Genomic DNA, 72,089 nt, shown 5'->3' on the forward strand with positions numbered 1-72,089 from the left:
CTCGGACGCCATGCTATCCATGGGCTTCGCGTCATACAGTCCGGCATAGAAGGATCTGCTGATGCTCAAAATGTCGGGCCGAGACGACGTCACCAAGCCGTCGTCCTCCTTCAGCCGGCTAAGCACAGAACTCTCTTTGTGCACCTTCTGAAAGAAGAAACACGAGCGCATCTCGTCCTGCTCCACGAGTGGACCCTGGACCGGAAGATTATCCTGGAGGCCTCCGCAGCGAAGAGCGAGGCTTGCTGGCCCCTCACCTTGCGGAGGTCCTCTGTGACATCAACCCCCATTAACTGCAGAAGGAGCAGGTTCTGCATCCTTTTCTGGAGTCACGACAGCTTGCCCCGCCTCTCCCTCACCTTCCGAACACCCTTGAGGCCAAAGAACCTCTTGATGTTCTCCTTCACCGTCTCCCACCAGTTGCCTGGAGACTCAAAGAGGCCTTTCACGGTTTTCGAACCAGCGTACTCCCTCTTGAGCTCCTCGACGTTCTCTGGGGTCAACAGAGTCGTGTTGAGCTTCCACGTCCCCTTGCCGGCCTGCCGGTCGTCCTGTAAGTGACAGTCAGCCAGCAGGAGGCAGTGGTCAGAGAAGAACACCGGCTCGACGCCGGTGGACCTGACCGAGAATGCCCGTGACACAAACAGGAAGTCTATCCTTGAGCGGATAGACCCGTCTGGCCGCGACCAGGTGTATCTCCGCTGAGCTCCGTCTGCAGGGGTGAAGATGTCGAGCAGCTTAGCGTCCTTCACCATGCCCATCAGGAATCTGGACATGATGTCCAGTTGACTCCCCCCACCCGCTGTCCCCACGCCGGATCTTCCATCTGCATCGATGATGCAGTTGAAGTCCCCGCCTAGGATGACCGGCCTGGACATAGCCAGCAGGGGTGGAAGCCACTGCAGGACGGCCAACCGCTCACTCCGTACCACTGGGGCATTGATCAGCCTCAGGGGAGTGTTCCTGTAGGTGACATCAGCCATTAGGAGGTGCCCCCCGCCCACCACCTCCTGAATTTGAGAGATGGTGAAGGTGCGCCCCCGCAGCAGAATAGCCAGGCCTGAGGAGCGACAGTCATTACCCCTCGACCAGATCGAAGGCCCAGAGGTCCAGGCGCCTGACCATTTCCTGTACCTGCTGAGGTGCGGTATCCCGCACTCCTGCAGAAACAGGAGGTCCACCTTGATGGTGGTCAGGTAGGCTAATGTGGACACACATCTTGTGGTGGACTTGACACTGCGCACATTAATGCTCACAACTCGTACCCCCATTGTGGGCAGTGACCACAGTACCCTCCCCGAGTCCAAGGTCCAGCCCCTCCATCTGTCCCTTCCTGCCCAATGCACGGGCTAACTCCTGGACGCTCTCCGGGCTCAGGAAACCGTCCGTGCTGCCTTCCAGGTGGCATCCCTCCATCGGAGGTATGCAGGCAGCTCTGGGTCAGACTAGGGACACGCTGTTTCTTCCTTCCTGCTTGAAAGTTCCGGGGGGCCCTCCAGGGCCCCAGCGGCACGTGGCTGGGTGTCGGAGGGAGCCTCAGGACGTCTCCTGTCCCCTGGAAGCTGGGTGCTGCTTTCCTTCTCTCTTGAGATCTTTAGCTTCTGCTTTGGACAGGCCTCCTCCAAATCTCCCTCGTCAGAGGAGCTCTTATAGCCCCCTGTAGCTGCTTCTTCCCACCTAATGGTTGCGGTGCCGGGGCCCACCGGCGCGCCTTCCTCCTCGCTTTCCGGACCGTTTTCCACTCCCCTGGGTCGCCTGTCGCCTCCTCCATCGACTCCGGGTTGTTGGTGGGGAGCGGAGCCTCCAGGGACGCTTTGCTGGCCTCGGGTCCATCCTGCGGGACTGGGCCCTTCTGCACATTAGGGGGGTCCTTGCAGGGGCCTAGTGCCTTCCTCTCCTCCGGGGGGGAGCTTGCCCCGCATTGCCCCTGCCGGCAACCTGGGCGTAGGTGGTCCCCTGCTGCGGTCATGCCCTAGAGAGGTGGTCCACTTTCCCGCAAAGGTTGCAGCTTTTTTCTTGTGGGCAATCCTTTGCAAGGTGTCCCTCCTCCCTGCAGTTCCTGCAGATGGTGGCTTTGCGGTCAGCCGCCACATGACCTGACCTACCACAGGCATGGTAGACTTTAGGTTGCCCTGCGTAGGTCAGGTAGCCCTTGCTCCCGCCGATCGCGAAGCTGGACGGTGGGTGTACGATGTTCCCATCGGAGCCCATCCTCAGCGTCACCCTGACCTGCCTCTTACTGGTCCAGATCCCGAAGGGGTCCGTGATGTTGGCTCAGTCCCCTTCCACCTTCACGTACCTTCCGAGGAAGGTCAGGACATCAACTGCTGGCACATGCGGGTTGTACATGTGTACAGTCACCATACGGCTCCTCTGCACCAGCATCACGAACAGCGGGACAGCGGTCAATACAGAGAGGGGGCCCTCACCTCCTTTCTCCTTGAAAACCTCCAGGAAGCGCTCGCAAAGCTTGGCACTCCGGAAGGTTACATTGTAAAACCTCCTCCAGGGAAATCCTGCAGGCAGTGAATGTCCGCAACAGTGAACCCACAACAGTCCAACAGGACCCTCTTCACGAAGAAGGTGCGGTCCACAGGTGCACCTTCATCCACCTTCTTCACGGAAATGCGGATGGTGTTCCGGACCCCCTGACCCGGGGCACGAGCACTTGCTGCAGCCATCGTTGCAGGTTGGCTGCTCCCCTGAACCAGCATTAGGCCGAAGCCAGCATTAAGATCCACCAGTTGCAAGGGTACACAGCCAACCCAACGTCTTCCTTCCACCTCCAACACAGTCGCACTCCCCTCTTCTCGGTCCACAAAAGAGTGGATCTTTATTTTGTTCCGGATGTAAGCTGGTTCACTGAGCTGGAAGGTTTGATTCCCAGACAATCCATCACCATCCTAGGTAACATCATCAGTGAGCCTCCGGTGAAGCACTGGCGTTATGTTCCGCTTTCTATTTATGTGATTAGGTTTCCTTGGGTTGGTGATGTCATTTCCTGTTCTTTTTCTCAGGGGATGGTAGATTGGCTCCAAATCAATGTGTTTGTTGATGGAGTTCCGGTTGGAATGCCATGCTTCTAAGAATTCTCGTGCATGTCTCTGTTTGGCTTGTCCTAGGTTGGATGTGTTGTCCCAATCAAAGTGGTGTCCTTCCTCATCTGTATGTAAGGATACGAGTGATAGTGGGTCATGTCGTTTTGTGGCTGGTTGATGTTCATGTATCCTGGTGGCTAGCTTTCTGCCTGTTTGTCCAATGTAGTGTTTGTCACAGTTCTTGCAAGGTATTTTGTATATGACGTTTGTTCTGCTTGTTGTCTGTATAGGGTCTTTTAAGTTCATTAGCTGAGGTTTTAGTGTGTTGGTGGGTTTGTGGGCTACCATGATACCAAGAGGTCTGAGTAGCCTCGCAGTCATTTCTGAGATGCCTTTGATGTAGGGGAGAGTGGTTATGGTTTCAGGGCAGGTTTTGTCTGTTTGTTTGGGTCTGTTGCTGAGAAATCGGCGGACTGTGTTCATAGGGTACCCATTCTTTTTGAATACGCTGTATAGGTGATTTTCCTCTGCTCTGCGTAGTTCCTCTGTGCTGCAGTGTGTGGTGGCTCATTGGAATAATGTTCTAATGCAGCTTCGTTTGTGGGTGTTGGGATGGTTGCTCCTGTAGTTCAGTGTTTGGTCCGTATGTGTTGTTTTCCTGTAGACGCTGGTTTGAAGTTCCCCATTGGCTGTTCGCTCTACTGTGACATCTAGGAATGGCAGTTTGATGTTGTTTTCCTCCTCTTTTGTGAATGTTATGCCAGTAAGGGTATTAGTGATGGTCTTGAAGGTTTCCTCGAATTTGTTTTGTTTAGTGATGACAAAGGTGTCATCCACGTAGCGGACCCAAAGTTTGGGTTGGATGATTGGCAGAGCAGTTTGTTCGAGTATCTGCGTTACTGCCTCTGCTAAGAACCCTGATATCGGAGATCCCAAGGGTGTACCGTTGGTTTGTCTGTAGGTTTTGTTATTGAAAGTGAAGTGGGTGGTAAGGCATAGGTCCACTAGCTTGATGATGTTGTCCTTGCTGATGAGGTTGGTGGTGTCTGGTGTATGTGTCTTCTGTTCTTCTCATAGTGTCATCAGTGTTTTTTTGGCCAGGTTGATGTTGATGGATGTGAACAGGGCTGTTACATCAAAGGAGACCATTATTTCATCCTCTTCTATCTTGGTGTCTTTGATTGTGTTCAGGAATTCTTGGGTGGAGCGAATGGAGTGACGGGAGTCTTCTACTAGGTGTTTTAGTCTTTGGTGTAGTTCCTTGGCTAATCTGTCGGTTGGTGTTCCAGGTAGCGAGACTATGGGTCTGAGGGGGGCTCTTAGTTTGTGAATTTTGGGTAGTCCGTAGAAGCATGGTGTGTTGGATCCATTTGGTTTCATTTTTTGAAGTCTCTCTTGTTTAATTCTCCACATTTTTGAAGTTTATTGAGTAAGGCTGTGATTCGGTTCTCTCGATGTGGGGTTGGGTCTATCGCCACCTGTTGGTAAGTGTCGGTATCTGCAAGCAGTGCGTTTGCTTTCTCAATGTATTACAGAATACAGAAGGTATTTTTAAAATATATTTAATCAATACATTGTCTTGAGTGATTAATGTCTGAAGGATTGTGCGCTTACAAACTTAAATAAAAACATAAATTTCTGTAGTCAAAAGATTAAGCTCAGCCACCAAAACTAAGTTCTTTCACTTTGAAACTGATTAAAACAAAGCTCGTGTCCTCTATGTTCTCGGTAGCTTGAAGAATTACTGGGCTGAGAGGATGTTAATTTGCCTCACTTCGCTTTGATGTTTGCTTGTTCTCACCATGATAAAAAAGAAATAAATTCTACAAGAGACTCTGGCCTCTTGTTCATTACCTCATGGTGCATTGCTTTGTCAAGTGAGGTTAAACAGTGTCATGTGATTTTCAAGTCCTAAAAGTGTTTGGATGAAGCAAATGTAATATTTGCAAGTTTACTGGTAACATAAAGCTGGATGGGATTGTGAGTTGTGAGGAAAATGTAAGTAGGCTACAAGCTAATTTTTGAGAAGTTGGGTGAGTGGGCAAATACATGGCAGATAAGACCAGAAGAAATAGTTTTGCATTGCTGTCACATTAAAAGATCATTTAGTCCTGGGATTTTTTGGAAAGAGTTTGTAATGGCAGAGATGTTGAACTGGTGACTGAAAATGGCTTAAGTAAATAACTTAGATTTTACCTAGGTTTAAAAAAGAATTTTAGGTTTTCAAAACAGTTGTAACAATGGAAGGGTGCTCCTGGGATGCTGCTGGGCCTGCTGTGTTCATCCAGCCTCACATTTTATTATCTTGGATTCTCCAGCATCTGCAGTTCCCATTATCACTAACAATGGAAGGGTAGTGGCTAGCTCTCCCAGACCAGGCTTTCTAGTTTTTCCTAGCTGTAGCAGTCAGAAGCTGTTTAACCAGAAGAATTGGAAGTTTCAATAAACAGTTCCTAGCTGCTACTTTCTCTGAAATCTCTCTTGAATATTATTTGCTCCTGAATTGGAGAACTGGATGTAAGAATGCGTGTCTAAATTTGCCAAGGAGCATGTTCATGGAATGTTACTAATTAACTGTTTCAATATAGTAATAGGTACTGTATCTATTATTTGATTAAGTTTTCCAATGGTTATTTTAAATTCCTTTTTTTTTGTTTTGTATTTTAACTACAGTATTTAAATAAATTTGTATGCTGCTTAAAGTTGAGTAGTTTGACCAGTCACCTCATATTTGGAACACACTTCACATCTGCATTTTAAAATAAGAGAAAGTTAGGGTCTAAGCTACCTTCTAAAAATATTTTAAGAGAGTCTGGTCTGGCCCATATCAATAGGAACAGGACTAGGCCATTCAGCCGCTCAAGCCAGCTCCGTTTAGACAGTTCTGGAGAACTGTCACGATGTCACGGTGAGAGTACACAAGAACAACTGGGATGTTTTCATGGTCATTCGTTATAAACTGAGCCAGACATTTTTCTGAAATTTTCATATATCAGGAGTGGGCGAAAGTTGCAAAGAGATCGGGCCCTCTGTCAAATCCGACCTTTTTCCGTATCTCTCCCCTCTGTGTCGTTCCAAGTACGGACCCCAGTCAGGGGCTGATGAGCAAGCGGCAGAAATTTTCTGTGAAAGTGAAGTGAAATATTGAATTATTTCTGCTAGAATTTTATCCTCCATTAACTTCCAATAAGAAAAATAGAAAGCTGTTCTTAATTAAATTGTACTGCAGTTTAATAAGTTATCATAGAACAGAATCCCCATGGTGTGAAAACAGGCCATTTGGCCCAATAAGTCCACACTGACCCATCCACAAAGCATCCCACCCAGACTCATCCCCATCCCCCTGCAGGTAATGCACCTAACCTACACAACCCTAAACACTATGGGCAATTTAGAACCGCCAATCCACCTAACTTGCACATTTTTGGACTGTGGGAGGAAACCCACACAGACATGGGGAAAATGTGCAAACTCCACGTAGACTGTCGGTCAAGGAATGGAGCCCAGGTCCTTGGTGCTGTGAGGCAGCTGTGCTAACCACTGTGCCACCATGTTGCCCTTGGTTTCTTCACCCCTGTCCCTGTCTTCTCTCTCACGCTCTCTCTCTCCTTTGACCCCCCCCACCCACTTCACACTTCTGTCCATCTCTTCGTTCCTCCATGTCTCTCCTCCTCTCTGTCCTTCTGTGTCTGTTCCTTGCCCTCCCCCTCCCCTGTGCTGTTTCAATATAATATTTTGAAAAATCTTTAACCTCTGTGTTGAACAGAAATTACATTCCCATTAATTTCTCAGGCGCTATTGTACACTGGCATTGCGATCTGCTGAGGAAAAGTGTATTACGTCAAAATAATCCCCATCAAAATACCTTCCTGCAGGCATTGACACATCAATTTAAACAAATCATGGTGTGAGGGTGCCGGTGTTGGACTGGGGTGGACAAAGTCAGTCACACGACACCAGGTTATAGTCCAACAGGTTTATTTGTACTAACAAGCTTTCAGAGAACTACTCCTTCACCTGATGAAGGAGCAGTGCTCCAAAAGCTTATGATTTCAAATGAATCTGTTGAACCATCACCGCGTGTTGGGTGACTTCTGAATTTAAATAAAGTAATTGAGCCAAAACTTCCTCCCATGTTGAAGTAGTTACTACATTTAAACGATTGAGAATCTGGCAGTAATTAATTATATTCAGTATTTGCATAACCCCAGAGCACTCAACTGGGACAAAATATTCAGGAAGAACACTATCAGCATATTAGCAGCATGAGCTGCAGCAGTGAGAAGCCCCACCTTTAGGGACAGCTAATAAATTTCCAATCATCCCATCAGCATCTACTAGACATTTTTAGGTACTGTGTCCGGAAGATTTTCCTTCAGCCAATTGACAATGTCAATCAGGCTTGAGTTGATCACACTCTTGCATTGCGTTGCTGGAGATCCTTGATGGAAAACTCAGTAAAATGCTATCTTGAAATTAAAAGCAGTCAATATCACCTCTCCTCTGGATTGCAGCTCTTTTCTCCATGTTTGGGCCAAGGCTGTATTGAGGTTAATAGCTAAGTACTCCAGGCAGAATCCAAACTGCGCTTGATGGCATTGTGAACATCCTGGTCTATCACTTTGCTGATGATGGAAGGTTGACAGTTTGGGTGGTAATTGGTTGCGTTGGATTTGTCTTGATTTTATTGAACAGGAACATACTTTGGCAATTTTGCAGATTGCCAGGGAGATGTCAATGATGTAGATGGTACAGATGGGTAGTGGTGAAACTAATTCTGGGGCACCAATCTTCAACAGTATTGCTGTTAAGTTGTCAGTGTTCACAGGTTTGCAGTGTTCAACACATTTGGCCATTCCTTGATTTTGCTTTGAGTGACCTGCAAGGGTGTGGAGCTCAGTTCTTTTCTTTTATCAGCCTTCACAGGTTAATGCAGAACAGAATGAGTACAGGACAGTTTGAGGTACTGTCTCATTGATGTGTCCATAAACGAATGGTTGGCATGGATTTAAATTTTTCATCTGAAAAGACAGTGTCCTTTTATTTTTCTGTATTTGTGCAACCACCTTGTCTTTTCTTTTTTAAAAATTCTAAATTAAATGTCCAGCCTCTATACCCTGTTCTTGCAGCAGCAAGTTGCCACTTCTGCTTTAGCGTCCTGACCAAAATGATAACCGTTGGGCCAATCTGAAAATGAATAAAACTCATACAGAAGACCTTTTGGGTCTCATATTGGTTCTACTGCCACTGCGGAGCTCAATTTTATATTTCTTACTCATTTATGCTTAAAAGAAATCAAAGAATTTACCAACCTGGCACAAGGTGGATCCCTCAGACTGGGAAACTCTCACAATCCCAACAATAGGCACCCACATAATACAGGAGATGGTCACACACCAGCCAAGTGTTGTTGCCCAGACCGGGTACTCAGCAAATCCATATGTTTGCGAAGTGAATGTGGCTAATGACCATGTTAATATGACCTGAATTAAATTAATGCACAAAAAAAAACAAAAAATCAGAAACAAAATGAGTTAGCCTTTATTACTTTCACTTTAAATCATTAAAATGTATAACATCTCCTTACTGCCAATAGACAAGGAGAGATCAGAACCCAACAGGCTCTCCACCATAGCCAGAAGAGCCAATTCCTTTCCCCAATCATCATCTCAATGTCCTTGATGAATCTGTTTACTCCTGTAACAGTATGAGAACAGAGTAGAGAGAGAGAGAATGATTTTGTCTGTCCTAACTTCAGGGAGGCCTGCATGCTGTAGACAGTTGTTTCAAGCTGAATCAGAGAATTTTTCTGTTGCAGTGTCAGGTTCATATCCAAGAGTTTGGGTTCAAGAAGACTATTGGAGGAGACAGAAAGATCAAGAACAATCTTAAGGCTGGAATTCTTAATAACAGTGTTTATTACAGATTAAGATTTAATGCTGCAGTACATATTATTTCCAGATAAACCAAGGTCTAATCTTACTGTTACATTTTTGACAAATGATTCCACAATTTCTACAGTCTAATTCTAGTTAGTCTACTTCATGTATTTCTTTGCATGTGTTTCTTTTTCTTTTTAACTCCACCCACACTGTACTAGGTAGACCCTGTGAGGAGCAGCTGCATGATATCATCGCAAGGTCATACCAGAATTCTAAATCCCTGGGACAACATCCCTATCTTATATCAAGAAGTCAACTAACACAGTAGAATGTTTCCTGTTAAATTTGATGTGTAATGCTTCTTGAGCAATTTTCTAGACCAAATATCCATTGTTATTTGGAATGCTCATTATGGAGTAAGATTACCTTTTGATTGAAAGAAGTTTTAGTGTGAGACTTATCTAAGAGACTAACAGTGACTCTGTTACAAAAGAATGTTTTGTTTTGCACGAAGTTTCTAAAGTTGCAAAGTTCAGAGAGTATATACAAGTCATCAATCCACAGACTCATTAGTAAGTTGGTATCTGCTGTTGAAGTGTGCTGTCACCAGTGTCTAAGATAATAAAATGTGAGGCTGGATGAACACAGCAGGCCAAGCTTGGCCTGCTGTGTTCATCCAGCCTCACATTTCATTATCTTGGATTCTCCAGCATCTGCAGTTCCCATTATCTCTGTCACCAGTGTCTATGTGGTTCTTGAAGTGAAATAGTGATCAACATCATCAGGAGGTTGTCTAAAGCATTTTTTTGAATTGAACTGTTACTTATGTGATTTGATATTTCCATGAAGTGCTAGCCTGTCCCAGATTTGATTTGATGTCCAATCCTGAAGTTGCTCAAAATCTTAAGAACTGAGCTTTACATGTTTGCTGATCCACCAAGTGGACCTCATAGATTAATGTTTTGTTTTAAATTGGTACACGTTCATTTTGGTACATTTGGTGATAGTTGATAGGTTCTTAAAATTGTTGATCATTTTATTGAACTGGATAATCATTACTTTGATTTTGGTCTCCTTGAACAATTGTTTCTTTTTCTGTGTTGCATTCTTTGTTATATTCTTAGTTCTTTGGGGATCCCAAGTGCATTAAAAGGCCTTTCAACCTCTCATGTTTGTGCTGGTCAAAGACAGCAAGCAAACTATTCTAATGTCATTCTCCAGCAATTGTCCCATAGCCTTGTATGCCTTGGCATCACAAGTGCACATCAAAGTTCTTTTAAGTATGTTGAGGGTTTCTGCCTCTACCACTCTTACAGGCAGTGAGTTTCAGATTCCCACCACCCTCTGCTAGAAAATGGTTTTCTTCTCACATCTCTGCTAAATATTCAGCTTCTTACCTTCAATCTCCTGGCCTTTGATCCGCCCTTAAGTGGGAATGTTATTTCCCATCCAATCCATCTCCGCCACTCATAGTTTTATGAATCTCATTCACATCGTGCTCTCAGTTTTCTCTTCTCCGAGGAAAACCAACTCACTCTGACCAATCTATCTTCGTAGAAACTCTACAGCCCAGGCAATGTCTTGGTAAATCTCCTCTGCACCACTCCGGTGCTGTCACATTCCACTTGTTTTTTATTCATTCATGGGATGAGGATGTCTCTGGCTAGGCCAGTATTAGTTACCCATCCCAAATTGCTAGGAGGGTCCTTAAGAGTCAACCACATTACTGTGGGTCTGGAGCCATATATCAGCCAGACCAGGTAAGGATGGCAGTTTCCTTCCCTAAACGACGTTAGTCAACCTGATGGGCTTTTCCAACTATCAACAATGGATTCATAGTCATCATTAAACTCATCATCCCATCTTTTTTAAAAATTGAATGCAAATTTCGCCATCTGCCATGGCAGGATTCAAATCCAGATCCACAGGGTATTACCTGGGTTTCTGCATGAACCGTCTAGTGATAATACCACTAGGCCATCAGCACCCCTATAATGTAGATTACAGAATTACACGCAATACTTGAACTGTCCCCCAACCAACATTTTATGCATTTCCAACATAACCTCTCTGCTCTTAGTTTTACATCGACTAATAAATCATGTCACATTTGCTGCCTTAAAAATTTCATAGGTTCGAAATCCTTTTAAGAGAGTGATTCTGCCTCATCTCTGTTTTAAATCTGTAATCTAAGGCTATCCTTCTCACTATTTACCACCCCAGCAATTTTTGTAATATTTGCAAACTTATTGATCAGCCCTCCTACATTCAGGACTAAATCATTTACAGAAACCATAAGCAGCAAGGGACCAAACATTATGGAGGCTTATGGAAGACCAATGGTTAGAGACTTCCAGCAGAAGAAACATTCTTCATCCGTCTCTCTGCTTCCTGCCACTCAGGAAATTGTGGATCCAGTTTGCAAACTTCCCTTGATCCCATTAGCTGTTACTTTTGCTATCAGTATTCCATATGGGATCTTATCAAAAGCTTTGCTGAAGTCCAGTACACAAGATCAGAAGTATTATTCTCACCTACACACCTGATCCTCTCATTGAAAAAAGTTAGTCAGACATGGCTTCCCCTTAACACAACCTTGCTGACAATTCTTGATTAATCCATGCCTCAACACACTCTGATTAATTTTCTCCCTCAGGATTGTTTCCAACAGCTTCCTCAACACCAGGAATTCCACTGTGGATCTGTAGTAATTCTTAAAAATTGTTTCAAAGACCTTCTCCCTGATTTCAAACCCACGTTGTCCCCCTCACTAGTGAACACCCACCCTAAGTATTCATTTAAAAGTATATATTAAGATTTCTTTTAATAATTATTGTTTTAAACATTGCTTCTTTTAGTACCAAAGCTGTTAAAGTTTGTATGTTCTCAATGTAAAGTTTCTTTTGTGAAGATGGCATTGCCATAGAACATAAATAAGAACCAGGGTTAGGAGTAGCTAATTCTGTCCTTCGAGCCTGCTCCACCACATGACACAAGCACAACTGATCTCCACTTTCCCACCTGTTCCCTAGAACGCATTAACGTTTTATTAATTAAAAATCTGTTTATCTCCTCAAATTTATTCAGTGATATGGTGTCCATCACACTCATTACACTAGACTTCCACACAGATATGTGATCCTTTTGAGGGAAACGATTCTGCCTCATCTCCCTTTTAAATCTGCCACCCTTTAGTCTAAAACAATGACCTCTTCTTCTAGATTTCCCCAAAAGGAGAAATATCCTTTTTTTTTGTCTACTTTGTCGACACCCTTCGGCATCTTGTATCCAAACTAGATCTCCTCTTGTTCTTCTAAGCCCCAGCAGGTGTCGGCCTACTTTCAATCTCTCCTCAAAGACAAGCCTCTCAGCCCTGGAACTAATCTAGTGAAGCTTCTCTGAACTGCTTCTAATAAAGTTACATCCTTCTTCAAATAAGAAGACCAAAACTATACACAGCACTCTGGATGCAGTCTTACCAATGCCTTGTGCAATTGTAACAAATATGTCTGTGCTGTTATACACTATTGCTTTCATAACAATTGCCTAAATTCCATTACCATCCTTATTACCTACTGTACCTACAAACTAGCTTTCGACTTTCTGCTAGCTTTAGAGAGAACAATATTTGTCTGTAAAGTTGATGGAAAGATTTGCATTGCCTAAGGCTTCTTTTTGTTAACTCTGCGTACATGGTGCTATTTATTCCCCGTGAAAAGTAGCTCTGTGACATGATCAAAAATTTTCTCAATGATTACAAACCCCCTGCACTGCCTGGGGCACTCAGGATTTTGGAAAAGATGAACAAATTGTTCATTATCACCAATCAAATTGCCTGTGAAAGTAAAGTATTTGTGCAAATCCAGAAGAATTCTAAGGTAACTTCATGCTCCTGAATGGTGATGAACTAGACCGGCCCATAATCAAAATGGGTGAGAATGGACTTTCAAAATGCGACTTCTGTTCTGAGCTGAAGATCAGAACAAAGATCCTGGTAGGGCATGAATAGCCTGAAACTGAGCTTGTGGTGTTGTTCCACCTGTTTCGACAGTGAAGAGGAACAGCCAACAAAGTAATACAAAGCTTATTCAGAGTTTGAACCACATTCCCACCATTAATGAGCAATAGACCCCAACCACATCCAGCTATATCTCATTAAGAACAAGGCATTCACGAGAGAAGCATACAGAAGGCAATACTTCCTCATAAGGACTTTTGGATGCAAATGGCAAAAGATCTGAGGACAGTGACTAGTTCTTGCCTTGCCATCTCAAATATGATGTGCTGTCTACACCAAATGGGGTCATGATAGGTCTTCACCTCTCTCAAGCAAAAAAGGCAATGCTCACATGTAGACTTTATATTTAAATATTTAGTTCACTCTCCAAAGTTTTTTCAATTATACTTACCATAGATCCGGCTTAAAGCACTGACTTCCAGTAGAGCGACTATAGTCAGAATCGATCCCACGCAGAAATAATCCAATAAACTTAACCAGTAAATCCCAGCCTCAAATTAAATGTAAGAGAGGAAAATGTTACTTTAGAAAGACATATCCTTCAAGTATCCCAAAAATAGATAAATGGGATGCAAAAAGAATAATAATTTTTCCAACTATAAAGTTATAACACATCAAACTTTAACACCTCAATAATTTTTCATCACTTTCAAATTTTAGAATTCATTTTTCTTTTTAATTGTTCTCTGTGCCTGTCAATACCTAAACATCACTTCTGAAATAATGAGCACAACATTGTATAGGATGTGGAAGACCAATAAATGACTTTTCAGTCACTTCTGTTCAGATAGGATTTGCTATTGGACGATGCCTAACTCCATTTCAGCAGAGCTAACCGAGTGGGAAAATTAAAAAGCCAATGAATATGCAAGACACTTATCAGACTTATGCCAGAGTACTGCATACAGTTGGGAGTGCCATATTATCGGAATGATGTGAATGCATTGGACAGAGTGCAGAAACGATTCATAAAATAGTTTCATAAGAAATTTCAGTTGAGGATGGATTGAAAAATTTGGGACTCTTCTCCTTGGGCAGCAGAAGGCTGAGAGTAGACTTGATGGAGCTTTTCTAAATCATGAGTGGGCTCAGCAGCATAGACAAGGTGATGCTGTTTCCATCCATAAAAGAGAAACAAACGAGAGGCATAGGTTTGAAGTGAGGCACAAACAAAGCAAGTGTGATGTGAGAAAAATCTTTACTCGCACTCTGCCACTAGTTAGGGTCTGGGATGCAATGGCTGTAAATGCAGTGGAAGCAGCATGAGCTGAGGCATTCAAGAGGATATTGTGTGATTATTTGGATAGAAACAGTGAGGAGGGACATGGGGGGAAAAAAGTGGGAGATTCGTGTGAGGTAATAGAACCAGTGCTGGCATGATAGGCTGAGATGCCTCCTTCTGTGCACTAATGATTGTGTGGTAAAGGATACTAGTCAAAAGCCAACTGGAATCATCTAGTGGACTTTCATGATCAACCCCAATGAAGATCACATTGCAGATGATCAAATGAGGCTGAAAAGCCTAGTTTCTCCACTACTTCCTCATAGCCCCATCCACGGGCCTTCCTGATGCAATTTGAATTGTGATGCAGAGTGTGGTGTGGGTCGAAGGGGAAAAGTGACTATGTGCCATCCTTTTTCCTCATTCAATACCCTCCCACCAAACTGGTCATGGTATTCCGAACTCTGTTACACATGAATAATATCCTGCTGGTTTGGAATGAACTCAATGATTCAAATCCTCCATTCAGCATCAACACTGAGTGAGTGCATTGACATTATCCCAGCTTTATGAGCCACTTATTTACAATTTTCCAGCTGAATGTTCCATCCCTGGCTGAAGTACAAAGGGTCAGCGCAGCTATCCCCGGAAGTATTCCTCAGGACCAAGAGGAGATAGGAAAAGGAGATCACACCCTCTTTTCACATGAGGCTGTGATATTTTCAGGGAATTTTTTTTTGATGTCCGAGTATTTCAATATATAAGTAAATGGTTGAGTGGATAATTGGAAAGGTGGGTGACGTGCACACAGACGGAGAGTCTTTAATCAGATTGGGGCTGTAGGCCAGTTCAGGGGTCAGCTATGTGATGATAGGATCAGGCGGGGTGGGTGCTGTGAGTATGTCAGGTTCAATCAGAGGGTAATGAGATGGTTGGGGGCAAGTCATGTATGGTCTGCATTGGGTAACACTAGCTGGGGATGGATCAGTCAGTCAGTCCAACAACGTTGCTAAATATTAAGCATCCAAAAAAGCAATCACATAAATCCATGAGGTCATCCTTCTTCATGGGAAATGTCCATCATCTTCATTAAGAGGCAACCTACCTGTGTTACATGCAGAAGGCCAAAGAGATAAAATAACAAGCAAATGCCAGTTATCAGATAATGGCGTTTTGACCGGAGAAATGTGGGGAACTGGTCCAGCAGGATGGTGATGATTGTTTCTGATGAAAGAAAACATTAAATGAAATCAGTAATTAAATAATAACTTGCCCTGTCCTGAAGAAATCTACAATAGTCAAAGCAACTGCAGATGTTGGAAATCTGGAAAAATGAATCAAAGTGCTAGAGAAACTCAACAGGTCAAGGGTCACTGGACTCGAAATGTTACTTCTGGTTTTTTCTCTCTGCATATGCTGCCAGAACAGCTATGTTTCTCCAGCAATTTCTGGTTTTGTTAAATAAACCCCTCATTGGCAAGAACAGATCCCTGCAGCCCTGAGAAGCAGGTGAGTTCAGGTTACTCTGTCTGGGTTTCCATCCTTGAGATGTGCATTTCCTACATTTCTGTTACTCTGGTTTGTGGGAAGGTTGTTGGGAAAATGGTTGGATTGTTATTCTCAGACGCTAGACTGAATTCTAACATTAAAACGTGTGGGAATTTGAGTCAGATTGGAGGGCTTTGAGTCTTAGAAACGTCATCTGTGATTGAATCTCACTCCAAATCCATCCACTCCAGAATTTAACTAATTACAGAATTTGGGTGGGAACCTCAGGGTGGGGGGAAAAGTCCTGGTGTTTCTCCTTTTCCAACTTGTTTTATCCCCGCACATTCCCTTGTGTCCCTTACGTATCCAGAGTTAGGATCAACTGTCATGGTGAGGGTCAAAAGATTTTAGGCAGGTCTGGCCAAATTTCTTATCATTTTAACAATTTGCCTTTTTCTATAAAGCTGCTGAAAACTCAAGTTTCAATCTTATCCATGTTACATATCACAACTTTGTTGGATTATTATAAGAAATTGGTCATTCTTATTATGAATATTACGTTTATTTATTTGAGTCTAGCCTTTTACAATAACCTGAGAGCAACATCTAATAGAACATAGAACATAGAACAGTACAGCACAGAACAGGCCCTTCAGCCCACAATGTTGTGCCGACCATTGATCCTCATGTATGCACCCTCAAATTTCTGTGACCATATACATGTCCAGCAGTCTCTTAAATGACCCCAATGACCTTGCTTCCACAACTGCTGCTGGCAACGCATTCCATGCTCCCACAACTCTCTGCGTAAAGAACCTGCCTCTGACATCCCCTCTATACTTTCCTCCAAACAGCTTAAAACTATGACCCCTCGTGCTAGCCATTTCTGCCCTGGGAAGAAGACTAGAAGTCTAGAGACTGGATGTGTTGACAACTCAATTATATGTAGAATTGGGTGGTAAATATTTTCTTAATTTGATTTTAAATCAACCACAGGTATAAATGTCTAGCATGGTACAAATAACAGGACAGTAAGGTACTGCAGGTGGTGGAAATCTGAAAGATCAACAGAAAGTGCTGGGGGGAAAAGAAATGCCCAGCTGGCCTTGAAGTATTGTGTGTCTGGACAGAGACTCGGAGCTAATGTTTCAGGGATATTGCGAACTGCAGATGCTGGAGAATCCAAGATAACCAGGTGTAGAGCTGGATGAACACAGCAGGCCAAGCAGCATCTTAGGAGCAGGAAAGTTGAGGTTTTGGGCCTAGGCCCTTCATCAGAAATGCCCATTTTCTGACGAAGGGTCTAGGCTTGAAAGGTCAGCTTTCCTGCTCCTAAGATGCTGCTTGGCCTGCTGTGTTCATCCAGCTCTACATCTGGTTATCACTAATGTTTCAGGGCCATGATTTGCACCAGTTCTGATGAATAGTCACTGGCCTCTGATCCCTTGTGCCCAGATGCTGTCAGCTTGCTGACTTTTTTTCAATGCCTCCCTTTCTACTGATGAGAAAAAGAACCACTTTTGCCAGCCCACTGAGAAGCAGTCAGAGTTCCTATAAGTGATAATGGGAACTGCAGATGCTGGAGATTCCAAGATAATAAAATGTGAGGCTGGATGAACACAGCAGGCCAAGCAGCATCTCAGGGGCACAAAAGCTGACGTTTCAGGTCTAGACCTGCTTTTGTGCTCCTGAGATGCTGCTTGGCCTGCTGTGTTCATCCAGTTTCACACTTTGTCATCCTATATCCAAGGTGGATTAAGTGTTAGTCAGGTGGTCATGTGTAGTCAGATCAGGTCAGGTCTTGGGGTGATCGGATGATTAAAGGGATATATGAAGGGTCAGGAGGAGTGATTTAGGTGTTGGTTGGGGTTACGTGATAGGCTGTTTCTGTTTGTAATTACTGCAGAACTGTCCGAGGTTTCTGACTCTCACTCAGTGTCAAAGGTTACAGAGGGTCCTGAGATCGAAAGTTTAAACTGCCCTAGTAGTTCCCACTTCCACAAGGTCTGAATATGCATTATTTACTGTGAGTCCTTAGATGCCTCCTTTCAAAACATGGTGTTTAATTGTGGAGTTAAAGATGACATTATTTTGACATGGTGACAGATTTTGAAGCAATATTTTCTGAGTGTTACATGAATTCAGCTGTTGACCCATTGGACTCAACAGACTGATGATGCATTAAGGCAGTGAGCAAAGAATGGCCACAAAGAAATATTATGTATTCCTCTTCTAACAGTAATTTTATTATCTGAGATGATAAACTGAATAAGTTAAAGAATTTTGTTCTGTGCTAGTAACTGTTTAAATTGTTTAAATAGATTGTTTGAATGAGATAAATTTACTTACCTAAACTTACAAAACTGCGTGTCAACTCCCAGAGTGATCACCATGAAGAAAAATAAAATGGACCACAACGGCGCCCATGGCAACTGTGCAAGGGCTTCCGGGTAGGCAATGAAAATCAAACCAAAACCTAAACAGATCATGCAAATAGTGATCATACAAAGCAATAAAACTGATATTGTTTCCTTACATTTTGTTCAGCTACTTTCCTATGTATACATTTAGACATGTACAGATAGTTACATAATGTTATTACAGTTCAATGATGTAGTTGCAACATAATTGATTGATTAGCTCAATTGGTTGAATGACTGCTTCGCAATGTAGAGTTTTCTTTTCCTTTATACATTCACAGGATGCAGACATTGCTGGCTAGGCAGCCTTTATTGCTCATCCCAGAGTCAACTGCAGTGCTGTGGGTCTGGAGTCAAATGTAGATCAGACCAGGTAAAGAAAGTAGTTTCCCTCCTTAAAGGGCATCAGTGGACCGGATGGTTCTTTTGTGACAAATCGCAATGGTTTCATGGTCATCATTATATTCTTAATTCCAGATATTTATTGAATTCAAATTCCACCATCTGCCGGGTGGGATTAAAATCCAGGTCCCCAGAACATTATGTAACTCTCTGGAATAACAGTTCAGTGATACTATCACTGGGCCATTTCCGCTCCCCCATCCGCGCCCCCCGCCCCCTTACAGTATGGGTCCAATTCCTGCACTGGCTGAGGTTACCACAAAGGACTCTCCTTCTGGATCTCTCCTCTCACCTGAGGTGTGGTGACCCTTTGGTTACATCACCACCAGTTTCTGGGTTTCTCATGAAAGAGAGAAGGACTTTCGAGACTTTCTTTAGTTTTACGATGCAAGCCACACTAAATGATACAGTATCAGAGGCAGTAACGAAGTAGAAATCCTTCTGCTCTGTTTGGTGAGATTGTCACTTAAGAGCATTGTGTTCTGGGAGGGAAATACCCAAACAGAATTTACTGCTGAGATACAAGCTGCAGTGAAGGGTTTGGTAGTGCAGTGGTACCGCCCCTTGTTCTAAGCCAGGAGGCCTGTGTTCAAGTCCCACCTGCTCCAGAGGTGTGTAATATCACCTCTGGACATGTTGGGTTAAAAATATCCACAAGCTGCAGTCTTACCCACTGCCTTGGATATTCGAAAAATCACACTGACAATGTAAACTGTTTTCTGATATAACATTACTTGGACGTCATTCAAATGCTCAATTCTAAAAGTGTCAGTGGACAGAGAAAGAGTTAAAGGTTCAAATGAAATACAACGTCTTCAGAGTTGCATTCAACTTAATTTTAATACTAGAGATAATGGGAACTGCAGATGCTGGAGATTCCAAGATAATAAAATGTGAGGCTGGATGAACACAGCAGGCCAAGCAGCATCTCAGGAGCACAAAAGCTGACGTTTCGGGCCTAGACCCTTCATCTGATGAAGGGTCTAGGCCCGAAACGTCAGCTTTTGTGCTCCTGAGATGCTGCTTGGCCTGCTGTGTTCATCCAGCCTCACATTTTATTATCTTAATTTTAATACTGTTCGTCTCTCTCCAGATGCTTCTAGACCAGCTGAGAATTTCAGGCACTGCCTGTTGATGTCTTTTTTTGTAACCAATTTTGCTTACCTGACTGTGCAACCTCTGAAACAGGTTTGTCTTGTATGTGAGCCATGTGCCCAAGGATGGAGAAGATGGAAAATCCAGCAAACACACTCGTAGCACAATTAACTACACAGACAATAATGGTATCTCTGTAGCAGTTGTTGTGGAATTTGTTGTAGGATGACAGTGTTATTAAACTGTCCCAACCCACTGAGATAGAGTATAAACTTTGTGTTGCAGCATCTTTCCAAACCTGGCAAAGCAGAAAGTGGAATTTCTTTACAATGGGAAAATGTAAATATATATACAAAAATATTAAGTGACATGAACCATGAGATCAAGTGTTTCAGTGTGGTTAATTCATGATGAATCAACTGATTGAAACTCCCGATCATCATTCATACCTCCAATGACCAGTAGGACCATCATTTTCCCCCTCTGACTATTCCTTGCTGCTAAATTTCCTTGACCAGTTTTGATGAAGGACCATCGAAAGAACCATAGCAATGGTGCAGGGGGTTATTTGGCATATCATGCCCATACTGACTCTTAGACACCAAGATGCCATTTCTAATTCCATCTTTTCACACGTGACACATAGACCTGCAGCTTACAACACTTAAGTTGCAGACCTCGTACTTTTTAAAAAGAGTTTAGAATCTCTGCATCCACCAGCAACTTGGGTAGTCAGTTTCAGATATCCCCCAAATACATTGTAGGAAAAAGATTTTCCTCTAATCCTTCTGCCACTTGGCTTGATTCTATGCCCTCTGGTTTTTGAACTCTCTGCCAGTGAAGCACGTTTCTCCTGTCTACTCTATCTCTACCCCTTACAGTTTTGTGTACCTCAATCATGTCAGCCATCAGTCATGTTTTTCAGTGAGTGACTCAGTTCATTACTTGCTACATCTACACTGTCACTCTGACCACCATCATTTTATTTGAAAGCAACAACAGGGAAAAAACAACATTCAGCGTAAAGCTTTAAACTTAAATTGTAAAAATAATGCCCCGGCAAAACGATTGCATTATAAGCAGACATCACCATTGACTGCAAAATACTTTTTGCAAAGAATATCAAAGCCGTTGTATGATCAATTGAATTAGGTGTCAGTCTAGATCATGTTAAAAATTGGTAAATGTTTAAATGAAAATGAAAGGCAAAATGCAATCAGAGTGGTATTGAGCCAATCTCACCTGTGATGCTGAGAGTGTACAACAACTTTGGATTAAACACTGAAATACAAATATCTATAGCAAATGTAGGGCCAACTTATAATGGTTAAAAATTTAGACAGAAGTTAATTTTAATGTTCTCTTTCTGTCTTTTCCTTCTCTATCATTTAATGTATTCTTGATAGTATCTTATGTTGAGTTTCCATCTCCCAGATACTGGCAGCGCTGAATAGCGTCAACATTATATGGATAAGGGAAATCTACTTCAGAGTGGTTATTTTCCATTGCCCTGCCCACAACCAGTTTTTACTTAATATTTACTCCATAAGTTAATAAGGAATTTCAGCTGAAAAACTTATTTAAAATGTTTCAAAAGGAAGGAACTGACAAGAAGAAATTCAATTACATTGCACTTCCTTTATTGTATTTCATTCAGTTCCGTCCTATCTCTTATCTTCATATCCTGACTTTTACCCTCCCTTCCCTCTTGCCAACACCTACATGACAAACTCATTCAACACTAACTGTTTTGTTCTTTGGCTCATAAACTAATCTGTCAAGGCTGAATTTAGAAGTCCCATTCCCAGTTCCTTTAGTTAGAAAATTCAAAGTCTAACCAAAAATCCAAAAGAGCTGCAGAAACAAAATCTTAAAATTGCTGGTAAAACTCAGCAGGGCTGGCAGCTTCTGTGGAGAGAAAGAGTTAGCATTTCAGATCCAGTGACCATTCTTTAGAACTGTTGGTAGGTGGAAAAAGTTGGTATTTATGCTGAAATTGGATGGTGGGAGAAAGGAGTCAATGATAGTTTGAGATAAAGCCCAAAGAGAGAGAAAAACAGTTGGACAGACAAAGGTCTGGGAGACCATTAGTAGCTGAGAATGTGTTAGATGTGGTAGTAGCCCATGTAATGATGAGGCCTAGGGTGTGGGGTTGTGGTAAGGACACGGGTGAAGGTGCTCAATCCTGAAAATTGGTGAACTCGATATTGAGCCTAAAATGCTGCAGAGTTCCCAAGCGGGCCTTCAAATCTAGGAGGCCATTTGAACTCTGTGTTCACTTAGCCCGTAGTATGGAGTCACAGATGTTTGAAGTGGATGTAAGCGTTCATGAATGATGGAAAACTGCTGACCCATCATTTACCCCAGCTCCTCAAGACCTAAAGAAGCAACAGCACATCAATCTACGTGCATCATTGAGAGCGAAATTAAACTCAAGCTGTGAAGTCATTTAAATCCCCAGCCTTTTAGACTGCATAGATCAATCAGCTGCTTCTAACAGAGACAGCTGAGAAAAGTAACAAATGTTTTAACAGCTAAAGCATTTTTTTTGTTGTTGACACTTTCCCAAGGCCCATCATAATCAGTGAATTTGCAGAGAGTAAGGGCAAAAGTGGTGAGGTTTCAGTTGAAATTTAGCACCATCTGAAGTTAGTTATCCTACCTTTTGAACAAGAACCAAAAACAACGCACAAGGTACAAAAAATAATTAATTTGAAACATTGAACAATTCGTTAAAAATATAATTGAAATTCAAGCAATGAAGTGGCTGCATTTACCTCAGCATCAGCCAGTTTGGAGAAGTCTGATTGGCTTCCGATGTAGAATGTGATTCCTTTAGAGGCTCCCTCCAGGGTAAGCCCCCGGATCAGGAGTATGGTCAGAACCATGTATGGGAATGTCGCAGTGAAATAAACCACCTGAACATATAGAGTAACTTGTTAGAAGTTCTCCTATTACTGCTGCAAAATTTACTTTAATGGACTCAGTTATATGGAAAACTCAAGTTTGTAATCAAAGAAGAGAATGAAGCAGGAAACAGTTGCAGAACAAATAACATGGAGGCTTTATTCTGGTAAACTGCTATAATGTAGTCCATGAGATTCAGGTTGTGTACAGCAGAGGCCATGTTATAATTAAGCCCTTTTCAAAGTAAAACACGAGCAGCCAGAGCGAAAAAAGGGACAAAGATCTAGACACAATCACTTCAAATAAATTTCTTCTGATAACAGAGACGTCAATACACGTGTACATTTGTTATCGGTGGATGGTGGACGTGTGCTGGAGAAAGCAGTAATGTTACAGGGCGCGCATTATCCCCTCGCCACTCTTCCATGCTCGATTGCAGGATGTTCCGAAGTTTCCTAAGTTGCTGAATAAAATTCAGCAGGTGAAGCAGCATCATTTGAGAGAAAGCAGAGTTTAGGGTTCAGTGGCCCCTTCTTCAGAACTGATAGTAGCTGGGAAAATGTTGGTATATATGGGGTGAGAAGAGAGGAGGAGAGTAAATGAAAGGCGGAGATGCGGCCTAGAGAGAGAGAGGGGTGCAGTTGGACAGACAAAGGAGTGGGTAAAGGCCAGCCTGCAGAGTTTGCCCCCAATACCCATTGATTCCAGTTTTGCTCGGGCTTCTTGATGCCACACTCAGTCCAAAAGCAGCCTTGATGTCACTTTCACATCACCTCTGGAATTCAGCTCTTTTATCCATATTTGAACCAAGGCCGCAATGAGCTCAGGAGCTGAGTGACCTTTGCAGGACCTAAACTGGGCGTCGCTGAGCAGGTTATTGCTGAGCAGGTACTGCTTGATAGCACTGTTACTGACACCTTCCATCACTTTGAGTGAGAGTAGACTGATGGGCTGACACTGCTGCAATTGATTTTTTTCATTTGGTTCCAACCAGCTCAGTAATATTTCTAAGATAACATAGTGTGTAGCTGGATGAACACAGCAGGCCAAGCAGCATCTTGGGGGCACAAACCTGACATTTCGGGCCTAGACCCTTCATCGGAGAGGGTTCTGAAATAAATAGGGAGAGAGGAGGAGACAGACTGACCTATCCCCTCCCCATCTCCCCACCTATACTCTCCTCTCCACCTAGCTTCTCCTCTATCCATCTTCGGTCCGCCTCCCCCTCTCTCCCTATTTATTTCAGAAACCTCTCCCCAACCCCCTCTCTGATGAAGGGTCTAGGCCCGAAATGTCAGCTTTTGTGCTCCTGAGATGCTGCTTGGCCTGCTGTGTTCATCCAGCCTCACATTTTATTATCTTGGATTCTCCAGCATCTGCAGTTCCCATTATCTCAGTAATATTTCTAATTAGTGGATGACAATGTTGAATGATAGTATTATCTCGGTCTCAGCTTTAAAGCTACAAATGATCTTCTTTGATATCTGCAGTTTTAGACTGACACTAATTATATAGGATGTTTCTGTGAAGGCATTAACTGAGGCTTGAGGATTCTCTCCCAAGCAAGTGGAAATGACATTGTCATCCGCATTCTGAAACTCCACAAGTAAGGTCAGTGTCATTTTTGTCTTGGATTTCACAGGGTTGAAATCAAAATGTTTTTTATCCAGGCTGTTGACGTACCCTCAAGAAGATTCAAATCCTTTACTAACCTGACAAAAGTCAAGCTCCAGTTCATCCCTCCGTTAAGATCAAAGGCGATCTCTGCTCAAAACGTGGTCCCCTCTACACTGGGGAGATGAATATGACCACATTGCAGAATGCTTAGGTTCTGTCTGCAAAAATGATACATTACTGTGGGTGTGGAGTCACATGTAGGCCAGACCAAATCAGGATGGTAGATTTCCATCCTGGAAGGATATCAGTGAGCCAGAATGAATTTTCCAACAATCCGTAATGGTTTTATGGCATCAGCAGATTCTTAATTCCAGATTATTTTTTAAACTTAATTGAAATTCCACCATCTGCCATGGTAAGATTCAAACCCAGGTCATCAAAATGGCAAGCAATTTATTAAATTTTATTCATCACAGTTAATTAGATTGATTTCAAAATCTCTAAATCGCAGCAGATAATAGAAGGTGATGGAACACTGTATATCTCACCTGCTCTTGTGTTTCTCATCACAGGCTAAAGGACAGAATGTGATAGGTCAAGGGCTTCTGTGTAGTAAGGCCAGTGATTGTGATGTACAGGCCAGAGCTATCACATCTAAAGACCCCTTGATCAGGATCTCTAGGAACATAAGTCCCAGAGTGTAGTGAGTGGAGGATTGTTGGTTGTGTGGAAAAAGGCACTAGCAGGTTGAAGTGGGTTGAATGTTCCTGATGACTGCCAACAAGTGAGGTTCATGGATTATCAGCAAAGTTAAATAATTGCAAACAAAAATAGCATCACGGAAGTCCAATAACGTGCTTGAGAGCAACTGCTATTTTACAAAATAGTTATGTACCAGAGAAAGAGAAGGAGGGATCTTACATTGAGTTCCAAAAGACATCAGAATGTATGCAGAGGCTGAAAGTTGCCTTGATGATGCTATGAAGCAAGGGCAATAGAAAAATCTTGAAATAGGATTAGAATTGAAGTTAGAATGGGGAAATAGAAATCTATATCTTCAAAAGCCCTGCTCCAGTATGGCCCTGATCAAAGCACATTGTCTTTGCACTGTGCATCAGTCACGGGGTTTGTGCAATTGTGTGATCAGACACTCGGAATAGAATAGTCTTTGTGCCCCAGTAATCAGCCTTGTACAGCAGCCAGACCCTTGAAACTACCAGGCACATGATAGAACAGCAGCATGTAGGAATCATGGCAGCTGCCAGGACAGTGGGTACATATCTCCCAGGAAGGAGTGACAGTGATGACAGGTCGCTTGAACATGAATGGAATGGAACCACTTCCTGTTGATGAATCCCACATTGTTGTGACACTGCCTTCTCAGTGCCACGCCTGGCCAGTCAATGGTACCCTGCACCTGTGAGTTGCCAGCTATGTTCCTGAATCCTACTGCCTGGGCTACACTGACCACACCATGCAGAAGAGCAAATAAACTGGAGTGAGCTTACACAAATGCTGTTGGCCACACTCGCTGGAAGGAGGCACACTGCATCAAAGTTCAAAACAGCTGCCACTTCACAGCCACTGGCTTCCCGCTGCAGCAATCCTTTGGGCTGGTTCCAGCATCTGGCACTGCTCCATCACCATATCCTGGCATAGACAGAGCCAGTGTGACACGGCACCTGCTCATCTCCAGAAGTCTGGGAGGAAAAAAACATCTGATCATCTTTCACATCTTCAAGGCAGCTTGGGGATATTTGCCCCATGTCCCTAGCAATCACAGAGCAAGGCATGGATGTTGCAACTGAGAGGCTGGCCCTTAAATGAGGGAGCAGTAGAGAGAACAAGCAGCTGAGATGCAACAGTGAGGTGTGTGCAAAGTGTCCTTGCAGCAGTTGCTTGCATGCCTGAAATGTGGAAACCAACTTCCTAATCATCTTGAAAATGGAGTGGAGACATGCCATGAGGATTCTGAAGGGTTGACAATTAGATTAGATTACCTACAGTGTGGAAACAAGCCCTTCGGCACAACAAATCCACACCTCCCATTGAAGCATCCCACCCAAGCCCGTCCCCATATTACCCACATATCCCTGAACACTACAGACAATTTAGCATGGCCAATCCACCTAGCCTGCACATCTTCAGACTGTGGGAGGAAACCGGTGCACCTGGAGGAAACCCACGCAGTCACAGGGAGAATGTGCAAACTCCGCACAGACGGTCAGCCAAGGCTGGAATCGAACCTGGGTCCCTGGTGCTGTGAGGCTGCAGTGCTAACCACTGAGCCACCATGCCGCCCCAAATGATCAGATGTCAACATTCATGGATGAGCAGCGGATGCACCTGGTGTCCATGGATCTAGCCCTGAGATAATGTTGTGTGGCCTTCAGTACAGTGTCCCCTTGCAATCACCAGTCAGGTAAAATCCCCAGGTCCTCGCCCAGACTAAAATCCGAAAGAACTGCTGACGCAGTAACTCAGGAACAAAGACAGAAGTCGCTGAAAAAGACCTGCGGGTCTGGCAGCATCAGTGAATAAAAACATCAGAGTTAACGTTTCGGGTCCGGTGACCCTTCCTCAGTTCTGATGGTGCCAGGCCTGTTGAGCTTTTCCAGCAACTCTTGTGTTTGTTCCTCGCTCTCACTTCTGTGTTGAGAATTTGCCCCATCTAGTTTGCTCATGGCACATGGTCCTGTAAGAAGCTGCACGTTAATGAGATGAGATCTGCAATTGATAAGGTCATTAAGGAACAATAACTTTCCCCTTCGTGACCAGTATATCCAGAGAATTTCATCTTGATAACCAGGGCATGGTAGAAAGAGGGCAAAAATAGTACTCGATGTTATTAGAACATCATGTTGTTTTGGAACAAAAGATAGAGAGAGCAAATGTAATGAGAAAGCAGTAACAGAAATGGTAAATGGATACAAATGATAAGTGTGAAAAGGAGAGAATAGGTCTGCTTTGTATTTAGGTCTGGGCATACTCCCCATCTGATCCTTTTATATCTCCATCCCTCTGTCAGCAGCATAAAAAGATAACATTTTTCAAATATTTTCAGTTCTGAGAATGAGTCATACCAAATTCAAAACATTAACTCTGCTACTATTCTCAGTTGCTAGACGTGCTGGGTTTCTCCAGCAATTTGTTTTTTGATTCCAAATTTCCTAAAGCTGCAATGTTCTGGGTTTGAGCATTTTTTTAAATTAAGGGGGTCCACCACTTTGGTCAATTTAAAACCATTTGTGCAGAATGTACAACTTCAAGAAAGGCTTTCTAGAATCTTACATGAACATGAAATGTTTGGATTTCTTCCTGGACCTACATTACAATGAGTTTTGTGCTACACAGGATCAACATTATAGGAGAGTCCCAGTGTTTTGAATGCAGAGCTACACATAGTAATTTAAATAATACAAAGTTATTCAAACATTTACATGATGTATTCAGAAAAGTAATACATTTAAACAAAAGGATAAAACAGTGTGATGAAAATTCTTCATATTTCCTCCTATTTTTTGTTGACATGCACATTATCTAGACGAATCTAATTTCACTCAAGTAAACCCTCGCGCAAATCTGCTCAATCCTTTCCTCCAGGCCTGCCCAGTCTTCCAAAGCAACTAGAGATTCCCCCAGAGACCCAAGAATAGTGAGTGAAACCTTTAGAATGAGGGAGCCTTTGCAGGGGTTTGGGGGAATTGCTGCTGTTCTTTCCCCCAGGAGAAAGATCTTCAGATCTCCCTCAGGTCTGAAGTGTAGATAAATTATGGCTCTCCCACTCCCCAAAAGGACACTGTTAACATCGCCTGGGAGATAAACCAGCTACTTCACAAATGATTTATAAATTTTAGTTTTATTGCGGCAGAAATCTGTACTTTGTCACAGTTTTAACTCTACTTATCACGAATCACCTACCTTTCCTGATGATTTGATTCCTTTCCATAATGCTGCCCCAACTATCAGTCGGGCCAGAAGCAGACAGAGGGCTAAATCCCAGGCTATCCCCGCGCCCTCTTCCCCCCCCCCCCCCCCCCCCCACCCCCACCACCGTCTCATCTATTGAACGGGAACGGCATAAAACTGCTTTACTGAAGAAAATATCAACAAAAATGTATTATGTAAGAAAACAGTTCATTATACACAGTCCTTTTTAGTATTTGTCAAACATACGTAGTTTTATAATAATTAAATCAATTTTTGTTTTATGAAAGTTTGAATTCTTGCATCAAAGGATAAAATTTGAGGATTAATATTTTTGATTTTTTCTCCTAAGTCTATTGATGTTTTTTCAATGTAAAGCTTTATTTAAACAAGCTGATGAGATTCCCTGCACAGCTAATTTGATGGGAAAGAGTTTTTGAACACTTCACTGACACTGCCTCAGATTGCACTGTCAAGACTGTGTTTTAATCACCGTGTCTTCTGATGAATTCGGCTCCTTCATATTGTTAAAAATAGCAGCTACTCCCAGTTCCTTCCACTTCATTTCCAAGTTGGTAATAGGTATCTTGGAGTGTTGCATAGAGTCTCTGCTGAGGAAGACCAACTGCAGTAGTCAAGCATTGTTCTGAACGTGCTGAGGCTTACCCTGGGTCAAGGGTTGCCGGGGCAGAATTTCTCCCTACGGATAGCTTAAGGCAAAGCCAAAGCCACCAGTTCTTCGATTCTCAGTGAAGTCAGTAGGATACTAGTGAACCTTGCTGGGAATGCAGCTAATCAAAGCTAGGATCACCAAATGACCCAGGCCAGGCCGTAAAGATGGCAGAATGGTGCTTTTGGGACTGGGAGGAGGATGGGCAGAATGACTGCCTTCAAACAAGAGTATCAGAGTCCCCCATATTCTTCCATCCATCTCTCCTATACCACTCCCTCATCTTTGCCAATGAAGATGCTCAGGCTTGCAAAACACTGAGCCCTCCAAAGTCTGTTGAAGGTCCATACAGATAGTATTAAAGTAAACCTACTTATGATAGGGCCCCGATTATGCTGCTGTTTTGGAACAGTTCTACAATATTATTAATACCTCTATTGAAATCAAACAACTTCTCTCATTAACCAGGGCATTCACCAACAAATCCCCACCCCCAGAGAAGTTACTGGTTCAGCTGTGCAGGTTACAGGTATAGCACTCTGCACAATGTACTTACTCCCAGTAGTACTCACTCGGTGTCATAGAACATAGAACATAGAACAGTACAGCACAGAACAGGCCCTTCAGCCCACGATGTTGTGTCTGGTGAGGAACGGAGATTTCTGATCCATTTGGACAAGTTTCATTGTTTGCCTGCAGCCATGTAGTATTAACAATTTCAAAATATCCATCATCCAGAGTGAGATTGCAGAGTGGATCTGGAAAATGTGAAATATATTTTAGAATTTCACAGCTGATTGAGAATGATGCTGCTATTTCCAGCTATATAATCAGGATCACAGTTTCACTCTGAATCTGCCCAATTTCTTTGTGCTCTAGATCCTCTTACTCATGAAAGGAGAGTTACAGTCTGCATGCTATCCCCACAGCACAGCCCAGCTCTGGCACTCACTCGGTTTGTAATAGATTTTATTTGCCGCAATCTGCAACATCATGAATTATAAAACCAAATTGAGACGTGATATAGTTGCGTAAACATGTTTTTCAATGAATGCTGATTAATGCAGGAATACTCAGGACATGAACGAAGACATTTGCGATTAGAACATGTTTTCTGTGAGGATGAACTTCTAATGTATAATTACTCACTCCAAATCAATACTTTACCGAGCTGATGAGACTGTGGGCCGCATGAATTATAGCCGTAATGTGACTTTGTGATAACAAATAATCTTCGGTCCCCTTTTATGACAACCATGCGGTTTGCTAGCAAAATTATCAGTAATTTCCCGCATCTATCCTTACATTGTAAGGGTTTAAGTTTCATAACATGAAAACACAATGAGCCATTCCCTTTGCAGGGCAAGGGATGATATTAGCAAGAGATTTCCTTGTCTATATTTCATCTGATGCCGTATGGTGTGATATGGCCGGAGACGGTGTTCAAGAAACCGTTATCCCTTCATTTAACTATGTGGGAGCTGTTGTCACCTACAATCCTTGATGTCATCGAACAGAAACACTACAGCCATTAATTTCACTCGGAAGTATTGCTTCTGAAACCTTCACTATTGTTGATGTTAAGTTACTGGCATAAAGCTGTTGGGCTTAACCTTTACATATTTTTCAAGCAACAGGATTGCATTTGTAATTTTCCAGTTCTCAGAATCCACCCATGATCCGCATCTGTCCAAAAGATTCAGAGATTATCCACACTGCCAGTCTGAATGGCTGCAATTGTGTAGTCATGTGGATAGGTCTGCACTGGAGTTGCTCCTTTGTATTAGAGTGTTCGTGGAGTTGGTGAAAGAGGGAGGAGATGATCAGCCCCTCCTCCTCTCCGAGTGTTGAGAACTGCTGCTGTTTAATAGAAAAGTAAAATCTTAGGGAATTTTGACTGTAAGGGGAAACAGCAACTTTAAGGAACTCAGTACCTTAAGAGCGCCAGAGGTTCGAGAGAGAGTAAATCTGGCCAGGAGCAGCTGAACAGAACAGCAGGTAAACTTTCAAAAGAGTATAACTAGCGAGACCTTCATTCAATCCAGATGCAAAGCTACTGAGCTGATGTCAGCATTCAAAAGTGACACAGAGCAAGCAGATGTTGCTGATTGTGTATGTGTACAGATGGTGAGTGCTGACTATAATTGCATACTGTTCATAAATTTGTTGTTTTGCGGTTTATAATTTGAGGTTAAGGGAAGAAGGTCCCACTAGTCATTGATATTGTTTGATTTTAAGAGGCTATTAAATGTTTAATGCAATGGTGTAAGAAGTCACTGTGGAGCTCAAAACTGTGGTGTACTCCTCCTGATCCAAGTGGGAAGCCATTGCCCGGGACCAGTACATATGCAGAAAGTGTCATCAGCTCCTGGTAATGTGGGTGTGGGAGCCGGCGACCGAGGACACTGAGGAGTATCCACAAAGCTGAGAAAGTCATGGATAACATATACTGAGAGGTGGACAGACTGCAGGCTAAGATTCCACACGCAGGAGACTGTGCAGGAACCTTCTGTGGCCATTCCCCTGCAAAACAGATAACACTGCTTTGGATTCTGCTGAGGGAAATGACCTCTCAGAGGAAAATAGCAACAGCTAAATTCATTACAACATAGTTTGCTGTGCTGCAGAGGAGAGGAAGAGAAAGTGCAGGAATGCAATAATTGCAGGTCATTCAGTTGTAAGAGGAATAGATAGGCTTTTCTGTGGCTACATATGAGACTCCAGGATGGCATGTTGCCTCCCTGGTTCTAGGATCCAGGACGTTTTGAAACAGCTATAAGACATGATGTAGGTGGAGGGTGACAACCAGTCATTGTGGTACACATTAATATCAATGACCTATCAATGACAAAAAGGATGAGTTCTTAAAAGCTGAAGATAGGAGTTAGGAATAAAATTGAAAGGTAGGACCTCAAAGCAAGTGATCTCAGAATTATTGTCAGTGTCACATGCTAATCAGAGTAGAAATTGTGGGTTATATCAGATGAATACATGACTGGAAAAATGGCGCAAAGCACAGGGTTTCTGCTTTGATTCCTGGGACATTGTAGGGAAAGGGGAATATTTTTTCAAACCCACTTGTTCAGAGATATTATTATACACCTCTGGAGTGGGTGGGACTTGAACTCAGTCCTCCTGTCCCAGTGGTAGGACACTGCCACGGCACCACAAGATCCCTTTTAGGGGAGGTGGGACCAGCACACACTCAGTTGATTACAACTGGGTAGGACTGAGATTGATTCAGGGCAAATATTTGCTAGTGTGGGTTAGGCCAGGTTTAAACTGGAATAGTGAGGGGTGAGACCCTAAGCAGGGTGACGAGGGAAAGAGAAACAAGGAAGGCAATGAAAGAAAGAACAGTAAAATTTAAAAAATGGTAGACTGGGTAATCAAGGACGTGAGACAAGTAGTGCCACAGTATATAGGAAAGTTGGGATGATTAAAAATGGCATAAAGGCAAGCCTAAAGGTTTTGTATCTTAATGCATGAAGCATTTGGAGTGAGTCAAATGGATATGATCTCCTAACTAACTTGGAAATGTGGTAACAAGGAGGTCAGGGAGATCTGACCTCCCAGAAAGACAGAAGGGGAGCAAAGCGTGGTGGGGCAGCATTGTTAATAAGAGATGAAATGAGGCCAGTTGAGAGAGATGATTAAAGTTTGGACAATGTGGACCCATGTTGGATGGAGGTAAATAATAGCAAGGGAAAGAAGACATTGGTTGGAGGAATGTGTAGAAGCCTAAGCAGTAGCCACACTGTAGGAAAAGGAATGAATCAACAAATAATAAGTGCTTGTAGAAAGAATTGAGCAATCATTATGAGTTACCTTAATCATCTTGTGAATTGCGTCAGTCAAGCTGGAAGTGGTAGCTGTGGCAACAAATTCATAGAATGCATTAGGAATACTCGGTATTTCTGCTATATCGCATGTTTGGTTAATGGGATTGATGAATTTGGAAATACACAAACTTTCTATAGCGTGAAGTCAAACAAGAGCGTAACTATCCTGTTATTGGAGAACTACCTGTTTTTGTTACAACAACATGTCATGGAGTCAATCAGGAAACAGGCTGTCCTGGATCTAGTAATGGGTAATGAGGCAGGTTTAATAAATGACCTCAGCAAAATTTCAGTCGTAAGTAATGTTCATAACATGATGGAAATTAATATTCAGTTTGAGAGTGAAATAAAGGGAATCACGATGAAATGGAGATAGAGTTCACTAAAATGGTCTCGGCAGATAGATTAGCAGGAAGGACAGTAACCAAGCAGTGGTAAACATTTAAGGAGGTAATTCATAACTCTTAGCAGAAGTATAACCCTGTGAGGATGAAACTGTCTGAAAGACATATAAACCAACCACGGCAAATCAAGGAAGTGTAAGGAGGCAAACGTCAGTGATAGCCTTGAAGACAGAATAATTCAAAATTGAGCAAAGGAGGACGAAAAGATAGGTTTTTGATATATAGGGGAATCAAGGACTATGTGGAAAATGCAGGGAAGTGGGCATGTGGAATAATGGGTCGGCCATGAGCCTGTTGAATAGCGGAGCAAGCTCAAGGGGATAAATGGCCTACTCTGGTGCTTACTTCTTTTGGTCTTATCTATTTTGCAAAGAAAACCAAAACTGTCTTTAAAACTGCCCAAGAGTTCAAATGGAACACCTTGGAGAGAAATGTTTGGAAGCAGTAGTTAAATAGCTGTTCTCTTTGGAAAATGAGAAAAATAGGGAAGGGATGAGACTTGGAAATAAAAGCCACAAATGGTTAGCAAGTTTGTGAGAGCCACACAGAATTAGGACAATGCAAATGAAGGGCGAGGCTGTCTCTCAAAGAGAGAAAGTAAGATTTGCACAAAGGCAAAGATGGACACAGAAGCAAATCAATGGAGGGTACAAATAGAAAGAGAGAGAGAGAGAGAAAGAAACAATGAACACAGGTGAAAAAATGTACAATTTTGGAAATAATTTTGCAATAGATGAATAGCTGAGCAGCAAAATAGAAAGAGATCCTTTTCTTTGATTTTTCTCATGATTAATGATAGATATTGCTAATTTTATCCCGTTGTCATGAGAAGTCTTTGGCAGGTAGGATCAAGGAAAACGCTAAAGCTTTCAATAGGTATGTCAGGAACAAAGGAATGACTAGATTAAGATTAGGGCCAATCAAGAACAGCAGTGAGAAGTTGTGCACGGAGTCCGATGAGATAGGAGAGGCGCTAAATGAATATTTTTCGTCTGTATTCATACAGGAAAAAGACAATGATATTGAGGAGAATACTGAGACACAGGCGATTAGAATAAACGGGATTGAGGCTCTCAAAGAGGAGTTGTTAGCACTTCTGGAAGGTGTGAAAATACATAAGTCCCCTGCGCCAGATGGAATGTATCCTAGCATTCTCTGGGAAGCTAAGAACGAGATTGCAGAGCCTTTGGCTTTGATCTTTATGTTGTCATTATCTTCAGGAATAGTGCCAGAAGACTGGAGGATAGCAAATGTTGTCCCCTCGTTCAAGAATGGGAGTAGAGACAACCTGGTAATTATAGACCAGTGAGCCTTACTTCGGTTGTAGATAAAGTGTTGGAGAGGATAATAAGAGATAGGATTTATAATCATCTAGAAAGGAATAATTTGATTAGGGATAGTCAACATGGTTTTGTGAAGGGGAGGTTGTGCCTCACAAACCTTATTGAGTTCCTTGAGAAGGTGACCAAACATGTGGTGTATATGGATTTCAGTAAAGCATTTGATAAGGTTCCCCACAGTAGGCTATTGCATAAAAGAGTCATGAGATTGAGGGTGATTTAGTGGTTTGGATCAAAAATTGGCTAGTTGGAAGAAGACAGAGGGTGGTGGTTGATGGGAAACGTTCATCCTGGAGTTCAGTTACTAGTGGTGTACCGCAAGGATCTGTTTTGGGGCCACTGCCGTTTGTCATTTTTATAAATGACCTGGATGAGGGCGTAGAAGGATGGATTAGTAAATTTGGGGATGGCACAAAAGTCGGTGGAGTTGTGGATAGTGCGGAAGGATATTGCAGGTTACAGAGGGACGTAGATAAGCTGCAGAGCTGGGCTGAGAGGTGGTAAATTAAGTTTAATGTGGAAAAGTGTGAGGTGATTCACTTTGGAAGGAGTAACAGGAATACAGAGTACTGGGCTAATGGTAAGATTCTTGGTAGTGTGAATGAGCAGAGATCTTGGTGCCCATGTGCATACATCCCTGAAAGTTGCCACCCAGGTTGATAGGGGTTATTAAGAATGCGCACAGTGTGTTAGGTTTTATTGGTAGAGGGATTGAATTTTGGAGACATGAGGTCATGTTGCAGCTGTACAAAACTCTGGTGCGGCCACACTTGGAATATTGCATACAGTTCTGGTCGCCGCATTATAGGAAGGATGTGGAAGCATTGGAAAGGCTGCAGAGGAGATTTACCAGGATGTTGCCTGGTATGGAGGGAAGGTCTTATGAGGAAAGGCTGAGGGACTTGTGGCTGTTTTCATTAGAGAGAAGAAGGTTAAGAGGCGACCTAATAGAGACATACAAGATAATCAGAGGATTAGAACGGACGGACAGTGAGAGCCTTTTTCCTCGGATCGATATGGCTAGCACGAGGGGGCATAGCTTTAAATTGAGGGGTGAGAGACATAGGACAGATGTCAGAGGTAGGTTCTTTACTCAGAGAGTAGCGTGTGAAATGCCCTGCCTGCAACAGTAGTAGACGCGCCAACTTTAAGGGCATTTAAATGATCATTGGATAAACATATGGATAATAATGGAATAGTGTAGGTTAGATGGGCTTCAGTTTGGTTTCACAGGTCGGCCCAACATCGAGGGCTGAAAAGCCTGTACTGCACTGTAGTGTTCTATGTCCTGGGTCAGCTGGTATGTGACATAGTTGTGCTCCGCAGAACTATTTGAGATGACTTGAGTAGATTCACAGAAGCTAATCCTTATTGGTATCAATCTAAGCTACTCATACTCTATGAGGAATTTGCCAATCCAATGTCTTTGGTAGAAGAGAGGTACGAGTCCCAACCAATCTTGATAAAACAAGTTTGTTACACAGTCATAACAGCTAATCACCATATATCTTAGTTACGTGAACAACAACAAAACAGAAATTGCTGGAAAAGCTCAGCAGGACTCTCAGCATCTGAAGAAATAGATCAGTGAACGTTTCAGCTTAGTGAACCTTCTTCGGAGCAGTTACATGATAGTTGCTTGAGAGATATCAGGGTCAGCATAACAGTACGTACACATCACTGTTAGCTACCTGGAATTAACGTTAGAATGACTGCTTAGGGAACTGGCAGGGATTTGTTTGCTCATTCCAGGAACAGAACATATACCGTGATATGCAAAGCTGAATTGCATGATGCCCATTAACCCTTTCAGATACTAACTACCTTAAATAATGATAAAAATGGAAGATCAAGTAATTATTTTAATGTATTTCCAGCAGTCATGTTTTATTTATTACTGAGCATCCTGTAGGCCCAGTGACTCAGTGCCATGATTCCTCCTGCTTTCTATTGAACTCTTTCTGCTGGATGGTCACATGGTCACTGAAACTATTGTCCACTTCTCTCACCCACTCAGACTGACAGAATGAGCAGTGAATATCAGTGTCTACGCTTTCCCCAGTAGAAGTGAGCACTGTACCTTTGGCAGTCCTGCTGCATGTTTCATCAGCTCCCCACCAATTGAAGCAGTCTGACCACAGCAGGGGTGATTGGAAGGAAGCAAACAGGTAGTACACACAGTAGGCAAGGATGCAGTTGTATAAAATGTTCGAAGTTACAACCACAAATATCGTGCTGAGCCTCAAACCTTAAAATGAAACAAGGAATGCAAATTTAGTTTACAAGCTAATGTTAGCAATAAATTCTTGGCCACGGATTCAGCTAGTCAGACAAACAAAGCAATTTTTGCTACAGCCTACAGCCTAGTGACGCTGTCCAAGCTGACCAGACCTGAAGTTAAAGTGACTGCTTCACCTCGCACTGGATCAGAATCCCTGAGTTGAAAGTGTGAATTAGAGACATCCTAACACATAAGGAGGTGGGTGAAAGAAATAGAGAAAATTGCATTTGATGTAAGGATTGAGTGGTAGAGGCATGAGACTCAACGAAAATTTTAAATTTAAATTAAGAACTTTGAATAGATGCAAACTGAATTGGCCTGAGATACTCTGAGCCCAACAGTAGAACATTCTGAAGGAAGTTTCTGGTCACATATGAAACCAGAAAAGACTAAGAATTCCACTTGTAAGGGTAAACAATTCGTTATTGATAAATGAGGGAAGAGGCAATCATGCTAAAGGATAAGGCTTTTATAAATGTGAGGAGAAGTGGAAATCCAGCAGATTGGGATAACTTTAGAAAACAACACAGGGAGGCAAAGAAAGCAAACAACACCCAAAACATAATTTTCAAGCAATGTTCAAGAAAGCATGAGCATTTATAAATACGTCCTAAACCCAACAAAACTAATGAGAATTGGAATTGGAAGCATGCTGGTGTAGAGATTTTCTAAAACTTTAGGTACAGGCTTCCTCAGAACTTTACATTACACCTAACAGCTGCACCTAAATGAATCAGTATTACCCAGTGTAAAGCTCTTTTGCCTCTGACACACAACACGGTTAATTACAATGTCATTCCGGTGACCCAGTTAATGCTTATCTATGAGCATCAATATGATCTCTTTGCTGTTTCATTGCTATTTATTGTTGTTCTCAAATTGTCTGCTACATTTTGCCGCATCATTTCCTTTAATACAGTACTTAGTTTGAAACTACTGCATTCACATTGATACATTTGACAAGTTCCAGTTTAAAACTCTGACTCAAGGTAAAAAAAAATACAGTGGTAACTGCTTGTACTGTTACTAACCTTGAACTATTCCGCAAACACCAACTTGTAACATGGGCACAGCTTTCCACACCCTGATAATTCTGAGGCTGGCAAACTGGCCAAAGGAACATTCCAGGAAAAACAATGGTATCCCAACGAGAACCAGCATGATTGTGTAGGGAATAAGGAATGCGCCTGGAAAATATAGAAAAGGTCTTAATGGAGGCTGCAACCATCTGTTCAACTGAATCTCCTCCTTTCTGCCAGAGGCGTTCCATTGAAATAATGCCTTTTTGACACTCTGACCTGGGTTCGGACTTCTTGTAACAGATTAAGATTGGATATCATCACCAAAACTCTCAGGACTTTACTGGCCCAGCTTCCAATGCATCAGTCTAGAAAATCTGACATTTGGCATTGGAGCGGATTTCCACAGAAGGCCATGGCCCTGTTTTGGAAAAAACAGCAGTTGCTTTTCGGTACTGAGGAAAGGGAAGTGTATAAACTAATTGTTGAGGGGATATTGGTAAGTAAGCATAGGCTAAGGAGATGGGTAAGGGACTAGGGTGGTAGGTAGGTGAGCGGTTTGGGATGCAAGTGGGTGGTCGGGCATGGACATCAGCTGAGTGAGGGAGTAACATGGCAGGTAAGTGGTTGACGGTATAATGTGACAGTTGGGAAAAGGGGTAAGTGAGTCAGTGTGTTGTGAGTTGTGGATAATAGAGAGTTGGTATCAGATGTCCAGAGGCAGAGAGTGGGTTAGGTATCCAGAAGGCATTTGTCAATTTTCACATGTTAACAATCCAGAAACTGAAATCTGATGGAAACACTGAAGATCTATTGATGTATTTGCCTGTCTATCCATGCATTGATCTGTGTGTTGCTCCATCTGTCAAACGTTCCATCTCTCCCTGTATAGAAATTCAATGTCCTCATACTCAATTCCTCAGTTCTGAGGAAGGGTCACCGGACCTGAAATATTAAGTCTGTTTTTTCCTCCACAGATGCTATCAGACTTGCTGAGCTTTTCCAGCAACTTTGTTTTTGTTGGGTTATTTTCTTTCTCCTTATAAAATTCTGTTGCAACATTTTTATGCATTTGTTCTTGATTTCTGTTTCATCTTTTGTTTGAAGTGATAGGGACCTGAGTATCTATCAAATAACTTTGCAGTAGTCTGGGATTATTTCACCAATAATCTTTTATTACTGATTATGTAGGCAGTTACAGATGTACACTAGCCCAAGTATGCCCTTCTTGAAAGCTCTCTCCAGACAGCCTCTTAGTCATATCATCTTCATTTTTCATTACACCTTGATCTTGTAGCCTCATGTTGTTAGAACACATGTCTGAACCTTTCATTGATCTAGGATTGCGCAGTTTTGAAGAGCCTTTAACATAAACAAACTAGAACGCAACGAACAAACCTCAGCCACAGAGAGTGATGGAGAAGACTAGTAACTAGGGTTTCATATATGGTGCATTAAGTATACTTGATGCAGATAATTCATCCATTTTAAACAATAACGCTTCAAAAGATATTCAAAATTCATTGATTAACAATTCTACAAACCTGCCAGGGCTCAGACATTTCATTCTGAAAGCCAACTATTTGATGTATCTTGCTCTTGCCTCTGATTCTAAAACACACTCCAAAACACTGCATAGCTAAAAACCTGTGGGATTGGATTCTTTGTTCCTAGGGACATGTATCCAATATGACATTTCCTTTTTTGGTTGTTGACTTGAATATTCTTTGTAGGGAAATGAAATAATTCACTAAATTTTACTTCACTCTTGACACATTTTGGATCCATTACAGTACCTCCTCCGTTTTTGTAAGCCAGGTATGGGAATCTCCAGACATTCCCCAGACCCACAGCATAACCAATCATCAAGAGTAGGTAGTCAGTTTTTGAGGACCAGTTACCACGCTCCACGTTCTCATCACCTTCACCCATAATTTCATTAGTAATAGTCTAACGGAAAGAAAGGAAATGGGCAGCTCAGAAATGATAATTTCACAGATTAGAATTCAAGCTAAAAGTACAATTTTCCAAACGGCCGTAAGATATGCAAGCAGAATTAGGCCATTCAGCCCATCGATCTCACTTTCAATTGTGTCTGATATGTTTCTCAATCCTATTCTCCCTGTAACCCTTGTTGCCCTTACTTATCAAGAACCTATCTTCCCCACATTTAAACTCTGTTGTTCTGTTTAGCAGCAATCTGTTGGTGATTTAGAACTGCACTGGCACCCTGAAGAGGGACTCTGCAATTCGCAACAACCAAAATCTCAAAACTCGTAGTTTAACGTGAATGTAATGTCATGTTTTGATAAAGTACTCGCCCTGTCCCTGAGAGGATGTGTCTGCTGATCATTCTTTGGGATCCCAAAAGCAATCAATTGATGTTCTTCCATTTTTGGACAATGATGAATGATTCTGGCACTAGCTCAGGTATTGGATGTAAGCCCCAACGTGAGCACTTTATTCTGAAAGGAATGAAGTCTCTAGTGCTCGTGCCTGTAGTTAAGACTGATTGAACTTCTGTGTTGTTGCTGAGTCTTCCACAATCAGAAGCCAATCCCTTATATTCCTTGAAATGGGTATGGCTCGACTTCCCTCAGTCAGTTCATGATAAAGACCCCAGAATATTTCTTCTGTTAATTAGCTTGTTTCCATATTCAACATTTCTAATGCAGATGGTGGCATATGTTTCAGAACATTCAAGGTCAAGGTGCAGCAATTTTGCACGGCCAGGTTTGAGTGCCGCAACAATTTGAAAGGGTGAATTTACTCTAAGTGGGAGCTCAGGCAAAGCAGAGTGCTGTTTCTACTTATTTGTTTAAAAATGGGATGGTCTATGCTAATACAGGAAAAATAAAGGTGATCTACATGTCCCAAAGTTCATTTTACACAGGCAACTTGTATGTGAAGTATTTGGTTGTGCCAGTGACATTCCCAGAGAGAGAGAGAGAGAGAGAGAGAGAGTAGTAATAATGTGACTGGATTAGTAGTCCAGAACCTTGGGTTAATGATGTGGGTCATGAGTTCAACTCTCCTCAGGGCAGTTGATACAACAAAATGAGAAATTAAATAGCTAGTCTAATGGTGAGCATGTAATGACTGGTGGTTGTCATTAAATCCCATTTGGTTTAGTAACGTCCTTCACTAGAAGACATAATCGATTTTTACCTAGTTTAGAGCTGACAGAGCATCCAATGTCAAGCCTAAACACCAGAAATGACAAACATAGCCCTGTCAACTCTGCAATTTCCTCTTTACCAACATCTGGGGACTTGAGAGTTGCTCGTGGACTTTTCAATCATGATAGCAAAATGGTGGCTCAGTGGTTAGCACTGCTGCCTCTCAACTCTAGGGACCCAGGTTCAATTCCAGCCTTGGGTGGTTGCCTGTATGGAGTTCACACAGTCTCTGCGTGAGTTTCCTGTGGATGCTCTGGTTTCCTCCCACAGTCAAAAGATGTGCGGGTTAGATGGATTGGTCATGTTAAATTGCCTGTCGTGTCTGTGGATGTGTAGATTAGGTGGATTAGTAATGGTAGTTGCAGGGTTAAGGTTGAAGGGTGAGTCTGGTTGGGATGCTCTTCAGAGAGTTGGGGGTGAGTTGTGGGGCCAAATGGCCTGTTTCTATGGAAGCAACAGGCTGAAGTGCTCATAATCATGGAATCATAGCTTACAATGTTAACCATTTCACCATCCCTAGCAGGCCAGCCCCTCCAGAGTTGCTGGTACATGAGCATCAATTCGGGGGTCGGCTATGGGGAGAGCGTGAGGTTGTGGATCTTCCTATAATACTGAATAACCCACACAGGTCAAAGCTGGGCAAGGCTCAAATACTGTTTAACCAAGTACCACCGCCATTCCCAGTGGATGAAACGATACACCACTTGGAGATACACAGAGCCTAGCAAAGGCACAGAATGTACTTTGGTTGGGAGACTTAATTGCCCATCAATAAGAGTGGCTCAGTACTGTTCCCCAAGCTGGATGAGTTGTAAAGGACAGAGCTGCCGGACTGAGTCTACAACAGGTGATAAGGAAAACAGTCTTCTTGACATTGTCTGCCCCAGTCTACCTGTTAGAGATGTGTCTGTCCAATTCAGTATCAGTGAGTGACGACTGCATAGTGCTTGTGATGACAAAGCCCCATCTCCACGTTGAAGATATCAGCAGCAACAGAATTGTTTTCAACTAAAATCTGTAACCTCAAAGCCATATCCTCATTGTATAACTAAGCTAAAAGATCAAACCTGACTCAATAAAGGGTACAGTACAGCATACCAAGACCTGTGCCATATTAACAGAGTTGACCTTTTTAATCATGTTTCAAGTGAATGTTTTATGCCCTCGGCTACATCAGGCCGATTGACTGTTGGGGGAATTACAGTACAATCCCATCAATGAGATCACCCACTTCTTATTTCTCAGTTCCACCCATGTAGGTTTATTGGACAGTCCCCCAAGAATAATCTGTCTAAGTGCTGCCGTGATGCTTTCCCTGACCAAAAATGCCAGTCCTCCACCTCTCTCATATCCTTTTCTGTCCTTCCTTTAGCATCCGTACCCTGGAACATTAAGCTACCAGTCTTATCCCTCCTTCAGCCAGGTTTCTCTAATGGCTATGATATCTCAGTCCCATGTTACCATCCGTACCCTGACTTCATCTGCCTCACCTGTCAGTCCTTTCGCATTGAATTAGATGCAGTTTAATTCACCAGTCTTCCCTCATTCCCTGCTGTACTCTTGCCTGCCTTGTCTGTTTAAGTTACTCTCTTTAACTTCTGTAGCAACCTTAGCCTTCAATTTGTTCTCATTATCTTTCCACTGCAGCTTAAGGCAGCGCAGTCAGAGAGGGGGTAATGATCAGTTTGAGGGAGGCAGGCACCTATTCAGGAAAGCCCCAGAGTGCATCGCAATCGAGAACAGATTGCCTGTGTCTGATCACTGTGTTCATTTCTGGGGAAGGTGGGTCTTTTGCAAGTCTTATGATTTGCTAAAGGTGTTGGTGGTGTTTAAAATTAATTTTTGCAGGGATGGGGTGGGATCTCAGATACTACTTAAATTTAAGGTGGGGATGATGTGCAGACAGGTACCAAAGAACCACTAAAGCAGTCCAGAAACCAGTGCAAATATGTTCAACTTACAGCAGAAAGGAGTGTGGCAAAGCTAGATGGTATTTTTCCACTGCAATAAGTCTTGTGAGAAAGACTGCTAAGTAGACTAATGTATGGGGATATGATATCATTGCTAAGACAGGGACAGTTGTGGTTGAGGGAAGAACAAAACTGTCAGCATGACATTCTGGGGTGCAGAACCTTCAGATGAGATGGGGGAGGTGGGTGAAGGTGCAAAAGAGGTGATATCGCAACATTCCATAAGGTTGGATAACATGTTACAAACAAGCACAAACAATGCTCCAGAAAGCAGCAGCTTTGGTGGAATCTGTAGAGAAATAAACGGAATTAGCTATTCAAGGCCAGTACAACACTGTTTCAGAGCTGAAACAGTGTAGGGAAATGGGGTTTTTAATACTTTTGACAGAGGCAGCGGAGAAACTAGGGGCCAGAAGACCTGTGCCAAAGACAGGTGGCAGTCGTGGCAACGCAAGACGGCTCCTCCTGGCAATTGCTGGCTGTTATGGCTTTTGGTCCTTCCACCATTATTTTTTCCCTGGGTGTGTTGGTTGGGGCCAGGCTCCAAGCAGTCCCAGATCCATGGCCAGCTCCGGCACTGGCGCTGAGGTCACAGAGGCTTCAGCATTAGTGGCACGGGAAGCCGGAGTCGGGACCCTGGCAACCGACGACTGGCGTTAGGATCCAGAGGAGTGTCGGAGGTTAACATGTGGTGGTTGTGGAAATGTCAGTGAGAGCGGGGATGGGCCCTGGAGCCTGTAGCTGAGATCCCAGTGCCTGTACCCGATACCCCAAAACCTGTCACAGAGGCCCGGGAGCTCTTTACAGAGTCCGTGGAGCCTGTTATAGAGACCCTGCCAACATCAAGCTATGAACAGATGAGTAGCGAAGGCTAACAAGAAGAAGGAAGGATGAACTATGCCAATCAAATATTGCTTCTGATTGAGTGTTTCACGATGACACCAGAGAATGGTGACACTTTGTGTCTTGTACACGAATAAGCACTTTTCACCGTTATTTTTATATACGTGTGATAATAAATCTAGGTCTAATCTAAGCGTAACCTAATGGTAGTGAAAGAGAAAAAGAGACAAAAAATGGATGTAAAATAGGTTGTTAAAGGGAGAGGATGTGTGAACTCTACTAGGAGCAAAGGAAACAGGACAACGATATGGGGGACGTGGCCAGAGGAATGTAAGAAAGCATAATGTGGGCAGTTTCTGAAGTTATGGTATTCAGTATTGAAACCTTGAGGGTGTAAAGTGTTTAAGCAGAAAATGAGATGCTGTTCCTCAAGCTTAATTTAAGACCATAAGAACTAAAAGCTGGAGTAGGCAACTTATTTTCCTATTCGCTGTCCACCACCCTTCAGTCAATTACTAATTAAAAACATATCACATTCTGGTCTAGGCTGTTTCTTAGATATATTTTGAAAGGGTTTGGTTTTGATTTGATTTATTATTATCACACGTACCTAGGTACAGTGAACGGTTTTGTTTTGCGTGCAGTACTGGCGGATCATACCATAAAAACTGCGTAAGGGGAATAGAACAGATTGCAGAATACAATGTTAAGGCTGCAGAGAAGGAGCACAAAGAGCGAGATCAGCATTAAAATTTGAAATCTGGGAGGTCTCATCAGAAGTCTAATAACAGCTGTGTTCCATAACAAGGAAAACCCACTGCTTCATTAAACATCGAATTACAATATCAAAGCACCTAAATCAGAGCTAGAAAGTGAACCACGTTTAGCAAATAAAAATAAAACACTCAGAAACCTACCTTATTGCTCTGTGTGAGTAATCAAGCCTTTTATAAAAATTAAAACAGCAAAGCAGAAATTACAATTTATCAATATGCGTCCAAAAACGCTTGAAGGAATTCTGAACACGCAGAAGTTTTCAATGGCTAAGCTGCAGTTCAGGAGTCAAACAATGACCTCCATGAAGGACTTTCAGGTTGCTAACTCCAGCTTTGGACTTTCAACCACAATTTTAGAAGCCAGTGCGTGGATAAACCAGCATGCTTCTGTTCATTTGTGCTAAGATTACTCAGTCAGAAATAACCACACGCAACGCACATACAAAATCAGTGTCCGCAAACAGACAAGGTGGGGATGCACTCTCTGCTAAGTAAAATAAAAAGAAAAATGCAATCGTAATGTACTTTCTGACAGGTGGTGAGAATAGTGAGTATGGTTTATTTTGAAACTTATATTCTGTCCATAGCAAGAAAAGAATAACCTTTACCTTGCACCACATAACCTACCCACAGCGCATCCACTTTACAAACAGAATCCACAAGAGATATTATGGCAATAATTCAATGTCTTAGAAAATCTCAAGAATCTGTCAGGAAAAACAATACATCACTTGAATAGGCACATTGAAAAGTATACACCTCTTCAGTAGATCATAAGTTAGCTAAAGTAATTAATCATCACTTAAATAAATTTTTAAAGACGATTAATATGTTCATAATTTCATACATATGGCTAATTCATCAAATGCGCTCTCCTATTGCAATAGACAAAAATAATTGCACTTCCAAATCTATTAGTGCTTGTGAGACAGCCAAAAAGTCTTGCATCTCACAAAGCTTCCAAACAACCAAACAGATGGATGAGCTGATTAGTAAATAATGTATGAAAGCAATGTGATTGTTCATATAATTAGCTCTGGATCTCACATTTGCTGGACTTATATAATCTTACAAAGCAGAATATTGTTTTGTCACATCAATATCCTACTCCAAAACAAATGAAGGTTTCAATGACTATTAAAAAGCTGCTGATTTCATTAGTGACTTGATAGTTGTCAGAGGTAACAGCATAGGAATCAAATTATTTGATGGTTATTTACCCTTTCCAACCATTGAATATTCCCGCTCTCTTTCTTTAGTAAGCAGTTATAATTCAGCCTATAGCGGGTTCATCTCCTATTCCCAATTCCTCCAACTCCGCTGCATCTGCTCCCAGGATGAGGCATTCCAAAACCGCACATCCCAGATGTCCATGTTCTTCAAGGACCACAACCTTCCCCCTGAAGTGGTCGAGAACGCCCTTGACCGTGTCTCCCGCATTTCCCGCAACACATCCCTCACACCCCGCCCCCACCACCACGGCTCCAAGAGGATCGCCCCTGTTCTCACATACCACCCCACCAACCTCCGGATACAAGGCATCATCCTCTGACACTTCCACCATCTACAATCTGACCCCACCACCCAAGACATTTTTCCATCCCCACCCTTGTCTGCCTTCTGGAGAGACCACTCTCTCCGTGACTCCCTTGTCCGCTCCACACTCCCCTCCAACCCCACCACACCCGGCACCTGCCCCTGCAACCGCAGGAAGTGCTACACTTGCCCCCACAGCTCCTCCCTCACCCCCATCCCAGGCCCCAAGATGACTTTCCATATCAAGTAGATGTTCACCTGCACACCTGCCAATGTGGTATACTGTATCCATTGTACCCGGTGTGGCTTCCTCTACATTGGGGAAACCAAGCAGAGGCTTGGGGACCGCTTTGCAGAACACCTCTGCTCGGTTCGCAATAAACAACTGCACCTCCCAGTCGCAAACCATTTTAACTCCCCTTCCCATTCCTCAGATGACATGTCCATTATAGTCCTCCTGCAGTGCCACAATGATGCCACCCGAAGGTTGCAAGAACAGCAACTCATATTCCGCTTGGCAACCCTGCAGCCCAATGGTATCAATGTGGACTTCACAAGCTTCAAAATCTCCCCTTCCCCCACTGCATCCCAAAACCAGCCCAGCTGTCTCCACCTCCCTAACCAGTTCTTCCTCTCACCCATCCCTCCCTCCCACCTCAAGCCACATCTCCATTTCCTACCTATTACCTCATCCCACCTCCTTGACCTGTCCGTCTTCCCCGGACTGACCTATCTCCTTCCTACCTCCCCACCTATACTCTCCTCTCCACCTATCTTCTTTTCTCTCCTTCTTCTGTCCACTTCCCCCTCTCTCCCTATTTATTGCAGAACCCTCTCCCCATCCCCCTCTCTGATGAAGGGTCTCGGCCCGAAACGTCAGCTGTTGTGCTCCTGAGATGCTGCCTGGCCTGCTGTGTTCATCCAGCTTCACACTTTGTTATCTTGAGCTCTAATAATTCTATTTTCTTTTATATTATTGCAATAAGCACCAGATACTCTCGATGATTTGGTGAGAATTAGTCTTGTAAGGGTCAATTTCTTTTCTGTTTCTCTTTTCATTTCAAATTGATCTTTTGAAAAATCTACGAACTTTAAAACTATAGATTCCATCACTATGTTGGAACAGGGAGCGATTCCATTTTGATGCTGAAGTATGGTCATAAGGCAATGAATCATGCAATTTAAAGTCTGGCCTCCTAGCAACAGGCATGACACCTTTACTCTCGTGCAGTCTGCAGTGCTAGCTGCATTTAAATCATTGTGACAAACTGCAGAGTTACTAATGGGCACCGAGCTACCCAGTGCCCAAAAACAAAGTTGCTGGAAAAGCTCAGCTGGTCTGGCAGCATCTGTGGAGGAGAAAACAGAGTTAATGTTTCAGGCCCGGTGACCCTTCCTCAGAACAGTGTCCACATGGCTGTTGACTCTGATGCAAAGTTTATGTTCATGCATAACTTATCTGTCAAAAGTATGTGACCACACAGATGTAATAGAGTGGACAAATAGCCTACTGAAACAGTAGTTCCATGACTGAGCATGCTCTGGAGATGACCTGCAGTTTACTTGCCAGAATGGATATGTTGAATCAAGATAGTCTGCTTTATACCAAGACAACTGAGTCCTTACCACCAACAATATTATAAGCAGCTAAGGATTGGAGCATGAGGAGAAGGATGAGAGATGGCAATCTCAGCTGCCCTTTCCTGGCCAGGCTGTCAGTGAAGTGTGACCTAGCAACTAGAACCTAAATGTTCTATTCATTTAACAGTCCCACATCTCAGCTTCCTTCATTAATGCCATGGTGCCATTTGGTCACAGTACAAGCGTAAACATCACCATAAAATCAAAGTTCCAAACACATGTATAAATTAAAACATGCCACATTGCATATGAATGCCAAAATTTACCCTTGGGCAGTTCATTAGTGCATGTCTTGTGTATGTCTTTACGTGTCCAAAAGTTCGGCACAACATTGTGGGCCGAAGGGCCTGTACTGTGCTGTACTGTTCTATGTTCTGAGTTCTGTGTTTCTATATTTCATGATAGAATGCTAAGAAAGCAACATAAATTTATGACCTATGTAATCTTCCTACTCCCAACATTTGGTTCATGTCTCCACTTGGAGGTGTGACTTTGGGCAGCTTTGAAATTTCAGTCACCTCCATGAAATTTCCAAAATTTCTTAATGCCCACTTTCCCAGTGCTGCCACCTACATCTCAGGAGGGATTTGTGAAGTTCATTATATTTTTGGATCTCCTATCATGCCTGGTGAAGCAAATGGAGGAGGGATTTCCATCAATAGAGTGGCAATCGTGTTTTTTCTCAACTCTAAGTATGTTTGACCTTGTGTAGAGATTACCAAACTCCAGCAACAATTTCAAAAGTAATTAAAATTTCAATGTGTAAAATGAGCTCGAGCAGCAGTGAATGATAAATGTGTTTATGAAATGGGAGAAGACCCTTTCATTTTTGTATGTAAATAAGATTATTATAAATATTAAATATAAATAAGATTAAAAATGAATAGCTTTATTTTCATAGATCATAGAATCCCTACAGTGTGGAAACAGGCCATTTGGCTGAACAAGTCCACATCACTCCTCTGAAGAATACATCAAGGTGTAAAGCTGGATGAACACAGCAGGCCAGGCAGCATCAGAGGAGCAGGAAATCTGATGTTTCGGGCCTAGACCCTTCTTTAGAAATGGAGAAGGGGTAGGGGGCTCTGAAATAAATGGGAGGGGTGATGATAGCAGATCGATAGTGGAGAGCAGATAGGTGGGAGAGAAGATGGACGGGTCAAGAAGGCAGGGATGGAGCCGGTAATGTTGAGTGTAGATAGGGAGTTGGGATGGGGGTTGGTCAGTGAGGTGGGAGGGGTGGATAGGTGGGAGGAAAGATGGACAGGTCAAGGAGGCAGGTATGAAACTAGTAAAGATGAGTGTAGGTCGAAAGTGGAGGTGTGGATTGGTCAGTGAGGTGGGAGAAAAGACGGACAGGTCAAGGAGGTGGGGATAGTCTTGGTACGAACTTGGGGGTGGGGAGATTTTGAAGTTAGTAAAGTCCACATTGAGACCATTGAGTTGTAGGCTTCTGAGGCAGAATATGAGGTGCTTTTCCTCCAGTTTCCGGGTGGCATCGTTCTGAAGAGCATCCCACCCTGACTCGTCCTCCTACTCCTGCTTCTCCCCATGTCAACCCAAACATCCCTGGACACTACAGATAATTTAGCATGGCCAATCCACTTAGCCACCTTTGGACTGTGGGAGGAAACTGGAGCTCCCAGACGAAGCCCACACAGGCATGGAGAGAATGTGCAAACTCCACACAGACAGTAGCCTGAGGGTGGAATTGAACCCGGGTCCCTGGTTCTGTAAGGTAGCAGTGCTAATCACTGTTCCGCCCTACTGAAGTCTGAAGTAATGAAATCTGAAGGCTGAAGTCCAAATGATTTGGATTCACAAGGCAGTTCCTTTTAAAACTAGCACTTTGCTCAAACTCTGTAGATATGAAATGAATGCACTTTGAACTTAAATGTTCTGAAAACAAATCATCTAACTTTCAATAGATATGTTCAGTGTGGAAGTTGAATGATTAACTAAGCAGTGGTTCTTAAACATGTTAGCAAAGATACATACCTTGTGAAATATGTTAAGAGACTGATTTCTGACTGACTGGGTGAGAGTCGTTCCTTCCTGAGAAGTTGAAGAACAGTTCGCCAAAAGCAGCATCCTCAAGGTTTGCACTCAATTCTTGTGCAAGTGGAAGAATAGCTCATTGATGTCCAGAAATGGACCAGATCGAATTGCCTTTATCTGGGTTCTCACAGAATGACAATCAGCCAGGTTCCCCAGAGTACCCTGTGAGTATTCCAACAAAACAAAACTGTAAAAAACCCATGCTCGACAACGAGAGATACTGTTGATTTGTAGATTTTAGTTGTTGTGAATCGTAGACTCTCCGTGGACTTCTGGCTGTTTCTAACCTGCCAAACAGTGTTGCCTAATAGAGAACAACACACCTTTCCCGTAGTTGTGAGGAGTGGTGACTATACGTTTCACTTGAGGTCTAGTCTGAGAAGGACTGTTTTCTGAGCCTGCCATTTCCATTGGTTTCTCCCAGGATACTGTCAATGAACATGGTGCCGTGGGTGATGAGAATGTGGAGCGGGGTAACTGGTCTTCGAAGGCTGACTCCTTGGTCTCTGTAGTTGGTAATGCAGTGGGTTTTGGCAACATCTGGAGATTCCCTTAGCTAGCTTACAGAAATGGAGGAGGTACTGTCAACAAATTTATTATATCAGAGAGTGAGAAAGGCAGAACCAGCTGGATCAATTCATTGATTTATACAGAAGATTGAAGCTCAGGCAATAGCAAATATTTATTGCACTAAAAATAGTAACGGTAAATAATGAAGTGTTAAACAATCCTGGTGTGAAAGGGTGAATTCAAGTTAACGAGTTTGTGTATTATTTTCTTATGAAGTGGGAGAAGTGTCAAAGTGACAGTTTAGAATTAACAATGTGCTACATAAAATAGATGCTATTTATAAACCAAAGTAAATGGTTAAATTATTAATTCAGAATATATTTTCAAGCAATGCTGTTTAGAATGCACGAGGCATCCACAGCAAATACATTTCCTGCACAGTGTGTGGAAACCCCAGAATAGCAGTCTCTTCAATCAGGCTCTGGGTTCAGATTTGTATATCATCATCAAACCTGCTTACATCAGGACCTTATTACAACCCACACAATTGGATTGATGGTAACCATGGACAAATGGTAAAAAATGTCACAACAGGATTGAGTAAAGTAACAGGGAAAAATATTTGATTACATTAGTGAGTGAAATTCACCAGGTAGGAATTTGGGCATTCATAGAGATTTCAGGATTAATTTTAATCCAGCCCACACAGTGTAAATGCGGAGTTTCACCTTGAATATGTGGTTTGTCCACATTGAAATCCTTTTCACTATTTTCCAGGTCTGTTCCTTATTCCCTACTCTCTCATGCATTGTTTTTCCTGGAATCTTCCTTTGGGCAGTTCGCCAGCCTTGGGCCTGTTGCAGTGTGGAAAGCTGTGCCAGTGTTACAAGGTGAATGTTAATTTTATCAAAACAAGTACAGCAAACTTTCTTTAAAAAAGGGATAGAGTTGACTTATGAAAATATTACACTTTCCTTATCTGTCAGAGGTTTGAGCGAACCTTGCCAATGGGGCGTCTGCAGTCTGATCTTTGCCATGCCCAATATTAGGTGTTGCATATGATGTATATTGGCTTTTTGACTTATTGTTTGTGAGTATTTTTTTAACATGGTAAGTTGAAGCCAGGTATCTGGGGCCCAGCACAACAGAGCACCCTCACAGATAAGTTCTTTGGTCAGTATTAGCTACTAATTTGACAATCTATTATGGGCTACTTTCAGATTGCAGGTAAATCAGGGAAATATTTATAGGTTACAAACTAAAAGATCGGTAATAATTTTTTTTGAAAAATACCTAATTAAGGACCAAGTAAGTGAAGGTAGACAGATAGTAAGAACTGCCGATGCTAGAGTCAGAGATAACAAGGTGTGGAGCTGGAGGAACACAGCAGGCCAGGCAGCACCAGAGGAGTGGGAAAGTAGACGTTTCGGGTCAGAAAATGAAAAAGGACCCCAACCCAAAATGCCAACTTTCCTACTCCTCTGATGCTGCCTGGCCTGCTATGCTCCTCCAGTTGTGCACAGTGTTATCTGAGTAGAGATGCAGGGGCAAGCAACATTTTGTACCTGCATGATGTGAGATCTGATGGACCCCATTGTGGTGCAGCTTAACCACATCTGTGGTAAGTGTTGGTTGCTCTGCTGTATTACCTGGCCTACATTGTTTGCGGCTGCCTAGGTGTACCATAGATCCTCAGTACGTCAATGCCAAGTGTCACTATGCACTGAGGTTCTAACTGAATCTGGTACAGTGAAGGATCGGATTGGCCATGTTGCTATGGAATGCTCCAAGTAGTTGGACTGTTCCGTATCACCTGTTGATCATGGAGAAATTTGCAAAGCAAAACACTCCTGACCACCAGGCAGCCAGGAAGTGCTCGGCATAGGGTCCTTGAGATTGCCAGAACTTTCCGACAAGCACCAGAACATCACTTGGCTGATGGTGAGAAGGGCGTGACCTACGAGATCATTCAGGTACGCCCGGGTGACCTGTGCCACATCACACTACCCTCGAAGCAGCTATGGGGGTGGGGGGGGGGGTGCGCGCGGTAAGTAGAGAATATCACACATCTCCCTCTGGAATGTGCCTTTTGCAAAGGAATTCTGGAGAGAGATGTAGCACAGCTCCGCTACCCCTCCTCCACTACTTTTCCGCTGTCTGCGCTAGACCCACTATTGTAAGAGTTGTCACTCTTTAGCCACCATCTCTCCACTGCAGGGCCCACCTCACAGATGCCGAGTCCCGTCCTGAACTCTCAATCACCCTGCAACCAGGAGTTCCTGGCTCGCTGCCACTACCTCACTACCAACCAGGATTCCAGACTCCAGGGCTACCGGGATCGCGGCCAGGACCCCCTGGCTCCACTGCTGCCTCGATAACTCCAGGAACTCCTTGACCTGGGCATACAACGCTGCCTCTGCTGCAGCTACCACTTCTCTACCACCAGGAGGCCACCGTTCAGGGCCTACACTAACCAAGGGACCCTGGCTCCACTGCCAGGCCAAGATTCCCGCTCCAGCTGGCCTCCCTTGATACGTCGCCTTTCTCACACCACCATCTGGAAGAGTCCACTGCTCCCCGAACTCCAATTGCTGGAGGGGCTTTGCTGCAGCTTCCAATTGCCGGAAGGCTGCCGCCAGTCCCCGCACATCCCACTCTTACTGTCGGCCCGCCAACTAACACGCCAAAGAAAAGCAAAACAAAAGAAAAGGAACGAAAGAGAAGAAGCAGAACTAAAAATATTTCTTTAAAAAAAGCAGATGGTAGCGGATGAGCCCCAAGCGAGAGCCCACACACAGCCCTGCTGTCCTGCCGCCATCTTGGAAAACTGAGGAACCACAAGAGAAGGATAAAACGACCCTGATGGGTTATCTGCGGGCCTCATTGCAGTAGTCAGGATGCAGGATAGAAAATAAATCAGGAGATAGAAAAGGCATTTAAAACAAAGCACTATTACAATAATTATGTGGAGCTTTAATGTGCAAGTGGACTGAGAAACTCAGCTTGGCAGCCAATCCCAAGAAAAGGAATTTGTGGAATATCTATGAGATATTTTGGAGAGGTTTGTGTTAGAGCCCATGTTAAAACAGGCGATTCTGGATTCGGTGAAGGTGAAGCCAGAGCTGAAGGTGGAGAATCCCTCGGCGGCAGTTACCATAGTATGATGGAACTCGCCCTGTAGTTTGAGAGGGAGAAGCTGGAATCCGGTGTATGGGCTTTACAAATGAGTAAATGTAACTGCAAAAACATGACAGAGGAACTGACCAGAGCTGGTGGAAGGGGACCCTATTACGGAAGATAGTGGAGCAGCGATGGCAGGAGTTTACGGGGGTAACTCGGGAGGCACAGCAGAAATTCACACCAAGGGAGAAGGAAAATACTACTAAGGGGAGGGTGAGGTAATCATGGCTGACAGGGGAAGTCAGAGACAGCATTAACTCAGAAGGGAAAGTGCACATTGTGGTGAAGATTGGGGGAAGCCAGAAAATTTGGAAGGTTTTAAAAGTCGGCAGAGGATAACTACAAAACCAATAAGGGGGAAAATGATAAAATATGAGGGTAGACTAGTGAGTAATAAAAAGGAAGATTCCAAGTATTGTTTTAGACATATAAAAGGGAAGAGAGAGGCAAGAGTGGACATTGAGCCCCTTAAAAAAGCTGGGAGGGTAGTATTTGGGAGTACAAAAATAATGGAGGGACCGAATAAGTACTTTGCATCAGTCTTCATTGGCGGAAGACGCCACTGGCATGCCAGAAGGGTCAGGGAGCTGAAATGAGTGCAGTGATCAGCACTAAGGAGACAGTGCTGGGGAAGCTGGAGGGTCTGTAGGCGGATTATCCACCTAGACCAGATGGATTGTCTCAACCCCAGCCCCCACCCCGAGTTCAGAAGGAGGTAGAGACAGAGATTGTAAAGACATTGGTGGTGAACTTTAAGGAATCACTAGATTCAGGGAGGGTGCCAGAGGATTGGAAAATGACTATTGTAACAACCCCGTTTAAAAAGGAATGGAGGCAGACGACAGGATAACTATTGGCCAGTTAGCCTGACCTCAGTTATTTATAAGATATTAAGGTGTATTAATAAGATTGAGATTGCGGAAGACTTGGAAGTACAGGGTAAAATAGGGCTGAGTCAGCACGGTCTTTTCAAGCAGAGGTCACGTGTGATAAACCTGCTTGCGTTCATTGAGGTGGTAATAAGAAAGTTAGACAAAGGAGAGCCAGTGAACATGATCTACTTGAAACTCCAGAAGGCCTTTGACATGTTGCCACATGGGAGATTGATAAATAAGATAGGAACCTATGGCACTGGGGGCAAGGTACTGGCATGGATAGAGGTTTGGCTGACTGACAGAGGGCAGAGATTAGGGATAAAGGAGTCTTTTTTCAGGATGGTAGCCTGCGACTAGTGGAGCTCTGCAGGAGTCAGTGTTGAAACCACAACTCTTCACATCATACATTAACAATCTGGACAAAGGAACTGAGGGCAATGTTGCTAAGTTAGCAGATGACACAAAGATAGGCAGAGGGACAGGTAGGGCTGAGGAGTGGGGCGGTGGCAGAAAGACTTCTGGAGGCTAGAAGAGTGGGCAAAAAAAGTGGCAAATGGAATACCATGTGGGAAAATATGAGGTTATGCACTTTGGTAAGAACAATAGAGGCATTGACTATTTTCAAAACGGGGAAACATTTTGGAAATCTGAAGCATAAAGGGGCTTAGGGGTCCTAGTTAAGGATTCCCTTGTGGCTAACATGCTGGTTCAGTTGGCAATTAGGAGGATGAGTTCAATATTAGCATTCATTTCAAGAGAGCTACAATATAAGAGCTGAGTTTTACTGCTGAGGCTATATAATGCTCTGATCAGATGGCATTTCGAATATCATGAACAGTTTTGGGCCCCATATATAAGAAAGGATGAGCTGGCCTTGGAGAGGTCCAAAGGAGGTTTACAAGAATGATCCCGGGGATGAAGGGCTTGTCATATGATGAACAGTTGAGGATTCCGGGTCTGTATCTGATGGCGTCGAGAAGGAAGAGGGGAATCTCATTGAAAATGGAAAGTCTGGATCAAGTGGACCTGGAGAAGATTTTTACACTTGTAGAAGAGACTAGAACAGGAGGGCACAGCCTCAATTTGAAGGGACAACCCATTGGAGCTGAGATAAGGAGGGATTTCTTCAAACAGAGAGGTGACTCTGTGATGCGATGGATTGTGAACCAAACCATTGAGTGTATTTAAGATAGAGATAGAATTCTTCTTGATTAGTAAAGGGATCAAAGGTTATGGGAGAATGCAAGAGAATGAGATTGAGAAATATTTTAGCCATGACCGAATGGTAGAGCAGATTCAATAGGCCAAACGGCGAAAATCTGCTCCTATATCTTACGACCTTGTGGCCTAAGGCTGGGAATGTGGGATTATCACCAGCCACAATGATGATGCCCTAAAGAGTTAGTGATAATGAGTCTAAAGGTAAAGACATGGAACATCATTCTTGCAACCTAGATATAGAATTGCAGCATAATCGACATTTCCTGTTTAATACAAGACATCCTTAAAATCTCAACTGTTGAACACAGAATGTTGAAGCACCCAATACCCTACCAAACACAGCAGATATCTTCCCAAAGGTGTGACCATCCAGGAGAGTATCCCTGGTCTGCAATGTGTCCGCTCAAAGAAAAACACAATTTGGTTGAATGACCAGCCAAATCCATGTCAAATACTTTATTTTGAATCGAAGTTCACAGTCCGGTCTCCTGTTCCTTCTTCTGTTTTCACGTGTGGGGATTGCTATAATTTTTCTGATTTCAATTTCCGATATTTTGTACAACTGCATCCTCGGCTACAGTCTGTACTACCTGTTTGCTTCCTTCCAATCACCCCTGCCGTGGTCAGACTGCTTCAGTTGGTGGGGAGCAGATGAAACATGTAGCAGGACTCCCAAAGGTACAGTGCTCACTTCTGTTGGGGAAAGTGTCAACACCGACTGTTCACTGTGCATTCTGTCAGCAAGGAAGAAAAATGGATGATAGTTTCAGTGACCATCCTCATTGTGACTGTACAGCAAAAAGACCATACAGCAACAGGGATCATGGCACTAAGTCACTGGGATTTCAGAACAGTCAATCAAAAATAAATATTGAAACATCAGAATTTGTTGAAGAAAATTGTCAATATTTCGTAGCGTCGTATATTTGTCTAATTTCTTTCACCTTTTCAGTAACTCTTTCTTGTGTTCTTTTAACTGTGTTCATTGTTTGTATCTCTCTACGTCCCAGTATTTTGTCTCACATTGATTCCTTTCTCTATCCCTGTGTTTTGAGCAGGTATCATTTTCTCAACTTTTTCCCTTCCACTGTGTTTTTCCAAATGTCTGCCACTTCATATACTTCATGTACTGTCTGATTGTGAGAAACACTCAATTTTTGTTGCATTTATTTAAAAGCCTTGTCTCTTTCAGCTTCATCTCACCTCCCGCATTAACACTGTTTAACTTGTGTTTTCTAATGTTGTTATAAAAGATTACTTCCGTTTGAATTGACAAGAGTAAGTTTGAAATCTTGAGGTGAGCCAATTTGAAATTTCTGAAGCAGAGGAAAAAATGCTTCAGCTTTGAAACAAACCTTCTTTTGTACAGATTGGAACAGTGGGTGATCCCTGACAGGATTGTACAGATTGTGACTATGAGTAATCTCTGACCTTATTGTACAGATCGGGACAGCATCCATGGTCCCAACCTGTACATTATGGTCAGACATAACCCTTATGCTCACTTTTTACATTGAAGAACTTCATAACGTTATTCCAAAAATTTTATAAAATTTTATTCAACATTTTATTTTATAATAATAACTTTAACATCAAAATTTTAGAAAATGCCCATAATACGATATTCCACAAGAACAGAAATCGATTTTCCTCTATCTCTTGACCTTTTTGTCCTGCTTAGTATTTCAAAAGCCATGACTAAACCATCTGTTTAGCTTTCAAATTACAGAGAATAGAATCATTATATGTCTGATATCATACGATTAGGGACATACAGTAACACCCAAGAAACATGGGTTTCCCATTATGACCCATCAGAATTCAGGGATAGAACTCCTTATCTACACAGGTTAGGACTAACAACAGCAGGGATCTATTTCTATTAAATCCACATCAGAATTTGGAACATTAAATCTGTGCCATAAATTACTTGGATACTAAGGAGATATTTTTCATTGGATCCCGACAACTTGGAAACAGGCTATTCGACACAAAAAAGTCCACGCTGACCTTCCAAAGAGCATCTCACCCAGACCCACTCCATCCCTGCACCTCCCAAGGCCAACCACCTAACCTGCACATCTTTGGACTGTGGCAGGAAACTGGAGCACCCAGAGGAAACCCACACAGACACGGGGAGAATGTGAAAACTCTACACAGACAATCACCCAAAGTTGGAATCAAACCTGAATTCCTAGTGCTGTGAGGTAGCAGTGCTAACCACTGAGCCACAATATCAGGAGTTGCTGGAAAAGCTCAACAGGTCTGGCAGCATGTGTGAAGAAAAATCAGAGTTAACGTTTTGGGGCCGGTGACCGTTTATTGGAACAAGATCCACCGTGCCATCCAGCTAAAATTGAGATGAATTTTTTTTAAAGACAATTGTGACACCTTGTCCTTGATATTTCTGTAACTTAAACTTTCTTTTTTACATTGCTAGTTTCTGAAAGTGACTTGATAGGAGCACGTTTAACAAATTGGTATATCTGGGCTCAGAGTGATTGTGTATGTCGATAAGCTCGTAAGACATGGGAGTGGAATTAGGTCACTTGGCCCACTGCATCTGCTCTACTCTCTGATCATGGCTGGTATATTTCTGAACCTCATTCATCTGCCTTCTCCTCAATGACCCTTGATCCCCTGAACAATCAAGAGCTATTTGATCTCTGTCTTAAATTCCAATGAGAGGTGGCGACTGAGTAACAGGGCTGCGAGCGAGTTTTTGCCTGGAGCACATCTGCTCCCAACTGCATTCCTTCTTTATTTTACTTTCACTTCTGCTCTTTTCTTTTGTTTTATTTCCCTCTTGGTTTTTTAAATAACTTTTTCTCTATGGCGATTTGGTTGCCAGCGAGAGCGGGCCCTATTGAGGTGTGGCAGATGTGGTCTCCCCCTGGCAATCGGAGGTGGGGTCAGAGAGGATGTTCTCCCAGTGATCGGGGCTCTACCAAAGTGTGTAACGCCACACTTCGCCACATTGTATTCCATCTGTCACCTCTTTGACCACTCTCCTAGCCGCTCTAAGTCCAATAGAATCAGAGAGAGATGGGGGTTACATGTGCAGTCTCTAGTCATTTATTAAATAAAGCAGTGGTGTAGCAAGGTTCATGAGATTCCCATTCCCAGGGAAAGCCAGCCCTTTATATTCCCTAAAGTCTTCTGCAATAACTACTCATGAAGATTTTTGAAGTAACGTTTTATACTGTAGCTTTTAAATTTGGTTTTATGATTAGTCATATGGCAGACCTTTGTCAAATAGGAGAACTATGAGATTAAGTGCCAGAGCTGGTCTGTGCTGAGGGTGAGTGAATGGATTGTACCTCTGTGTTCTGATCCCTCTATAACCTTACCCATGGAACCAAAATGATTAACTAATTCAGTCAGAGTGAAACAGTGACCTTAGTTATTGTTGAAATAGAATATTGAAATGCAGTACTCAAACGCGTCCCACATTTTCCAGATCCACTGTGCAATCTCACTCTGGATGATGGATATTTTGAAACCGTTAACACAACATGGCTGCAGGCAAACAATGAAACTTGTCTGAGTGGATCAGAAGTCTTCGTTCCTCACCAGAGCCCAAGTGAGCAATACTGGGAGTAAGTACATTGCTGCACTTAGCTGTACCTATAACCTGCATAGCTGGGCCAGTAATTCCTCTTGGGAAAATTAGCTGGAGAACATGTGTTTAATGAGAGAAAAATTGTTTAATTTTAAGGTACTATTTGCTTCATTCACTTATTACATAACAGCATCATGGGCGGGAAACTTTTGCTATTCAACATTCCTCTGATCTCTAAACACTGTAGTTTTACTTTGACAGTATTGATGCAGCAATTTGTTTTTATTTTCTTGCTCTTCAATGAAAATGTTCACTACCAGAATTCCTAAACATTAAACGGTTGAAATTATCTGTGACTGATGTCCCTTTTTCTTAATTTAATTGTAATAACCTGGGAACTATGTTTAGATTAACTGCCTGAAAGCTGGTACCATGTTGAATAATATGAAGGAGCTCAGGTCATTTGGAAACGTAGTGCTTAATACAGGTAATTTTAACAGCGCAATGTGAAGTAGTTAGTGAAACACTGTCAAAAACCTCTTCACATCAAATCAGCCCTGCAGGCAATCTCATCACTAATTTAAACATGGCTTAACATGAAAACCATCAATAGACATAGGAAAATAAGTCATGTAGAATATCAAACTTCAAATTTAAATATTGAGTGCAATAATCAAAACTTGTGTGAAACAAAAATTAATTTAGATCTTATACAACTATGTACATTTGACAAATATATTGATGCATTCTGTCTAAAAGTGTCTTGTTTCGTGAAGAGTGTCCTTACATAATACATTCCTACTTCTTATTTCTTCAGTAAAGCAGTTTTATGCTGTTCCAGTTCAATAGATGAGATGGGGGGATGGCCTGGGATTTAGCCCTCTGTCTGCTTCTGGCCCGACTGATAGTTGGGGCAGCCTTATGGAAAGGAGTCAAATCATCAGGAAAGTTAGGTGATTGGTGATGAGAAGAGTTAAAACTGTGACAAAGTATAGATTCCTGTAGCAATGAAACTAGAATTTATAAATCATTTGTGAAGTGGCTGGTTTATCTCCCAGGCGATATTAACAGTGTTCTTTTGGGGAGTGGGAGAGCCATAATTCCTCAACACTTCTGGCCTGAGGAAGATCTGAAGAAATTTCTTCTGGGGGAAAGATCAGCAGCAATTCCCCCCCAAACCGCTGCAAAGGCTCCCTCATTCTAAGGGTTACACTCACTGATACTGGGACTCTAGGGAATTTTCAATTGCTCCGGAAGGCTGGACAGAAGTGGGGGAAGGGGTTGGGCAGATTAGTTGAATGAAATGAGATTTGTCTGGACAATGTGATTGGGAAGGAAACAGGAGGAATAATCATTGGGTGAAAACAATGAAATGCTGGTAATGCTCAACAGCTCAGGTAGCAAATATCAAGGCAAACAGAGCTAATGTTTCACTTCCGTGAGCTTTCATCTGACCAAGAGAAACAAAGAATAGTTTAAGAGATTTGAAGACAATAAACACTGCAGATGCTGGGAGCCAGAGTCTACAGGTATGAGGCTGGAAAAGCACAACAGGTCAGGCAGCATCCAAGAGCAGGTGAGTAAATGTTTCAGGCCAAAACCCTTCATCAGAACTGGAAAGGTGGAGTAGAGCACAGAAATAAATAGGAAGGTGGGGGTTGGACCTAGCGGAAGGGTAAGGGAGATAGTCATAGCTCTCCCCCTCTGCAGTCCTGACGAAGGGCTTCAGCTCAAAGCATCAGCTGAGCACTTTAAGGGGTTTTTTTAAGGCAATGGACAGGCGGAGCATGTTTTCAGTGAACGAAAAGAAGATTCTGTGACAGGGTGGGGGGGCAAGAAATTTTAACTTACCAAGGTCTCACCTTCACCTCTGTTGTATTGTTGGGAAGGTTCTAACCCAGAGAGGAAATGTAGCTTCAAGGCTGTTAGAAGATATTACCACATGTGACATTCCAGTATAAAGTTACCCAACTCATCTTCAATAGTTATTAATGTTGGAGAAATATGTAGTAACAGCTTTGCAGCAGTTACTATGGATAGAATCTGTTAGGAACATGAGGCACATGATCAATGGTGAGTTTTAGGGCAGAATCTGTTTTGAAATCTGACATGGTTCATCTCAACATTAGGAACAACTCCCCGATCTTTTATGTATCTGCCGAATGAGGGGAAAGAATTTCTTACTAGGCAGTGACAAGTTGTCAATTAAGGGCAATTACAGCTTATGTAATGCCTTATTAATGACACAACTTAGTCATGAATGTTTAGTTTCCCATCTTAGTGAATGAGCCAAACAAGTAGGATGTTGTGAACTCTCGAGCTGGAAGTCAGCACAGGGACCTGGCAACTTCAGATTACTACTGGTATGAAGAGTCTCCATGTTGCTCAGCATCAAACAGCACAATCTCTGAGTCCTCACACCCAAACACTGGTAGCCAGCACTTGCCAACACTTTATGGCCATCATGGAGCCTCTCTGCTCCACTTACAGGCTGCTTAACAACACTGATTTACATTGCAAAGGGCAGCAGCAGGGAAACGTTATTCACAGAGTCATGCACTGAGCTCCTGGATTGGACCAAGTTGTGCCTCAGGGCTGCTCACTTGCTGTCTTAGCCCTCGCTCACACAGCACCTACCCGAATGCTCGTATCAAGCATGCCTTGCCTTGGCATGCTGTGCGATGCCAGTCGATGTAGTGGCACTTCAGCCAGAGTCAAAAACTGTCAGTAGTGCCATATTGATATTCTCTTCAGTGCAGGCAAGCATGATGGATGCAAGTACAGAATGCCTGACAACATTGAAGGGACAAAAACATGCACTTGCAAACTCCAGATACATTTAATTTGCAATAATTTCTATCTGCCATCTGTACACCAATAATGAGGTGAGTGCTGTCGCCCAGGCAGTAGGATTCTGGAACATAGAAAGCCCCCAAGAAACAGAGCCTTATTGACTGCATACATGTGGCTCTGAGAGGGCCATATCAGAATGCTGTAGATTTTAGCAACAGGAAGGATCTCCATTCCATTAATGTTTAGGTGATGTCTGAGCACTCTTACTGCTTCCTAGAGTTATCTGTCCGTTACCTTAGTAGCTGCCTCCTTTCTTTTCCCAGTGCATTGATGACTGTTTCAGTGTCACCTCTTGCTCTCACCATGAACTGAAAAACTTTATTGATTTTGTTTCCACTTTATATCTTCCCATGCTGAATCTTATATTCCCTTTTCTGAACTCTGTAAGTTATGGAGACAGGCTAACTAATGTTCACTCAAAAGCAACAACTCTCACAACTATCTTGACTCCACTTCCTCACACCCTGCTTCCGTCTCTGTTACATTCACTTGATGTCACAAACTTTTACACTGGCGCTTCCAATATCTCTCCCTTTTCTTGAAAACATGGGCCCCCATTATGGCCACATCTTACTCCCTATTCTATTTTTTTTTCAGTTCTATTGAAAGGTCAATGATCTGAAATGTTAACTCTGTTTCTATCGCTCTGCAGGCATTAACTGACTTGCTGAGTACCCTGAGTACTTTTATTTATATTTCAGATATCCAGCATTGGCAGTGTTTAGCTTGAGTAACTGTAAGCATATTTGTTATTCACTAGGCCAGCTTTTGTTGGTCATTAATAATTACCCTTAGGAAGGTGGTGGTAAGCTATCTCCTTGAAATACCGCAGTTGAATTGGTGTAGGGGCATCCTCAATGTTGTTAGGGAGGGTGTTCCAGGAATTTGACTCAGTGACAATGAAGGAACAGTGATATATTTCCAAGTCAGGGTGGTCAGTGGCTTGGGGGGTAAATTACAAGTGATGGTGTTCCCATGTATTTGCTGCCTTTGTCCTTCTAGATGGTAGAGATCATAGATTTGGAAAGTGCTGCCTATGGAATTTGGTCAATATAGCTTATCTCTGGTATACACAGCTACCACAATGCACAAGTGATACAGGAAATGAATATCTATGGTGGAGGATGGGGAAAAGGTTTAGTCCAAAGTTTTGAAAAGTTTAATGTCGCAGACAGTAGGAATAGCATCTCTCATTGTGACGATATAAGAGATCATACAACACCAAGATATGTGAGAAGAAGCTGTATTGCTTCAGCTGGATTAGCAAAATCTATGGAAAGCTGTATTTCAATCTTTAATATGTCACAGACTGGGAGTTTTATAAACCTACAGGATGCTCAGGATCTGTCCTAAGTTCAAATAATTAACTTCATAACACCAATTGAGAGCCTTGCTTGTTCGTGGATGGTGTAGGAGTCCATAAGTGTTGTGAGGCACATTTATCTAGGCAAGTATGGAATATTCAACCACACTGCTGACCTGTGCCTTATAGATGATGGTTAGACTTTGGAAAGACAGCAAATGAGGTATTCACTGCAGTTTCTCACCTCTGACTGGCTCTTGTAGCCACAATATTTATATGGCTAGTCCATTGAGGTTTTTAGTCAATGGTAACTCTGAGGATGTTGCTAGTGATGCATTTAGATCTGGCACTATGACTGAATGCCACAGGAATATGGCTTGATTCTCTCTTCTTGGAGAGGGTCATTATGTGGCACTTGTATACTGTAAATCTTGCTTAGCTCAAGCTTAAATATTATCCAGTCTTATTGAATATGAGCATTAACTGCTTCAGTATCTGAGGGGATGGGAATGGCATTGAACTTTATGCAAATATCAGCAAACGTCCCCACTTCTGACATTCTGATGAAGTAAAAGCAATTGATAAAGCAGCTAATCGTGGCTGGGCCTAGGTCATGATCCTGAGCAATTCCTATCGAGATGTCCTGGGGATAAGTTGCTCAGTTTCTAGTCACCACAACCACTTGCCTTTGTGCTTGGTCTTACTCCACACAGTGGAAAGTTCTTTCCCCTGCATCCCCTACCCAGCCATCGGTTAACATTGACTTCACTTTTTCTAGGACCCATTGCAGCCACACTTAGTCAAAGGCTGCTGTTCTGTCAAGGGCACTCTCTCTCTCTCTCTCGCTCTCTCTCTTTCACACACACACACACACACGCACACACTCCGGAGTTTAGTTCTGTTGACCATGCTTGGACCGAGGTTATAATAAGGTCAGAAGCTGAGTGAGCCTGGAGGAACCTGAATTGTGCAATGGTGTGATTGATGAGTAAGGAACAGTTGATAGAACTGTCGACTATCCCTACCATCACTTCACTGATGCCTGGGAATGTACTGATGAGGCATTACTTGGTCAGATTTGACTTGTTCTGCTTTTTGCAGCTACAGCATACCTGGACAATTTTCCACTTTGTAATGGAATAGCTTAGCTAGATCTGCTGTTCTGGTACGTTGACAAACTCTGCTCAGTAATGATTGATTGCACATGTTTTGATCCCAGAATAAATAAAACATATCAACTTCAATTGATTACCTTCATTTTGTTATTTTTAATATTATGTCTAACAGTGTAGCACTTTTTAAATGGACTCATTGAAACAAAGTCTCACAGACCACTGACACAAGATGCAAACCCTACATGAAAATGAGTTCACTGTGTATATCTCCATGTCACTCTTCCACTCCTGGTTGTCTTCTGCTCCCTACAATACATTGATGACAATCCTGTTACTTTGCTATTTAGTTGGATGATGTCTTTATTGCAAAGGGGGATGAAGTATAATAGTTGGTAAGTCTTACTACAAAGATACAGCAGCCACTGTTTTGGTCTCCCTATTTAAGGGATGTTATTTGTTTTGGAGGCAGTTACATGAAATTTCACTCTGTTAATTCTTGAAATTAGAGCTTTATCTTGTTAAGCAAAAGTTTGAGCAGTTTGAGTCTGTACCAACAGGAATTTAGGAGACCAAAAATTGTCTTAAAAAATTCTGAACGGTCTTGACAAGCTTTTTCTCCTCGTGGGAAGATCAAGGACGTGGAGCACAGTTTCAAAATAAGCTGTTCCCAATTAAGACAGAGATGAAGAAGAATCTTGCCCATCTGAGCATTTTTAATCTTTCAAATTCTGTTCCTCAGAAAGTGGTAAACGTCAAATCATTGAATATGTTCAAGACAGAATTTGACAGATTGTTGATTTACAAGAGAATCAAAGGTTATGGAGAGGGGAAGTGTCAGGGTGATCAGGCAGGAAACTAAACTTATGATTAACATCTCATCAGCAGAGCCTTATTTGCGTGGTGGGGCAGGATTGAGGGGCCAAGTGGCCGAGTACTGCTCCTAGATGTTATTTTCTTCTGTTGTAGCAGTAATACTGGAAAATCTAACAAGTTTCTCTCCATGTTCAGGTGGTTTATTTCACTGTGACATTCCCTTATGTTGTTCTGACCATACTCCTGATCCGAGGGGATACCCTGGAGGGAGCATCTAAAGGAATCAAATTCTATATCGGAAGCCAATCAGACTTCTCCAGACTGGCTGATGCTGAAGTAAATGCAGCGATATTAATAATTGAATCTCAATTGCATTTTTCATTGAATTGATTCATGCTTTACTTTCAGTCTGTGTGACACACAATTTAAAATCTGCGTCTTACTTTTGAGTTTTTAATTTAATGTGAGAAAACTAAATTTAGTTATTGAAAAGTTTTAACTGAGCTTTTGATGAATTCAAAAGAGCTAGTTTGTCATCTATATCATCCTGCCATTAGCAGGATAAAGGATCAGGCATTTGCTGTGACCGACTCGAGGACAGAACTTGAAGAGGAATTGCAACAGGGAAAGGGATGCAGTAGAATTTCTCCCTGATGCCTCCTCCTTTCTGAAACCTTGGAACTGATCTGGGTGTAAGACTTTCAGGTGAAATGCTTCATTGACATGCGAAGCAAATATTTGCCCACATTTTTCAGTAAATGGGCAATAGAAAGGGCCCACTCTTGATGAGACTTGTCCTTATCCATTCCATGTCAACGATATTTGGTACTGCAAGTATCTGAAGTGGGAGACGGAAATCAAACATTATCTACATCTGACATTAGACAGTAATAGATTACATTCTTATCCAGTCAGATTATAGTATTTTGAACTTAACAATGCAAAGACCAAGGCAGAAACGGAAAATGTAAGTTTGGGTGACATCAGTGCTATGATTCCATTCTTCCAGTAGGTAGTTTAAGTGCCAGAGATTTTGACTCGTAGTAAATAACACTTGCCACATCATTAAAAGGCTACTTGAATGTAATATTCCTTGAAATAAATCTCCAAGGTGATTCAGCCTACAGCGTAAGGGCAGGAACTTTACTCCACTCAGTGAATGCAAGCAGGCAGACCGGGAGATACTGTTTTTAAGAAGTTGACAGTGGGCAGATGGATACTGGATTACAACAGTTAGAGTTTTGTATTCGGCCCAAAGATACTGCACGGTTTGTGAGCAGATAATGACGAACAACATTAGTCTCTCCATTTTTCTGACAGCGATTGGAATTTGATTTCCATCTATATTATTTATCCACTTTTTACATAATCTAAATCAATCCCACGCCTGTAGATTACAGTGTCATTTTACTGATTCCTATTGACATTAAAATGTTAACATTGCTGAGATATTGCTCCAATTTAAAATTGAATCATTGCTTGTGCTGAAATATGTTCTTTGTTGTTGCTTTCAATAAAAGCATGGAGTTAACTGGGGTCAGTGTGAACGCTGCAAGTGAGTCAGTTACTGAAAACCGAAGCTGGTGAAGAATTTATCAGACATCCCAGAGGGAATTTGACAGCAAGTGATAGATAGTAATGATAATTGTCCTGCTTGATAGAGATACTGTTGATCAGAGGGAGCTATTTTGTTCAGTTTACTATAGATTAAATACATGAGGCTTCATCATTTTCAAGGTTAATCTCATTAGCGAGTTTTGCGAAGATTTGACAAACTGGACAAACTGGCAGAAAGCTAGCCACCAGGATACACGAACATCAACTAGCCACAAAACGACATGACCCACTATCACTCGTATCCCTACATACAGATAAGGAAGGACACCACTTTGATTGGGACAACACATCCATCCTAGGACAAGCCAAACAGAGACACGCACGAGAATTCCTAGAAGCATGGCATTCCAACCGGAACTCCATCAACAAACACATTGATTTGGAACCAATCTACCATGCCCTGAGAAAAAGAACAGGAAATGACATCACCAATGCAGGAAATGACATCACCAACCCAAGGAAACCTAACCAGAAAAATAGAAAGCGGGACATAACGCCAGCGCTTCGTCGGAGGCTCACTGATGATGTTACCTAGAATGGTGACGAAACGTCTGAAAACGAACCTTGCAGCTCAGCGAGCAAACTCACATCCAGTTAATCTCATTTTCTGTTAGATAAGTTTGTGTTAAATTTCCCTCCATATGATAATTCTATTTTATGTTTCCCAGATCTGGAAAGATGCTGCAACACAAATTTTCTTTTCTATCTCAGTGGGTTGGGGCAGTTTATTAACACTGTCATCCTACAACAAGTTCCACAATAACTACTACAGAGATACCATCGTCGTCTGTGTTGTTAATTGTGCTACGAGTGTATTTGCTGGGTTTGTCATCTTCTCCATCCTGGGACACATGGCTCGTATACCAGACAAGCTTGTTTCAGAGGTTGCACAGTCAGGTAAATGAGAACGGTTTAAAGTTTCAAGGACCAGAGAACTTTAATAACCTCTCGAAGTGAATCAACCGGATATCGCTGTGATTCGAGTGTCCAGACACAATTATCAATACTCAGGTGCAAACTGATGACCAGGCTCCAAAGAGCAAAATAATACAATGGCTACAGAGATAATAGGAACTGCCGATGCTGGAGAATCTGAGATAACAAGATATAGAGCTGGATGGACACAGCAGGCCAAGCAGCATCAGAGGAGCAGGAAGGCTGACGTTTCGGGCCTAGACCCTTCTTCAGAAATGGGGGAGGAGAAGTGGACTCTGAAATAAATAGGGAGAGAGGGGGGTGCAGATAGAAGATGGATAAAGGAGAAAATAGGTGGAGAGGCGACAGACAGGTCAAAGAGGCGGGGTTGGAGCCAGTAAAGGAGAATGTAGGTGGGGAGTTAGGGAAGGGATAGGTTGGTTCAGGGAAGACGGACATGTCAAAGAGGCAGGTTGAGGTTAGTGGGTAGGAGATTGTGGTTGGGCTTGAGGTGGAAGGAATAGTTGGGGAGGCGGGGTCGAGCTCGGCAGGTTTTGGGATGCAGTGGGGAAGGGGAGATTTTGATGCTTGTGAAGTCCACATTGATAACCTTGGGCTGTAGGGTTCCCAAGCGAAATATGAGATGCTGTTCCTGCAGCTTTCAAGTGGCACCATTGTGGCAATGCAGGAGGCCCAGGATGGACATGTTGTCCAAGGAGTAAGAGTGGGAGTTGAAATGGTTCGCGACTGGGAGGTGTAGTTGTTTGTTGCGAAACGAGCGTTGGTGTTCCACAAAATGGTCTCCTGTTTCCTGCTCCTCTGATGCTGCTTGGCCTGCTGTGTTCCTCCAGTTCTGCACCTTATTACCTCAGATTCTCCAGCATCAGCAGATCCGACTGTCTCTGTAACAAAGCGAGTGACGGTGTCTCCAGTGCTACACCATGTTATCTTATAATACAATGGCGTTTGGATTATACTGGTCAGGTATTGGAGCTGAGTAATGCAATGGAATGTTTTTGAATTGAACCCTCATTCTTAAAAGTGAAATTGTGAAATTATCACAGAATAGGAAATCTCAAAGCCTTCAATTAACTTTATAGACCAGGATAACATCTGGTATTTATCTTAAAATTACAGTTTATATGAGCCACATTTCATGTTTTCTGAAGAAAATTTTGAATGAATTCCACAATATCACTTTCTGCGGTGAATCAGAGACAATTTTTATTTATTGAAGGCATCAATTATCAATCATATTACATGCACAAATTATAAATGAACAATTCTACATTTTTAAAAGTATTTACTATGAACAGCAATTTCATGGGAACGTTCTGTGCTATGCCACTTGTATCTGTCCATGGTCAGGAACACAGGACCACAGGCATGCCATTCAGTCCATCTTATCTGCCACACCACTCCAAGCAATAGTCAAGGAGCAAGCACTTCAATGCTTTTGACGCATTCCATTCCCTGACCTTGTACACCACAAGGGACCAGAAATATATCAATCTTTGTCTTGAATCTCAACCAAAACTCAGCCTCCACAGCTCTCTGAGTTGGAGAATTCCAAAGTTTCACAACCTTCTGAAGAAAGTGATTTCTTCCATCTTGGCCCTAAGTGACATGTCCCTTAGTTTTAAATTGTGTCCCATTGTTTTAGATTCTACAGGCAGAGAAACATCACATCTGTCATTCTCTTTAGAGATAATGGGAACTGCAGATGCTGGAGAATTACAAGATAATAAAATGTGAGGCTGGATGAACACAGCAGGCCAAGCAGCATCTCAGGAGCACAAAAGCTGACGTTTCGGGCCTAGACCCTTCATCAGAGAGGGGGATGGGGAGAGGTTTCTGAAATAAATAGGGAGAGAGGGGGAGGCGGACCGAAGATGGAGAATAAAGAAGATAGGTGGAGAGAGTATAGGTGGGGAGGTAGGGAGGGGATAGGTCAGTCCAGGGAAGACGGACAGGTCAAGGAGGTGGGATGAGGTTAGTAGGTAGATGGGGGTGCAGCTTGGGGTGGGAGGAAGGGATGGGTGAGAGGAAGAACCGGTTAGGGAGGCAGAGACAGGTTGGACTGGTTTAGGGATGCGGTTGGGGAAGGGGAGATTTTGAAACTGGTGAAGTCCACATTGATACCATTAGGCTGCAGGGTTCCCAGGCGGAATATGAGTTGCTGTTCCTGCAACCTTCGGGTGGCATCATTGAGGCACTGCAGGAGGCCCATGATGGACATGTCATCTAAAGAATGGGAGGGGGAGTGGAAATGGCTTGCGACTGGGAGGTGCAGTTGTTTGTTGCGAACTGAGCAGAGGTGTTCTGCAAAGCGGTCTCCAAGCCTCCGCTTGGTTTCCCCAATGTAGAGGAAGCCACACCGGGTACAGTGGATGCAGTATACCACATTGGCAGATGTACAGGTGAACCTCTGCTTAATGTGGAATGTCATCTTGGGTCCTGGGATAGGGGTGAGGCAGGAGGTGTGGGGGCAAGTGTAGCATTTCCTGCGGTTGCAGGGGAAGGTGCCGGGTGTGGTGGGGTTGGAGGGCAGTGTGGAGTGAACAAGGGAGTCATGGAGAGAGTGGTCTCTCCGGAAAGCAGACAGGGGTGGGGATGGAAAAATGTCTTGGGTGGTGGGGTTGGATTGTAGATGGCGGAAGTGTCGGAGGATGATGCGTTGTATCCGGAGGTTGGTGGGGTGGTGTGTGAGAACGAGGGGGATACTCTTTGGGCGGTTGTGGCGGGGGCGGGGTGTGAGGGATGTGTTGCGGAAAATGGTCGACCCATCATCTCAGCCTGCTCCTGCCCCACCGAACTCATCTCCACCTATCTGGACTCCATTTTCTCCCCTTTGGTCCAGGAACTCCCCACCTACGTCCGTGACACCACCCACGCCCTCCACCTCCTCCAGGACTTCCAATTCCCTGGCCCCCAACACCTCATCTTCACCATGGACGTCCAGTCCCTATACACCTGCATTCCGCATGCAGATGGCCTCAAGGCCCTCCGCTTCTTCCTGTCCCGCAGGCCCGACCAGTCCCCCTCCACCAACACCCTCATCCGCCTAGCCAAACTCGTCCTCACCCTCAACAAATTCTCTTTTGACTCCTCCCACTTCCTACAGACTAAGTGGGTGGCCATGGGCACCCGCGTGGGCCCCAGCTATGCCTGCCTCTTTGTAGGTTACGTGGAACAGTCCCTCTTCCGCACCTACACAGGCCCCAAACCCCACCTCTTCCTCCGGTACATTGATGACTGTATCGGCGCCGCCTCTTGCTCCCCAGAGGAGCTCGAACAGTTCATCTACTTCACCAACACATTCCACCCTAACCTTCAGTTCACCTGGGCCATCTCCAGCACATCCCTCACCTTCCTGGACCTCTCAGTCTCCATCTCAGGCAACCAGCTTGTAACTGATGTCCATTTCAAGCCCACCGACTCCCACAGCTACCTAGAATACACCTCCTCCCACCCACCCTCCTGCAAAAATTCCATCCCCTATTCCCAATTCCTTCGCCTCCGCCGCATCTGCTCCCACGATAAGACATTCCACTCCCGCACATCCCAGATGTCCAAGTTCTTCAAGGACCGCAACTTACCCCCACAGTGATCGAGAACGCCCTTGACCGCGTCTCCCGTATTTCCCTCAACACATCCCTCACACCCCACCCCCGCCACAACCGCCCCAAGAGGATCCCCCTCATTCTCACACACCACCCCACCAACCTCCGGATACAACGCATCATCCTCCGACACTTCCGCCATCTACAATCCGACCCCACCACCCAAGACATTTTTCCATCCCCACCCCTGTCTGCTTTCCGGAGAGACCACTCTCTCCGTGACTCCCTTGTTCGCTCCACACCGCCCTCCAACCCCACCACACCCGGCACCTTCCCCTGCAACCGCAGGAAATGCTGCACTTGCCCCCACACCTCCTCCCTCACCCCTATCCCAGGACCCAAGATGACATTCCACATTAAGCAGAGGTTCACCTGCACATCTGCCAATGTGGTATACTGCATCCACTGTACCCGGTGTGGCTTCCTCTACATTGGGGAAACCAAGCGGAGGCTTGGAGACCGCTTTGCAGAACACCTCCGCTCAGTTCGCAACAAACAACTGCACCTCCCAGTCGCAAACCATTTCCACTCCCCCTCCCATTCTCTTGATGACATGTCCATCATGGGCCTCCTGCAGTGCCACAATGATGCCACCCGAAGGTTGCAGGAACAGCAACTCATATTCCGCCTGGGAACCCTGCAGCCATATGGTATCAATGTGGACTTCACCAGTTTCAAAATCTCCCCTTCCTCAACTGCATCCCTAAACCAGTCCAACCTGTCTCTGCCTCCCTAACTGGTTCTTCCTCTCACCCATCCCTTCCTCCCACCCCAAGCCGCACCCCCATCTACCTACTAACCTCATCCCACCTCCTTGACCTGTCCGTCTTCCCTGGACTGACCTATCCCCTCCCTACCTCCCCACCTATACTCTCTCCACCTATCTTCTTTACTCTCCATCTTCGGTCCGCCTCCCCCTCTCTCCCT

The 72,089-nt window shown here is 43.2% G+C and overlaps 2 protein-coding genes across 2 annotated transcripts; both read right to left on the reverse strand.

Moving 5' to 3' along the window:
* Nucleotides 1-4,649: 4,649 nt before the first annotated feature.
* LOC125458999 (sodium- and chloride-dependent neutral and basic amino acid transporter B(0+)-like) lies at nt 4,650-28,658 on the reverse strand. Its single transcript, XM_059651260.1, has 9 exons — nt 28,643-28,658; nt 28,011-28,051; nt 22,343-22,483; nt 19,635-19,863; nt 17,998-18,124; nt 15,266-15,384; nt 13,330-13,429; nt 8,351-8,521; nt 4,650-6,161 (listed from the first exon to the last, which is right to left on the reverse strand). Exons 1-8 carry the CDS (start codon nt 28,656-28,658, stop codon nt 8,512-8,514), a joined length of 783 nt encoding a protein of 260 aa, XP_059507243.1. The 3' UTR covers nt 4,650-6,161; nt 8,351-8,511.
* A 215-nt stretch (nt 28,659-28,873) lies between these two features.
* LOC125458971 (sodium- and chloride-dependent neutral and basic amino acid transporter B(0+)-like) lies at nt 28,874-44,606 on the reverse strand. Its single transcript, XM_048544845.2, has 5 exons — nt 44,482-44,606; nt 39,369-39,522; nt 37,585-37,740; nt 36,353-36,520; nt 28,874-29,444 (listed from the first exon to the last, which is right to left on the reverse strand). Exons 2-5 carry the CDS (start codon nt 39,502-39,504, stop codon nt 29,239-29,241), a joined length of 666 nt encoding a protein of 221 aa, XP_048400802.1. The 5' UTR covers nt 39,505-39,522; nt 44,482-44,606; the 3' UTR covers nt 28,874-29,238.
* Between the last annotated feature and the right edge of the window lie 27,483 nt (nt 44,607-72,089).

The sequence above is a fragment of the Stegostoma tigrinum genome, chromosome 15 (assembly GCF_030684315.1).
Source record: "Stegostoma tigrinum isolate sSteTig4 chromosome 15, sSteTig4.hap1, whole genome shotgun sequence".
NCBI classification, from domain to species: Eukaryota; Metazoa; Chordata; class Chondrichthyes; order Orectolobiformes; family Stegostomatidae; genus Stegostoma; species Stegostoma tigrinum.

What these genes read in the sequence shown, in the direction of transcription:
- LOC125458999 (XM_059651260.1), bottom strand. An exon ending in TTCAGAGGTTGCACAGTCAG is followed by an intron (nt 18,125 to 19,634) that starts GTAAGCAAAATT and finishes TGATCTGTTTAG; the next exon opens with GTTTTGGTTTGATTTTCATT. An exon ending in GCCTTCTGCATGTAACACAG is followed by an intron (nt 13,430 to 15,265) that starts GTAGGTTGCCTC and finishes ATTTAATTTGAG; the next exon opens with GCTGGGATTTACTGGTTAAG.
- LOC125458971 (XM_048544845.2), bottom strand. Translation starts at nt 39,504, where the DNA reads ATGGGTGAAGGTGATGAGAACGTGGAGCGTGGTAACTGGTCCTCAAAA. An exon ending in GGCTTACAAAAACGGAGGAG is followed by an intron (nt 37,741 to 39,368) that starts GTACTGTAATGG and finishes TATATTTTCCAG; the next exon opens with GCGCATTCCTTATTCCCTAC. An exon ending in ATGCAGCAGGACTGCCAAAG is followed by an intron (nt 29,445 to 36,352) that starts GTACAGTGCTCA and finishes CACATTTTCCAG; the next exon opens with ATCCACTCTGCAATCTCACT.